Source organism: Chelonoidis abingdonii, chromosome 1 (genome assembly GCF_003597395.2).
Source record: "Chelonoidis abingdonii isolate Lonesome George chromosome 1, CheloAbing_2.0, whole genome shotgun sequence".
In the NCBI taxonomy this organism is placed as follows: Eukaryota; Metazoa; Chordata; order Testudines; family Testudinidae; genus Chelonoidis; species Chelonoidis abingdonii.
Genome location: NC_133769.1, coordinates 2,006,794 through 2,078,643, shown reverse-complemented (window position 1 = coordinate 2,078,643; position 71,850 = coordinate 2,006,794). Strand labels below are relative to the sequence as shown.

The 71,850-nt window shown below is 46.5% G+C and overlaps 2 protein-coding genes and 1 pseudogene across 5 annotated transcripts in view; 1 reads left to right on the top strand and 2 right to left on the bottom strand.

The window, feature by feature from the left end:
• Positions 1–27,671, bottom strand: part of IL15RA (interleukin 15 receptor subunit alpha) — an 88,824-nt gene extending 61,153 nt beyond the window's left edge. For 2 of the 4 annotated variants that reach the window (XR_004376109.2, XM_032797504.2), the window contains exon 1: positions 26,946–27,669. Coding sequence is in view for 1 of the 4 variants with exons in the window: in XM_032797504.2 (XP_032653395.1) it covers positions 26,946–27,021 (76 nt within the window). In the remaining 3 variants the exon portion in view is untranslated. Of the gene's footprint in view, positions 1–26,945 lie in introns of all 4 variants that reach the window. The other 2 variants (XR_004376110.2, XR_004376108.2) reach the window with 2 other exon arrangements.
• Positions 27,672–51,541: 23,870 nt separating this feature from the next.
• TSGA13 (testis specific 13) lies at positions 51,542–64,265 on the top strand. Its single transcript, XM_032797492.1, has 5 exons — positions 51,542–51,595; positions 54,038–54,244; positions 56,015–56,130; positions 58,555–58,667; positions 64,069–64,265. Exons 1-5 carry the CDS (start codon positions 51,542–51,544, stop codon positions 64,263–64,265), a joined length of 687 nt encoding a protein of 228 aa, XP_032653383.1.
• Positions 64,266–65,497: 1,232 nt separating this feature from the next.
• On the bottom strand, positions 65,498–66,796 carry LOC116835054 (tubulin alpha-3 chain-like; annotated as a pseudogene).
• Between the last annotated feature and the right edge of the window lie 5,054 nt (positions 66,797–71,850).

Genomic DNA, 71,850 nt, shown 5'->3' with positions numbered 1-71,850 from the left:
CAAAATCCTAGAATTAGTAGATCTCATCCTCTCACATCTAGTTCATATTCACAGATTGAAAGAGGAAAGGAAGCTTCCTGTTTTTCCATCTCCCAATCAGTTCCTCGACCTTTAACGAACTAGTCATTGAACTGAACTAGTTTATACTGAAATGAAGAAAATGTTTTTCTGTATTTGCAGAAGGGGCTTATAATTAGATTGTAAGTTTCTTGGGGCAGGGATTGTTGTTTTTGTTGTATGTTTGTGCAGCGCCTAGCACAATGGGATCCTGGTCCATGACTGGGGCTCCTATGTGCTACAGTAACACAAATAATTGATGATCTAGGGCTCCAACAAACTCTCTTTTCAGGTGCTTGACTAATGACTTCCACCAGTTCAGTAGCTTGACTTTCTTTACAACTTCAGCAGCAAAAATGTTATCTTAAATATTTTTAATTTAAATTATTTGAATAGATTATCGTACTGTTTAGACCTTAATATAGGTTGTCATAATTTCACATTTAAAATTAAATAGTTTTTTTAAGTACTCAAATGTAACAATCTTATTGCTTTGGTCCTTTTTCTATCCACTTTGCAGAGAGGGCAAGGACTAAGTGTGCCATCATGTCTGAACTAACCTCAGGCCAGGTCTACACGAAGCGCGAAAATCGATTTTAGATACGCAATTTCAGCTACGAGAATAGCGTAGCTGAAATCGATTATCTAAAATCGATGTACTCACCCGTCTTCACCGCGCGGGATCGATGTGCGCAGCTCGCCATGTCGATTCCGGAACTCCGTTGGTTTTGATGGAGTTCCGGAATCGATGTAAGCGCGCTCAGGGATCGATATATCGCGTCTAGATGAGACACGATATATCGATCCCCGAGCAATCGATTGTAACGCGCCAATACAGCGCGTCGTATAGACGTGGCCTCATTTCTGACTGTGTTCACTGGAGAATGGTGATAAGGGTAGCATGTAGAAAACTTGTACTGCTGCTTATGCCGTACCTATTATCCTGAACTTTGCTCAGCAGGACTATCAATCTGGCATCTTCCACCAGCATTAATTTCACTTCCTCTTATTATATGTAAAGGGCAGCCCTGCACTACAAGGGATCGAAACTAGATCACAAGTTTTGGAATTGGGATTCCTAGGTTCTGTTCCTAACTCTGCCACAACTTCACAAACTCTGAATCAAATTATGCTGTAGCAATGGTGTATGTTGTGACTTCATACACAGAGGCTGGATTGTAAAACACTGTGTGAAACAGGATGAATACAACAGAGGACAAGGCTTCTATTTGTACATGGCTATACTGTTGATAGAAAAAGGAAGGCAGAATTTTTTTGAGAGATGATTTTAATTAGATTCTGATTTAACTAAAATTTTAAAAAGTCAGAATCCAAAAGCAAGATTATCCTACTGTCATAAAACAGTATTAGAGATATTATTGAAATGTTACAATAACAAGCTGCTCTGGGCCAAACCCAGAAAATATTCTTTCTACACTTGCAGAAGACGGTAATGCACTGTCAAAAGCTGAAGTATTAAAAACAATTTTTTTATAAGTGCTTAGTTTAATTTTTTTAACAATTAATTTGTTTTAATTTAAATCAGATTTTTAGCACTTCCCTGCTATCAAAGCTAGTCTAGCACATCACTAATTCATTCCAAATTGAAAAATCAGGAAAGTTCATTTCCCTCTTTCAATCTATGAATAAAAACAATATGGGGACAGGATGAGATCTATTAGTTCTAAAATCTTGAAGTACATGGTGACTAGAAGCAATGAGGTAAAATCACTTTCTACAGATAATACTTTTTGAATAAATCAGTTTTAAATGCTAAACACATTTTGATAAACTTACTTTTCCACCCCTATTAACCAGAACATTCAAGGTAGTTTTATTTTAAGTTTTAAAATGCTATTTTTGTGTATTTTAATTGAATTGCTGCTTTCCCTCCTGCCAGTCTGGCATTTGTCTCCTCTGCATTTAAATCAGATGGCTTCCTCCTCCACATTCCCTTTCTGAAGGCAGTAGTGTTACTGAAAGCACAGGAGACAAAGCTCCCTGCTCTCAGTTCTGGGTCCCTGGCCTGGAGCAGCTGGAGACAGCCTTTATAGGGAAAAACTGGCTTTGATCCTGTACCCTTGGGCTGGACCATGCTTGGTCACTCTGAAGGAGGCACACACAGTCTGGTCAGGATGGGGGCTGTGAGGGGACTGCAGTATGCTCAGTCCATCTATGGATATGGCATATGTGTAGTCTGGACCCCACTAGGAGCTGTAAGGACTCTTTGGAGATCTTACCAGTTGAAATCTTGATCTTTAATCTCCCCCTCCCACCCCGCCCCAAGCTCAAAAATTTAGGCAGATTTTCATGGTGATGGCAACAAAGCACATCCCTGACGCAAATGCCACCCAGCACCACGTTTCAAGTCCTTGCTCCAAAGCAGGGGGGCACTAGAACTTTTCAAAGAAAAGGTCATCCGAGTTTGTTTGTTTGGTTTTTACCCTGGATACTTTTCTCTCTAGCCTTGTGCTTGGAAATGGTTGAGCCACTTTGGCTGAAATTTTCCATTCAGTGCAACTGGCTAAAAGCTGGCAAGGTTATAGGTAACTGAAAATAGGGTCTTATAACGGGAAATGTTGGGCAACTTTAATAATTCCAGCCCATCTACTGCTCCTGATTATATTCCTTTTAGGAGTGGGCTTCATGAAATACCTGACCAAATATTTCCCAGTCCAGGTCAGTACTATTGATTTCCTTGCCAAGACATGGGATTGCTGAAAGCCTACAAAATGTCTAGTGGATCACATACCATGCTGTTCTTCGATCTCTTCCTTACATACTATGAAAGCAACTACCTAGACTTTACCCCAGCTCTCCACCAGAGTCTCTGAACCCATCAAATCCAAACAAAGCTGAAATCCAAATAAGAGAAAACGCTTTATACACAGCCGTCACCTGCCACTACAGAACTAGAAATGAAGGCAGGGAAGAATTGTAACCAATGGGGTGGTGCTCACAGTAGTTTCCAGAATAAGTCAGAGATAAAATAAGTTTATGCAGCCTGGGTCAAATTGGGTATTCCACATTGAGTTTATTACATTTTCCAAATAAATTCCAATTGCTGATATTATGGGGAACAGAAAATATACTGCAGGTTGATTGCATGCAGGCAGAAGAGACATGACTCATTAGCAAGTGCTGATTCCAGACACCACCATTCCCAAACTGCTCCCTACCCATTTTCCAACACATGTTCTACCAGCCCTAAGTTACAGGAAAAATTGCAAAAAAATATTTTTGATAACACAAAGAATTCATGACAAATGAAATAAGTGAAATGCATTGGCCTGCATCAATTCTTGGTCAAGCTAAACAATGAGAAAAAATAGAACCAGAGCGGAATTTGTCATTTTATTTACAGGAAAACTGTGCCAAAAATCAAACATGGACAGCCAAACTCTGCAGTGACACAACCCATCAATGGGAGTTGGAAGGGTCATCATGACCCCCTCATCCTCGGTCTGTCAGCTGAGATTGCCAACAAAGATGCAAATTACTGACAACTGTGGTGATGGTTTTCATTATATGAGGCCTTGTCCACTAGAGTCCATCAAACCCATTCCACGTATGTTATTGAACAGCCTGCAAATGATAAGAGCTTTCAGTGACTGGTGTGCAGAAAGTAAACAAGGAAGTGTTATTTACTCCTTCTCATAACATAAAAACGAGGGGTCACCAAATAAAATTAATAGGCAGCAGGTTTAAAGCAAACAAAAGGAAGTATTTCTTCACACAATGCACAGTCAAGCTGTGGAACTCCTTGCCAGAGGATGTTGTGAAGGCCAAGACTATAACAGCATTCAAAAAAGAACTAGATGAATCTGTCTGCCATGAATTTATCTATGGCTATTAGCCAGGATGGGCAGGGATGGTGTCCCTAGCCTCTGTTTGCTGGAAGCTGAGAATGGGTGACAGAGAATGGATCACTTGATGATTACCTGTTCTGTTCATTCCTTCTGAAGTACCTGGCATTGGTCACTGTCAGAGGACAGGATACTGGACTAGATGGACCACTGGTCTGACCCAGTATGGCCATTCTTACATTCTCATGTAAATCCAGATTTTGGAAAAATATTTTCAAGCAGCAACGGCTACAGATGTGCTAACTGGCTCCAGCAGACTCCCTCAGGAGCTAGAACAACTGTGTGGGAAGTCCTGACACCAGCGGTGTCTGATGGATCATACTTCTGGTGCATACCAAGTGGATTGTTCCTGCCCTGGGATAATTCATTTAAATAGCTAGTGTTGTTTATTCATGTTTAAAACTATTCGTTATTATTCACTTCACGTCATTCACTTATTCTGTTTATCCACAGGAAAGGGACAGCATAGGTAGTGGCAGTTGTGCCTTAGGGAGGGATCTGCTGGGATTGAGAAAGACCCAATGACCATTCAGTCCTTGGTATCACTGTTGAAACTGCTAGTTCTGGTGATGTTTTTCTGGGAACTGGTCACCTGATTTCTCAGAATGGGGTGAAGCCAGTGTCCCATGATGACTCATCCTTATGGATTTTAGTCTCTATTTCTCATTAGGGACTGACTGCTCTGAGTAGCAGTGGGAAATCTGAAATGCTGACTTTGGCATTACTTCTTCCTGCTGAAATCCTCGGCCAGCTGGTTATTTCTTCCTGTCAGTTATTGCTAGATTCTCCTCAACCTCCTCCCCAAGCCCCATCTCTCCCAACTCCAGTCCGTGCAGCTTGGAAATTAATTTGCAACGTGCTCTCCATGGAGAACAGACAATATACTGTACATAACCATATTTCGTTCTCCTCTGGCTCCATCCACCCAATGATCTTAAAGTCCTTAACAAAGATGGATAAATTGAGTGTCACATATCAACGCTATGAAGTAGGTAAACGTGTTTATTCCCATATTACAGACTGAGAAAATGAGGCAGAGAGAGGTCAAGTAACTTAAGCCGGTGGCAGAACTCAGGTTTCTGGATTCCTTTTCTAAAAGAAAGTCATTGGGCCAGGTTGATTCTAAACTGTAAGCCCCCATGGGCTGGAATTGGAGCATGGTTTCTGGAGACATGAAGTCTCCCTCGATTCAGAACGTCCACAGCCTCTCCTGGTTCAATTCCTAGGTTGGAATTCAAAGCTGCCCTCCCCCAGGATGGACACATCAGTTATCTGGGAATCCCTCAGGGCCACAGCAATTTTCACAAATTAACCTTCCTGACCCGGGAGAGGCCTAAATCTGACCTGTTCTTATTTTATCTTACACACCCAATGCTCAACATCAGTGTGTTGTTTGGCCATTTAGCATCACTGATATCAAGGCAACACAGCTGCTAACTTCAGGAAATACAAAAGCACCTGAATTTGGTTGTTTATGTCTATGAGTCACTGATATCTGAATTCCCCAAATGAGGCTGGGACTCCCATTGTTTTTACAATAAGAACAAGGAGTCCTTTTGGCACCTTAGAGACTCACAAATTTATTTGAGCATAAGCTTTTGTGGGCTAAAACCCACTTCATCAGATACATGGAGTGGAAAATACAGTACGAAGATATATATATACACAGAGAACATGAAAAAATGGGCCACCCTGCTAATAATAGCTTACTTAATAGCTCACCCTAATTCAACACCCATTTTTTCATATTCTCTGTGTATATATATATCTTCCTACTGTATTGTCCACTCCATGCATCTGATGAAGTGGGTTTTAGCCCATGAAAGTTTATGCTCAAATAAATTTGTTAGTCCCTAAGATGCCACAAGTACTCCTGTTCTTTTTGCTGATACAGACTAACACGGCTACCACTCTGGAACATTGTTTTTACGGTGCTCTTGTTTTCTTCCTTTGTAACTGGCAACTATTTGTAGGATACGAAAAGCATTTTCAGAACTCCCCTTGACTTCAAGTAGAGTTGTGGGTGTTCAGCACCTCTGAAAATTGGAGCCCCAGGAAGAGATGACCAATGCCTACTGACAAGTGCGGAGAGAGGGAGCAGAGTGAGGGCAGCTGCCTTCAACACTGGCACTAGAAATGTTTCAGAGAAGGGCAACTAAAATGATTAGGGGTTTGGAATGGGTCCCATGTGAGGACAGATTAAAGAGGCTAGGACTCTTCAGCTTGGAAAAGAGAAGACTAAGGGGGGATATGATAGAGGTATATAAAATCATGAGTGGTGTGGAGAAAGTGGATAAGGAAAAGTTATTTACTTGTTCCCATAATACAAGAACTAGGGGTCACCAAATGAAATTAATAGGCAGCAGGTTTAAAACAAATCAAAGGAAGTTATTCACGCAGCGCACAGTCAACTTGTGGAACTTCTTACCTGAGGAGGTTGTGAAGGCTAGGACTATAACAGCATTTAAAAGAGAACTGGATAAATTCATGGTGGTTAAGTCCATAAATGGCTACTAGCTAGGATGGGTAAGGAATGGTGTCCCTAGCCTCTGTTTGTCAGAGGATGGAGATGGATGGCAGGAGAGAGATCACTTGATCATTACCTGTTAGGTTCACTCCCTCTGGGGCATCTGGCATTGGCCACTGTTGGTAGACAGATACTGGGCTAGATGGACCTTTGGTCTGACCCGGTACGGCCGTTCTTATATTATCTTCTTAACAGTGTTACTGAGCATGCTCATTATGTGTGAGCATGCTCAGTACAAGCCAAGCCGCAAATCTGGTGGGGGGGAAGGGGCATGTAACCCCGCATGCCTCTCCCTACTTGTCGGTTCTAGCCCCGGGTGTCTATAATGAGGCACCCAAAATTCCAGGCACCCAAAATTAGAGGCCACTTTGAAAAATCTGGGTCTTGACCATGCTAACCACTCCCCATTTCGTCATCCCAGAGAAGCTCTGCTATCTCGGTGGGGCATGAATCCCAAAGAGAAAGACTTGCAGTTATGTTTCTCCCCAGATGTAAACTCACAGTTCATGTGGCAGGCAGCTCAGAATCCTGGGCACAGGGAGGCATTCCTTAAGCTGTGTAAGTAATACTCGACCAAACCAAGGTGCACATATGTAAGGATATGAACTTGGAAAATAGTTCCAAGGACTATTTCATAACAGTTCCACTGATATCTTATCAGTTCCAAAGGATTCCACATAATCTCAGTGTGCTGCGTCAATGCAATGATGGCCACTTTCTAACAATTTTCCTTTCCTTCTTGAGAGACTCAGGGCCTGATCCAATGCCCATAAATGCCAATAGGCCTGGGATTAGGCCCAAAGAGAGAAGGAGGAGTGGAAAAGAAAGAGGACTTAGGCTGGGTTAACTGGTTCAGCTGGAAAGGAAACAACCTCACACCTCATTGCCAACCCCTGGTTTGAATCCAGGCAAAACCTTCAAGGTTTGATGCTAAAACAGTGAGATGCACCTGGGCCATGGTGGATTCTGCTGGATGTATATCTAATGTGCAGTGTTTTTTCAGGGGTGCCATAAGGAGAAGCCCACGACCACACAAAATAGGAACAGAGATGCATGGAGGCTGGGCAGAGTGTCTTCTCATGTGTCTGAAGCAGGTGAAAGTAAGCCGGTCCGGTCCATTCTGGCATACTGGTAAGAAAGTGGCCACCGGTAACAGCTGACCTTACCAGCAGGGGTGCTGATGGGGGCAGGGAGGGGCAGCTGCCCCGGAGCCCAGCGATTTAAAAGGGTCTGGGCCTACCCTCTGGCTCTTTAAATTGCCGCCAGAGCCCCCGGGCTCCTAGCCGCCGCCGCTACCCCAGGGCTCCAGTGGTAATTTAAAGAGCCTGGGGCTCTCGGACACTGCCACTATCCCGGGGCTATGGCAGCGATTTAAAGGGCCCAGGGCTCCTGGCTGCTGCTGCTGCTGCTACCGAGCCAGCAGCCGGAGCCCTGGGCCCTTTTCATCGCCGCTGGAGCCTTGGGCAGTGTGGGCCAGGCAGCTCTAAAGAGCTGGCTGGGGGAGTCTGGCCTCAGCCCCGCCTCTTCTGCCTGAGGCCCCGCCTCTTCTGAGGGCCCAAGGCCCCACACCCATGCCCAGGACCTCGGCTATCCTGCATACCGGTAAGTCTGTTAAGTTACTTTCACCCCAGTCTGAAGTCCTATAGCTTTATTAGATAATAGGGGGACATTGGGTGCATGTACAATGGGAAAATCCATAGGAGTTTTTTGCACCCATGCAGCTGTACTGATGGAGACAGATATTTTTACCACGGTCAGCATGTACGGGTGCAGAAAAATGCTTGTCAATATTCCTAGTGTTGATGAGGCCTCTGAGGGGAAATTGTGGAGGAGGGAACTAAAGAGACAGAGCAGTGAGCGGATCTGGCCACAGCAGGGAAGCAGTGCCAGGAGCTACTAAGATCCGGCAGTGTGGGAGGGAAGGACTTCGTGAAGGGAGGGTCATGAGTTGCAGTGGGTTGCTGGAAGGGAGGGGTGTGCCGTGCTGGGACTCGGGGGATGAAGGTTATTCCAGAGAACTGTCAGGATGATTGCACATTGGGAGGGGACATGAAAAATAGGCAAAGGAATTTTTGGATGCATAACTGAACTGGTGCAGTTCGTGAGGACTTCACATGGGTCTTTGGGAGCCAATACAAAGCATATTTCAGGCATCCCCAATTCCTCATCTTCACGAAGTGTATCTTGTGAACCTGAAGTTCATTATCATGTATCATTTCAGCTTGCATTTTACAGGCTTTCTCATCGTTATCTAGGTGCACAAACGTCCTTGGAGCTCCACAATAATTCATTTGCAAAAGACTGGACTTAGTCTTACCGTGTATTTATCACACATTTCTTCTGCAGGACAAGACCTCACTTGATCGTGGAGCTACAACCAAATAGTTTTAACTGCAGTAAAACAAATACTGAAGAAAAGCATAAAGGAAAAAATTCCCATTCTCCTTCTCAAAGTATAATGAAAAAAAATCACAGTGTATCATATATACCATGCAAATGCCCACTTTGCCCTTAGGCAGAGCCTTTCACCCAAGGATCTCAAACCAATTTATAAAGGTTAATGAATTAAGCCTTAGCAGTCCTACAGGATAATATTATTACTTCTATTTCACGGATATGTAAATTGAGGGACAGAGAGGGTAAAGCTCAAATTTTTAAGTGGCCTCTAATTTGAGGTTTTTGTGTTTTTGAATATCCAACTTTAGACACCTCACGGTGTCTGATTTTCAGAGGAGATAAACACATCACACCACTGGGAACTACAGATGCACCTTTCTGGAACTTGGGCCACAGGGACTCAATTCTCCACTGCCATGCACCTGGTGAATTTTTTTGTATCTGTGCAAAATAGGTTCAAAACACTCCCATTTGTAGCAGCGAGGGGTGAATTCTGAACTGGTCGTGTTTTATATCCACTGTGCATGGGTGTGAATGATTATGTGAAGTGCCAGACAGGGGCGAATCAGGTCCGAGGGCTGAGATACACAAAGGAGCCCTAAAGAGTTAGGTTTCAGAGTAGCAGCCGTGTTAGTCTGTATCCGCAAAAAGAACAGGAGGAGTACTTGTGGCACCTTAGAGACTAATACATTTATTTCAGCATAAGCTTTTGTGGGCTACAGCTCACTTCTTCGGATGCATAGAATGGAACACACAGACAGGAGATATTTATACATACAGAGAACACGAAAAGGTGGAAGTATGCATACCAATTGATTGGACATTTACAGTTGGTATGCATACTTCCACCTTTTCATGTTCTCTGCATGTATAATTATCTCCTGTCTGTGTGTTCCATTCTGTGCAACCGAAGAAGTGAGCTGTAGCCCACGGAAGCTTATGCTGAAATAAATTTGTTAGTCTCTAAGGTGCCACAAGTACTCTTGTTCTTTTTTCTAAAGAGTTAGATGACTTTCCCTGCGAGTTGGATGCCTAACTTCATTCGGTCCCTTTGAAAATCCAAATCTCAATGTCTAAAGGTGGATACCCAAAATTAAGAGCCACTTTTGAAAAACTGACCCTTGGTGAGTTGCTCAAGATTATTTTGTAAGTTACTGGGAGAGGAAGGACTAGAAAAAATGGTTATTTTGGTTCTTTGAGATGGTCTGTCCATGAGATCCCACTCATGGTGTGCAGGTGACCTACGCACTGGAGATGGAGCAGGGATGGAGGCGGGAGTCCATACGTCCTTGGCTGGGTCCAAAATTTCCTCATTTATGGGCATGCAACCCTGAGAGACTGGTTGTAAGATATCAAATAGTTTACATGCTTTCTAAAGAGGATTTCAAGACTTCTGCCATCTTTTTGAGGAAGTCTTGAAATGCCTTCCAGCCCTCAGTGATATCAGGAACAGATAAAACCACATCTTAATCCAAAGAGGAGGGTGCAAAATATAAAGGCATTGATGGGTCCTCTTGTCGACCCATGTCCTCTCCTTCATTCTGCAGTTGCTGCTCCTCTAGAATGGCAACCTCTCTGAGGCTCTTGAAGGAGAAGACTAGAAGTGGCCAAGATACTGAGTGTGCCCATGAATGCTTGTATGACCAAGTCTAGAAGCCATAAGAATACATTATATTTGACCAGTGAGGTGGCATCCAAGAAGAATGGGAATTTCAAGTACATGACCTCTGTGGAAGTGGATTGTGGTGAGAATCTTTTTTATGATAGTCCCTGTCTCTGGAGCAACCAGGAGAAAAGGTTCCTGCTGGAAGCGGCCAAGGAAGAGGATGATGAAAATCCCTCAATCGGAGGATTCATTCATTCATAGATTCCGAGTCCAGAAGGGATCACTGTGATCATCTAGTTGCACCTCCTGTATAACACAGGCCATAGAACTTCCCCAAAATAATTCCTAGGGCAGATCTTTTAGAGAAATATCCAACCTTGATTTAAAAATTGTCAATCATGGAGAATCTACCACAAGACTCGTTTTGGTAAATTGTGGTAAATTGTTGCAATGGTTAATGACTCTCACTGTTAAAAAACTCACACCTTATTCCAAGTTCCAGCCATTGGATCACGTTAGACCTTTCTCTGCTAGACTGAAGAGACCATTGTTAAATATCTGTTCCCCATGTAGGTACTAACAGCCTATAATCAAGTCACCTCTTTGTTAAGCTAAATAGGAGGAGCTGAGATCTTGGAGACTCTGAGGTGGGCTCCCAGATTTTCTCTGAGTCTCAGGTAGATGAAGAAAGATCTGCATTGCCAATACCCAAGGTGGATTTTGAGATTGTAAACAGTGAAGATTTGATTCCAGTTCAGGCGGTCTCTGAGTTCCACTAGGGCAGTGCAGGACACCTCTATTGAAACTGTCAGTACCAGAAACCTGTGCATTGTGGGAAGTGGTACCAAATGAATCGGTACTGAGTCAGTGCCAGTGTGCTGGCTGATGCCATGGGATTTTTAAATTATCAACACCCCAGATGCCAACAGTTGTTCCAAGGGAACCATTTCTGTTGGGTGAGGATTGGTGCTGAGTTCGATGACATATCACATACTGGCTTCCCCAGTGAAGAACTAGTCGAGTCTATGGTGATCTATGGCTTTTTCTTGCTCAGTACCAGAGGTGTGGACTGGCGCTGAGAAGCATCTGTGGTTCTTTCTTCCACAAACAACAGGGCTGCCTCACTGCTCCGAGGGCTACTGAGACACAGTCTTAGAGCTCTTGGATGAAGCATGAGCTCTCTTCAGTCCCAAAGAGCCCAGAGGAATGTCTCTTGTAGATGGAGAACTAGAAGCATGAAGTTTTTAGGAAGGGGCAGGCACCCTTTCTCTCCAGATCACTCCCGAATCACACGCTTCCTTCACAGACTTTTCCATCCTGAAAAGTCTCAGACGGGTCTTCCTTGATTTTTGGGTGCACTTTGGGCATAGCAGATTAGTCACATACTTTGTGGGGATAGGGATCTCCCTGAAACAAAAGCGACTCTGAATGTGTGCGTCAATCAAGGGAATTGCAGGGTCTCATGTTGGGGAGACCTAGGTTCAACCATGAGGCTGATAACTCTTATCGAAAACCATAGATACTTTTTTCCAGCAGCCTAAATGAGTAAACTTTAACCAGTGACAATAAAATAAGTACAGTCACAATGGTAAACAACTATGTCACAAGCCTACCTCAAGCATCTGTGGGGACACTGAGGTTGTTCCAACTCCCTGCCAGTGGTGGAAAGAAGGAACTGAGGCGCATCTGGGATTGCTCTGCCCTTTATGCCCTTGGGAGGGGGAGCAGGAGGGCAGGTGGGGCACACACAAAGTCCGTAACTGACAATGCTGGTGAAAACATTATCAGCTCCTGCCCGTAGGATGCCTGTGCACCGTGAGTGGGATCCACCCAAATACTTGAAGAAGAACCTAGGAATCCTGACTAGGGTTGCCAGTTTTGGTTGGATGTACTCCTGGAGATTTTATCACATGACATACTCTTTAATTAAAGATTAAACTTTAATTCCTGGAGACTCCAAGCCAATCCTGGAGGGTTGGCAACCCTAATCCTGACTTCCAGTCCCTGCTTTAGACACTCTAATAGACTTTAAGGCCAGAAGGGAGCTGTGATGCGGCATATGCCCTACGCTGGCAAATGAAGGGTTAACCTGGGGTGGGGGTAGCTGTGGTGGGGTCAGGCCCAGTTGAGGAGGAGGACAGGGCTCCATGAAGACAGGCCTGAATCAATGTAGAGGGAAGACTCTGGAGTCAGGGGGGTGTAAGAGAGGCTGTTAGAGGATCTCCTTAGTACTGGGTTAGTGAAGAAGCTGCACAAGGAGACAGAACTCCAGAGCAGGAGTAATGGAGCCTGCAGCCCTAAGAGAGACACTGATAACCAGGGGGAATGCCTGCAATGCTGTGTCCTGGCTCAAGGGGGCGCACTAGCAATGAGTTCCTCCCATTACGGGACTATTATGATAATTTAGTCTGATCCTGCATAACATAACATCCACACACACACACCATTGACTTTCATCCAGATGTTCCTGCACTGAGTCTCATCACTTGTGGTTGAATGTTCCCAGACAGTATCCAATGTAAAACGTTGGCCACTGCGAACAAGTCTGAATATCCAGGACAACAACTGGAGTCGGCTCAAATGCTTTATTACTTAGCTCAGTTTCAGGATGGAAAGTCATCCGCTTTGGCTCCCATCCCATCCCTTCTCTGCCTATTTTGGGTTTCAAGCAGCATAATAAGTCACCCTTTCTGCTGACGTGTGCCAGTACTGCTCTTTCCAACCATTCACTCCCGCAGTGTGGCAGAAAATCTATTTGTGTCTAAAGTGTTTAGTCTTGTGCCTGCAGTGTATTTTAAACACCTTAGGGCAGAGACTGTCTCTAGATATTTGTGAAGTGCTGAGCACTCTCTTGGTGCTCAATAAATTATACTAATTAAGCCCTAATTATCTTTTCAAAGACAAAAACAAAAAACAAAAAACCAAAATACAGCCCAAGTGAACATTAGGGCTCTGAGCGGTCTGTTTAATATTTGATCAGCTGAGTGAAACACGCACCCTGCCGTGGCTAAAAGCTCGTGAACTCTGATTCCCTGGAATGCTTTCCACTATCTGACAAGGAGAGGCATGAAGCTGGTGTACCTAGTGCTTTTCTGTCAGACACAACCTGGCATGCCGTGCAGTTGGTGTTCTCCCAGGTGCATGCTGCAATGGTACTATTTTAGGCAGGTTAGCCCTACATCTCTGCCTGTGCTTTAACTGCCGATCAGGTTAACCCAGGGCAGGGGTCATAGTGCTGATGATGGCTGGGAAACATTGTAAATGCCTTGTCTCCACTTAGGATTTAGCAGCAAGATAACTAGAGCCCATTTGCTATCTCCGTGTTAAAAATACCACACTTTCCGTGTCAGTGACGACCAAGTGCTTCTCTCTCACTTTCCATGGATAATGCTTAGCATAGGCACCAACTCCGTGGGGGGAGCTCTAGGGCCCAAGCACCCATGGGAAAAAAACAGCGAGTACTTAGCACCCACCAGCCATAGCTATTTGGTGGCCCCAGGGCTGACCGCCTGACAGCTGTTCAGTGGCTGATGGGAGGTGCTTTGGGAAGGGCAGAAAGGAAGGAGCAGTAGGTGGGGGAGGGGCCTCAGGAGAGGGGGCGGAGCAGGGGTGGGAAGAGGCAGAGCAAGGGCGGGGCTTCTGGGGCAGAGCAGTGGCAGGAGTAGGCGAAGCAAGGGCAGGACCTCGGGGAAAGAAGTGGAGTGGAGGTAGGGCCTTGGGTGGAACGGGGGTGGAGCACCCATGGGGGGAAAAAAGTCAGTGGCTGTGATGCGTGGGCACACACCAATGGGTACTAACAAGTTTAATCTGTAGAAAACTGGCTAGTTTTCAGGTGTAGACAGCTGGAGGCTGTCAGTTTTCAGAGACTCACAAGTACAGCTGCTGCTGAGACTAGTCTGAAGTTGGAGATGGTTCCCAGCACAGGCACTGACTCAGTGGGTGCTCCAGGGCTGGCGCATTCCTGGGGAAAAATTAATGGGTGCTCTGCACCAACTGGCAGCCAAGCTCACCACCCCCCCCTCCCGCCTCGCCTCACCTCCTCCCAGCGCACCACGTTTCCATTCCTCCCTCCCTCCCAGCCCTTGCTGCTGTCAAACAGCTGTAGCAAGCTTTGAGAGGGAAGGGGGATGAGCGGGAACGTGGCATGCTCAGGGAAGGAGGCAGGGCTGTGGCGGGGATTTGGGGAAGGAGTCGAATAGGGGCAGGGAGGGGAAGAGGACTTTGGTGAAGGGGTTGGAATGGGGGCAGGAGGGAGTGGGACAGGAATAGAGTCGAGGCGAGGCCAGGGGTAAGGGGCAGGGAGGTTGAGCATCCACTGGCACCAGAAGAAGTCGGCACCTATGGCTCCCAGCAGCTTTTCCGGAGCAAGTCTCATTAAACCATCCCCCTCCGCTGCTGAAAACACTCTTTGGTCCTCAGCCTGTGCTCCCTCTTCCCTTTCCCCACCACTAGTGCATTTCAATGTCCATGATAGATCACATGGATGGCAGCGCAGGTCACATGGATGGGCTTGTGGTAGCTTCTGCAGTCACTTCATAGAGAGGCAGTATATCCATTTCATTGTGGCCTTAAATCAAATTCCACTGCCTCTCTATAAGCATCGGTTGTACAGAAATCCCTGGAGATGCTCTGAACATAAGCATTGTGGCCTCTAGGCACTAGCAGTGCAGGATAACCAGCCCAAACAGCAGTTCGGTGCCTACGGGCTTGTCTACGCTCAAAATGCTACAGCGACACTATTTGAGCTGACCAGAAGGGGTCTCCCATCGGCACAGGTAATCCACTTCTCTGAGAGGCGGTAGCTAGGTTAACAGAAGAATTCTTCCATTGACCTAGCACTGTCTACTGTAGGGATTAGGTCAGTTTAACAACATTGCTCTGGAGTGTGGGTTTTTCATGACCTAACTTTTTAGTGAAGAGCAGGCCTCAGTTCAGTTTCTGCCTCTACCACTGATTCCTTTTGTTACTTAATCTCCCTGGCCTGATTAGGGGAACACTTAAGAAAATGCTTAACTTTAATGGGATTTAAGCATGGGCTTAAAGTTAATAATTCTGTCTGGTCTACTTTAGATTGTAATCACTTCAGGACAGTGATTCATACATGCAGCCTGTGGCAGAATAGGGTCCTGATCTTGGTGACGCTTCCAGTCTCTGCTGGAAACTCCAGAATCACAAATACTGCAGCTTATATAGTCATATGTATTTAAATTGGAATTCATTGTCAACGATGCATATTGTTGACCAAGGGGATGTACAGGCCTTTAAGCACATTCCCAAGAGAGTATGAAAAAGCCATGTCTGTGCTGAGCTCAGAACACTGACGCCTCAGTGGTCGTCACCTGAGATTTCCCACCAACCCACTTGTGCATTAACTCTCTCTCAGGCCATGGCTACACTGGCGCTTTAGAGCGCTGCAACTTTCGCACTCAGGGGTGTGAAAAAACCACACCCCTGAGCGCTGCAAGATATAGCGCTGTAAAGCCTCAGTGTAAACAGTGCCTCAGTGCTGGGAGTGCAGCTCCCAGCACTGCAAGCTACACTCGTAGAGGATGTGGAGTACGTCCAGCGCTGGGAGAGAGCTCTCCCAGCGCTGGCACTGCAACCACACTCACACTTCAAAGCGCTGCCGCGGCAGCGCTTTGAAGTTGCAAGTGTAGCCATACTGTGATGGGGCAAGGCCAGATGGCTACAGTAAAGTACTGAGAAACAGGTATGTTAGCCCCAGGCTAAACAAATCCCTAGGACCATGGTAACCAAATGGCAGTTGCTCCAGGTTAATCAAGGCACCTGGAGCCAATTAAGACCTTTCTAGAAGGCAGTGGAGATAGCTACTTTAATTAGAACACCTGCAGCCAATCAGGGCAGGCTAATCAGGGCACCTGGGTTTAAAAAGGAGCTCACCCCAGTCAGGCAGGGAGGAGCCAGAGGAGAAGGAGTGCGAGTGAGGAGCTGGGAGCAAGAAGGCAAGGAGCTGAGAGTGAGAGAGTGTACTGCTGGAGGATTTAGGAGACAAGCATTATCAGACATCAGGAGGAAGATCCTGTGGTGAGGATAAAGAAGGTGTTTGGAGGAGGCCATGGGGAAGTAGCCCAGGGAGTTGTAGCTGTCATGCAGCTGTTACAGGAGGCAGTATAGACAGCTGCAATCCACAGGGCCCTGGGCTGGAACCCGGAGTAGAGGGCGGGCCCGGGTTCCCCCCAAACCTCCCAACTCCTGATCAGACACAGGAGGAGTTGACCCAGACTGTGGGGAAGATCACTGAGGTGAGCAAATCTGCCAAGAAGCGCAGGACCCACCAAGGTAGAGGAGGAACTTTGTCACACATACCCTCAGTGATATGGCGTTTTGATCAACTTGAAAATATTTATACATCACAATTGCAGATGTTTTCCTCACAAACACAGATTCTTATGGTACAAACAGATACAAAAAGGATCAGACACACTAACTCCCAGGTTAATCAATATTCCAGATCTGGCCCAAATACACGCTACAGCCAATTCTTATTAACTAAACTAAACTTTATTAAAAAACAAGAGAGAGAGTATGCTTAAAAGATCAATATACATACAGACATTAGTTCAGATTCATAGCATAGATGGTGAGCTTTGTAGTTGCAAAGAGTTCTTTCAGAAATACATGCATCTGACGAAGTGGGTATTCACCCACGAAAGCTCATGCTCCAAAAAGTCTGTTAGTCTATAAGGTGCCACAGGATTCTCTGCTGCCCTTTCAGAAATAGTTCATAGGTTATAGTCCAATGTCCAAATCTCATATTCATGGCATACCAGCATAACTGGGACCTCAATCTTGTGACTCAAATGTCTAAGCAGCTCTGAGATGACAGAATCAGGACCCAAGAATATTTTATACAATTTCATGTCTTTTGACAAGTTGAAGTTCAAAAGGTAATTAACATGACTTTGAAGGAGGTCCATCACTGGTACTTAGCTATAGAATTAACATAAGGCCATTTGCTTGTTCCTCCATCATTCACAGTACATTTCAAAGAGATCAATACGGAGATATCCTGTGTTTACAATTCATTGAAAGTCTAGGATCTTCCTTTGACCTCTGAATTATCAGAATGCAGCACAGACAGGGACTGTTGATTACATCGTCCACCCTACTCATACATATGTAAATACAGAAAAACACAAATATTATCTCCCCACATGTCTTTTGAGGGTTATTTATTTTGCAGGAGGTTTAACCTTTTCTTCACAAGTGTAAAATGACTGAAGTCAATGCAGTGATGCTGGTGTAATATGAGTGCGAGTTGAGATTGGAATCAGTCCCTATATTCCACGAGGAATCCACAGTCTTACCACAACTGTGCACGCTCATGAGCAATCTCAGCAGAATGGGCCAGTGACTGAATACGCCTGGAGCCTGAACTATTCTCACGCCAGAGCTGGTCCACTGCAGGCAGAACAGAGGCATGTTGCTAGGGCAACGTGCACAGCTAGGCCTGTGCTGCTGCTAACACTCTGTTGCATAGTTCAGTCACAGAGGTTGTCACTGTTTTCTCTCCTACTCCTTGTATTTATATGTTTGGCCAATTGCCAATGATCTGCCCGGGGAAGCTAGACCTAATAGCATCCCCGGTTTAAAGATGACCAGCAAAGGGGAAAAAATCTAGGGGCTCTGACCCTCTTTGATATATAAAGATGGTCTGAGCAATGTGTGTGTGGCAGGGGAGAAGTGGGCAGTTAAGGGGTTTTGGTGGTGTTTTTCCCCTGTGTTTTTTTGTTTTGTTTTAATACTAGAAACTCAGAGCTGGTCTACTCTGGACAACTGAAGACTCATATATTTTTGACAGCAGAGATACTGTCTACTTCAGTTAAATCTGATGAATTGAGAAGGGGCCATGGTTTTTATTTACACTATATAAAGCTCTTTAGTTATGTTAATACTTATTTAACTAAAACACTTAGGAGAAAAGCTCTTTTGTTAATGATGCAGAACCCTTGCTCCTTCCATTAAGGGCTGAAAAAGCATTCAATACATACAGCTGTGGCTCCCAATCAGTCCTCTGGCAAAACCAGGGATGACCAGACTTAATAATCCTGGTATTTTTAAGATTAAAAAAGCAATAAGAAGGGAGGAAAAAACACCCTAAGGGCCATTTTTATATATAAGCAAAATAGCACAAACCTAATTTTTAATCCTTTGCAAGTCACCTTTGAAGGAGGCGCTTGAGAACTTCTCCAGGAAAGTTCTTCAACTATAGAATTGGCTTTTCTCTTTGGTCTGACATTTCCTAGTTATTCTGAGCTCTGGGACATATTAAAAAGGTTGATCTTGTTTTCTCCAGGATTTTCTGGGCAAGGTGGATTAAGAACATTTATGCAGTCTGCTAGAGCCATAGATCCATAAGGTTAGAAGTCACTCCTATGGTCATCTAGTCTAACCCCTTGCCAAGATTCAGGATTTGTTGTGGGACATTTGTTTGTGTGAAGGGCTGTTTATATGACTATTGTAAAGAGGCTCTGGCAGTAAAGACAATCTATTCTGGATGTTTATCTTTGATCATTTAAAATTGTTGTTTAAGTGTCTAGAGTCCAGGTAGCTGTCTTTTATAAATGGAAAGAAATGAATGAATTTATGCCAGTGGCCTTGCCCAGGTGTGAGTGAATGCAGCATTTGAGGCCGTTAAGTTTTCAAAGTATGTTTTAATCACAAATGCGTAAAAAAAGTGTTTAAAATCACTTCCACAGGGAGGAATGGAGGAGGAGTGTGCAAATATTTCCTTTTGGCAAGTGGGCCCAACTTGGTTTCAGCTTCCTTAGGCTTCCTCCATCCCCAGTTTGAAACATTTATTCACAGCCAGCTAAGTCTTTCAGCAAAACTCTGTATTTCCTCCACTGTTTGCTCCCTGAATATTTCCCTCCTCTTCCCACTCCAGTAACTAAATATCAGCATGAGAAAGCTGCACCTACTGTTCTCCATGGATCTATTCTGTTCGGATCTACAGCGGTTCTTATACTGTTGTCATCACCCGAGTAGCTATCCTTCTGGTAGAGCATCATACAAAGAGACTAACAAGGCTAAAGGAAATGAGCAGGAGCCACGTTGCAGTGACAATTCTGCCACCCTTTTGCCCAACGCAGTGAGCTCAGCTCTGCGCCTGACTGTGGTGGGGAAGAGAAAGTAGCAGGATGGCCCACACTTTCCCTCTCCCTCCGCCTGGAGGAGAAGAGCTGCTCTAACCTCACCCAGGCCAGTGCTGCCCCCTCATACTATGGTTGGCTCTGTGTAGGGCACAAGGACATCCAGAGGTGAAAGTAAGCCGCTACGCCCCAGTATGGCATACCGGCAAGAGCCTGGGTGCCGTACCGGGGCAGATTAGCTTCCCCTGGCAGCATTTTAAAAGGCTTGGGGCTCCCAGCAGCCACTGGAGCCCTGGGCCCTTTAAATTGCCGCCAGAGCCCTGCTGCTGGAGCCCTGGGGCAGAGCCGGCCTTAGGATTTATGGTGCCCTAGGCGAGATTATTAAACTGGTGCCCCGAGGCCTGTCTTGCTCTTAGCAACACAAACATAAGTTTACAGTACTGGAAAACTTGCCACATGCATGTTATTAAAACCAGTTTAACTTAATTAAGCACACTGTAATGGACTAGCACTAAAGAAGTAGCACTATAGAAAAAATTCTGATTTGACAGAATGATGCAAATAATATCTTTTTTTTTTTTAATCTGCCAACATTTTATTGGAAATTTCTATGAAGAGGTATTGAAACAAGGATTAGTTTTTAATTAAAAGCAATCTTTCTGGCTTTTTTTGGCTGCAAAATCAGTAATAATGTCATCGTATGACAAAGACAAAGTGATGTCTTTTTCGATTGCAAGAATAGCAAGACCAGTCAAGTGTTCCTGACTCATAGTAGAGCGGAGATAGTTTTTAATGAGCTTTAGTTTTGAAAAACTCCGTTCTCCTGATGCTATTGTTGGCAATGTACACATTAGGATATATGTCAACAAGTTCGCTGGTATGAATAAACTGTACAATGTCCATCATCAATTTTGCATGTGGCAACAACTCAATTTTTCGTACAGTTCAAGTCCATTTAAATCAAAACAATCATCGTGCTTCAGGAGGCTCTTTAGGTCAGGGGTCCCCAACACAGTGCCCGCAGGTGTCCTGGCGCCCGCAGGGGCCTCTCAGTGCACCCACATACTAGCCTGAGGATGAGCATCTGCTGAAATGCTGCCGAAATTCGGCATCATTTTGGCAGATGCTTGTCCACCACCACGGTCCTTCATCTGGAGCCCGCAAGACGAAAAAGGTTGGGGACCACTGCTCTAGGCTCTTGCACTTTGTCATTAGTTGCTCTTGTTTTCCTATTTCGTTGAATTTAGTCCCGTCAGCCCGCTGCCAGCTGAGTGAATGGAACCCCAGGCCGACAGCAGGTTGAGTGGCTCAGCCGGGGTCTCAGCCGCCAGCATGCTCAGCCGCTGCCAGCCTGGGGTTCCTTGGGGGTCCCCAAGCCAGCAGTGGGTGCTGAGTGGGGCCGGTGGCCAGGACCCTGGGTGCCAATGGGGCAGCAGCCAGAACCCCAGAGCAGTGGCTGGCTGAGCCGCTCAGCTCGCTGCTGCGTGCCATCAAAAATCAGCTCACATGCCACCTTTGGCACGTGTGCCATAAGGTTGCGACCCTTGCTCTATAACATTAGTAAGGAGAAGAGCATATTACAGTTGTTGGAGGGCTCTATTTTAGCAGTAACAGGCTATATGTAAAGTCAGGTCAACATTTTTGTTTCTACTGATGAAAAACTAATCCACTCCTCTTCCCACATAACAAACTTGTTCCACAAATAATTGTCAACAACTTATTTTCTTTTTTTGTTTGGCTAATATATTGATTTTTTTTAAAAAAAAACATTGAAATTGAATTCAGAAATTGTTAGCCGAAGCATTTTTGCACAAATGTTAATGAGCACTTTAAATGGCAACAACCAGTACTGCTTTCAATGGCTTGGCTACCCACTAACCTGCTGGGTCCACAGCTCCAAGGTAGAGGAGGAATAAAAGGAACTGCAGGACCCCAAGTCACCTCTTGGGTGCCAAGTGGCAACAGCCAGCAAGCAAACCGCAAAAGGTCAGGGATACACACGCCCAACGCATCACCGAACAGCCCAACAGACAATGTGAAGTTAGCCACAGCATCTGATTCTCGGGACGGGGCACCTCCATGGAGCCAGCAGCAGCTCATCTGCCATGTGCAGCTCCCCGGCAGATGAGATGGATCACGGCCAGCCCTGGGAGAGATGCGCGTCCCCAGCTAGGGTGATCAGATCCCAGATGTCCTGAATTTATAAAGGCAGCCTGATATTGGGGGTGTCTTATATAGGCACCAATTATCCCTTCTACTACGGTGAACCAGAACAGCAAGTGTGAAAAAATTCAGGACGGGGGTGGGGGGGAATAGGAGCCGATATAAGAAAGACCCAAAAACTAGGACTGGCCCTATAAAAGTGGGACATCTGCTCACCCTACCCCAACCCCCTGTCCTGATTCTTCACACATGCTATCTGGCTATCCCCAGCCCAGCCCTGTGCGACCCTTCCAATCCTGGCTGCCTGCCAGGAAGTGAGTTACGTTCACTTTCATTCCTCAGCAGGCAGCCAGCCTCCCCTCCCCTCACAGCACCTCACCAACCCAGCCCTGATGGAGGGGAGGGGGAAGAGAGGGGTGCTTCATGGGGGGGAGGGAGAAACAGGGGGGGTGCTCTGTGGGGCAGAGGGGAGAAGAATGGACATTATGGGGGACAACAAAGGGTACTGCCAGAGCCGCTGAGCCTGCCTCACCTCACGCCGGGGGAAAGAGTCACACTCACAGGTGAGTTCCTTCCCCTACCCCTTCCCAGAGACCCCAGCAGCCAATCCCCTGCCTCAGACTGTGCTGCATTCGGCTCTCTCTAGGACCCAGCAGCCCTGCTCTTACATGCTCCACTGCTTCCATCTGTTCAGGTTCTCACAGAGCAGTGCCCCCAGACGTAGTGGTGCCCTAGATGGCTGCCTGTTCTGCCTATGGCTAAGGCCGGCCCTGCCCTGGGGAAGTGGTGGGGCTCAGGCAGTGATATAAAGGGCCCGAGGCATCTGCTGCAGCTACCGCCCCGGGCCCTTTAAATCGTCCCCGGAGCCCTGGGGTAGCAGCAGCGGGGCTCCAGCAGCTATTTAAAGGATCCAGGGCTGCGGTAACTGTTACAGCCCCAGCCCTTAAAATAGCCACGGAGACCTGCCGCCGCCTCCCCAGGACTCTGGCAGCAGGGCTCTGGGGATGATTTAGAGGGTCCAGGGCTCCAGTAGCCACTACCACCCCGGGCCCTTTAAATCGTCCCCGGAGCCTGCTGGAGCCCTGGGATAGCTGCGGTGGGGCTCCGGCGGCTATTTAAAGGGGCCGGAGCTGCAGCAGCCCCTACCCTGGCCCTTAAAATAGCTGCCGGAGCTCTGCCGCCGCCTTCCCAGGGCTCTGGAGATGATTTAAAGGGTCTGGGGCTCTGGTAGCCGCTACCGCCCCGGGGCCTTTAAAATCATCCCTGGAGCTTGCCAAAGCCCTGGGGTAGTGGCAGCGGTGATTTAAAGGGCCAGGGACTCAGCCACCGCTACAGCCCCAGGCCCTTTAACTTGCCGCCGGAGCACCATAGCCGCTACCCCAAGGCTCCAGCAGCAGGGCTCCGGGGATGATTTAAAGGGCCCGGGGTGGTAGCAGCAGCCGGAGCCCTGGGCCCTCGGCTGCTGCTGCTATCCCGGGGCTCTGGCAGCACAGCTCTGGTGGCGATTTAAAGGGCTCAAGGCTCCCACTGCTGCTACCTTCTGGGGCCCTTTAAATCGCCACCCGAGCCCCGCTGCTGGAGCCCTGGGGTAGCAGCATTGGGGCTCTGGCGATGATTTAAAGGGCCACGGGCTCCTGGCTGCCACTAGTACAGTGGAGCCGTAGGCCCTTTAAAGCTCCGCCAGAGGCCAGGGCCCCCTCTGATGGTGATTTAAACTGCCTGGGGCTCCATTGCGGTAGTTGAAGCTGGAGCCCCAGGCCCTTTAATCATGTCGGGACTCCCAGCCGCCTCTGCAGCTGGTAGCTCTGGGGGTCATTTAAAGGGCTCAGGGCTCCCAGGTGCTGCTACCACAGCCCCAGCCCTGGGCTCTTTAAATCCTGATTTAAAGCACCTGGGTATTTAAAGGCTCCACCTCTTAAGGACTCCGGAGTACTGGTAAGTCCTTTAAGTTACTTTCACCCCTGAGGACATTCCTCTCCCCTTTGCACAGTCACACAGGGCCAACCACAGTCTGAATCCCCTTATTCAAAGTTTCATCCAACTCATCTCCTTTTGGGTGGGAAAGTCATTACAGGGGGCTCCTAAATGTATTCCAGAAAGAGGATTCTCTTCTCCCATCAAATTCTAGAAAATATGCAATGCGCGCAGTGCCCAGTGGCTCTAATTTCAAGCCAGGTTTCATACAGTGAGAGGTAATTACAGTAAATGCCCCTTATATACAGTCCACCAAAAAGCTGGCTGCACATTTAACCAGGGGAATTGGCTTCCAAGTGAAAGATCTTTGTTAGGTACAGTACAAAGGTTAACGTTGATGGCATCAACAGAAGCTGGTAGAACAACTGTCACGAAGTGTGAAAGAGAAAGGAATGCAGTTAAGATGTTGTAAAGTTAAATAACTGCATATTTGTATTAAATATCCTGCAAAATGTGCTATATTTGGTAACATATTCAAGCTATGCATCAATTACTTTTATGAATGTTTTTCTTGGTTTCTGTATGAAAATTAAGTTTAAAAAAAAATCACCAATAAATAAAATGTCCCGGCAGGCAGTCACATAGCACAGCTGAGGTAAGTTTAAGGGGTACAAGCAGAAGTCAGCAGATTGAGGAGTGGATGTGCACAAAGACGGGTGCTAAATCTGATGTGGAACAGTGCTCCTCGTGCACTGCTGCGTCCAAGAGCACGGGCTGCTCTGGAGCATTGCTCTTGGCAAGCGTCATCAGACGTTACTGTGCATTTTTACAGTAACAAAGTCAACAACAGAAAAAGAAACAAGAACCCAAGTCAAAGCAGCAAATACCCTAGTGGACACAGTGCTCCCTGAATGCTGAACAGACCCTAGCCCCAAGCCTGCAAGTTCCATATGGGGCATGCATGAGGTCAGTATCATATCAGTACGTCACCTACAGCACAGATATATGTTACAATATACTGGTCACTGGTTCAATGTCAAGTACCCAGAATCCCCCAAGGACCCCACACCAGCACCCATATCTGAGTGCATGGCATGGAAAAAAATGCAAGATAAACCTGTTCATTTGCAAATTTAACACCATTAATTTGGGCTTGAATAGAGGCTGGGAGTGGCTGGCTCATTACGAAAGCAGCTTTGCCTCTCCTGGAATTGACACCTCCTCATCTATTATTGGGAGCAGGGCCAGCTTTATGACCCGCGGGGCCCAATTAGAATACTTGGTGGCAGGACACCCACTCCGGGTTTGCCGTGGCACCAAAGGACCCCCTGCCACTGAAATGCCAGTAAAGACCCCCGGAGCAGACCCCTCACTGCCAAAATGCCACCGAACACCCCCAGAGCGGGGAATCCTTAGGCACGGGGCCCGATTCCAGGGAATCGAGTGAATCGGCTTAAAGCTGGCCCTGGCTGGGAGTGGACTTTGGTGCCACGGCAAACCCAGAATGGGTGTCCTGCCGCCGAGTATTAGGCCGTTAGTCTGTAAGGTGCCACCAGACCCTTGTTGTTTCTGAAGATAAACCTGTGGCTTTTCAGCCCTTTGGGAAGCACTTTCCTGGGTGCTAGCTTCCTTAAAAGGGCTCGGGCTGCCACCCAGGGCCGGTGCAACCATTTAGGCAAACTAGGCGGCCACCTAGGGTGCCTAGTGGTTGGGGGCGCCTAAAAGCCCCCTCAGGCGAGGAGGTGGAGGTGAGCTGGGTAGGGGGGTGCATGGGGAGGGTTGCCTGTAATAATGAGGGGGGGGCGCACAAGGGAACCGATCCCTGCTCCAGCTCACTACCGCTCTGCCTCCTCCCCTGAGCACACAGCCCAGCTCTAATTCTCCTCCAATCAGCGCCGCAAGCCTGGCCGGGAGGAGAAATTAGGGCTTGGCTACATTGGCACTTTACAGCGCTGCAACTTTCGCGCTCAGGGGTGTGAAAAAACACCCCCCTGAGCGCTGCAAGATGCAGCGCTGTAAAGCGTCAGTGTAATCAGGGCAGCGCTGGGAGCTGCACGCTACACCCATAAGGGATGTGGTTTACAAGCAGTGCTGGGAGCGCTATCTCCCAGCGCTGCGCTGCTTACATCACCTCAAGGCTTAATTCTATGTAGCCAACCCTTAGAGCAGCCGCCCCCCGATTTTTGGCTCAGTGGAGGGGCGAGCCGAGGTGAGCTGGGGCGGGCTACTCAGGCGGGTTAGTTTCTGCAAGAGGGCTCCCAGGCCAGGGTTAGTTTGCCATGGGAGGATCGGGGGAGGGCAGAGGGGTTAGCTGTCGCGGGGGGGGGCAGCTGCTCAGGGGGGTCCCTGGTGGGAGGCTGAGTTAGCTGGGGGGGGGGGGGGGTGCAAGGTGGAAGTTTTGCCTAAGGCACAAAACTTCCTTGCACCGGCCCTGCTGCCACCCCTGGTGGATCCCTTTTCCACCCCACTAAGGAGGCTAGCACCCAGGAAAGTGCTTCCTAAATGGCCAGCCCTATGCCAGTAGACATTTTAGAGGACAGTGCCTCAGCAGGGGACAATGGTTCCCAAAGCTCCCTGGTGCACAGAAGGAATGTTCCCACTGTGCCACCCTCTGCGATGGTGTAGCGTGGGCTCCCCTTGCAGATGATGCCCTGTTCGGCTGGCTGGGGAGAAGGTGGCGGAAGGCTGATGGCTCTGTCTCCTCCCCTCCCTCACACACTTTTGGAGTGACCCAATGCAACGATGGGTTGGCAACCGAGGCTGGCCCAGGTAAGAGGCTACAAGGAGGGGCACAGTCCCGGTGCCATGTTCCTTTTGTACAGCCATGAGCTGGTCCTTTGGTTCCCCTCCCGGTGCAGCTGCCCGGAGGACCGCACGTGGGGCAACAGCAGTCGCGCCAGCTCTGCAGGAAGGGCGTGGGGCCCCCCGCTTGTCCCCAGGCTCGGAGCTGGAGCTTAAGCGGCACGCAGGGGATCCTCCTCTTTCGGAGGCGCGCACAGGCTCGTTCTGGAGCGCACGGCTTGGCTACAGGTGCCCCCGGGGCTCCCGACTCCTCCTTCCCGTGGAGCGCACATGGCCCGAGCGCACGGAGGTGGCTCCTTTCCCGGGCGCTCCCCCTCCAGGGCGCGCTGCACACCTGAGCCCCCCAAGCCGGCGGTGATGGTCTCCGCTCGGGACCGCAGGCTGGTGGGGCGGGCTCGTCCCCTGCCGGGAGCAGCCCCCATCCCCTTTGCCTCCCCCGGCCCATGCGCTCCGGAGAAAGAGGAGGAGGAGCGGCTGGCAGGCTGCGCTCTCTCGCTTACCTCGCAGCGCGGGCGCGCTGGTGCCGGCGGGCAGGAGCCCGACGATGCCGCAGAGCAGGAGCAGCAGCCGGGCCATGGCATGGGAAGCGCTAGGGAAGAGCCCAGCCTCTGCAGGGCGAGGGCCCAGGGTCAGATCCCCGGCGGCTGGGGCCGGGACGGCGGCAGCTTCATCGGGGTATCAGGCTGGGCACGTTGCAACCCCGAAAGGCACCTGAAAGAGGGGAGCATGTGAGGGCGCAAAGTCCTGGCTCGGCGGATCCGCCCAGGCGCCTGCAAAAGTCCGCAGAAGAGTTTGGGGAAACTTAATTCGAGTGGACTCGGCGCCTTTCGCTTTCGGTTTCGCATTAAAGTCGCAGCAGTGTGGTATGGGGCATTTGCAAGCGAGGGGGGGAGGGGACAGTTTGACTCTCAGCAACCCAAGGGATAGTGACACGTGGCTCCAGCCCTCCGGCACCTGGGTGAATCCAAGTCACCTCCCATCCAGCACCGAGAGGGAAGGTGACGCGTGGAACCAAGCGGCTGGTGGACAGAGGGAGGGCACTGACACCACTAGCTCTCTTGGGAGCTTGTTCTAGGGTCACGCTATTAATTGCTGTGTCTTGTTCTCTCACAGCCCGCCCCCCCCTCCATCAAATTACCCAGTTGAACCTTCCACAAACTGGGCAGACTCTAGGGGGGATTAAAAAGAACCCTGTGGGTGGTGTAGATCAGCTGATTCAGGCTCAGGGGACTCAGGCTTCTGGGCTGAAAAATCAATGTGTGTAGGTCGGGTTAGGCAAACTATGACACGTGCCGAAGACGGCAGGCAAGCTGATTTTCAGTGGCACTCACGCTGCCTGGGTCCTGGCCACCGGTGCAGGGGGGCTCTGCATTTTAATTTAATTTTAAATGAAGCTTCTTAAACATTTTAAAAACCTTATTTACTTTACATGCAACAGTAGTTTAGTTCTATATTATAGACGTATAGAAAGAGACCTTCTAAAAACATTAAAATGTATTACTGGCACGCAAAACCTTAAATTAGGGTGAATAAATGAAGACTGGGCACAGCACTTCTGAAAGGTTACCGCCCCCTGCTGTACATGTTCAGGCTAGAACTAGAGCCCGAGCTCTGGGAGTTGAGACCCTGTGAAGGGGGAGGGTCCCAGAGCTCAGGCTCTAGCCCAAACTCAAATGTCTATGAAGATTTTTAGCTCTGCAGCCTGAGCCTCTAGGGTCCCGAGTCAGCTGACTTGAGCCAGACACCATGCTGATTCTTTCAGCTAGATGTGCCCCTTTAACTGTTTATTACAAGCATTTGCAATGGTAGGAGTCCTTCACATGTGCACTAATTTGAACAAGGTTTTAACTCAACCCCCTACCAAGGTTTCACCCAGCTCATAACAAAACAAAAAGGTAAAGCATATGTTACCCTTCTGCCAAGTGGAGCCTGCAGCAGCTAGGGCTGGGTTCAATATCTAGAGCAGGGGTTGGCAACCTTTCAGAAGGTTTTTAGAAGGTCTCTTTCTATAAGTCTATAATATAGAACTAAACTATTGTGTGTAAAGTAAATAAGGTTTTTAAAATGCTTAAGAAGCTTCAATTAAATTAAATATAAAAATGCAGAGCCCCCGCACTTGGTGGCCAAGGACCCCCCCTCCCCCCCCCCCCCCCCCCCCCCCCCCCCGCCCCCCCCCCCCCCCCCCCCCCCCCCCAGCAGTGTGAGTGCCACCTGGAAATATCGCTTGCGTCTGCCTCGGTCACGTGATGCCAAAGGTTGCCTAACCCTGCTCTAGAGGTTTATTTTTGCAATAGTAACCACACAACCACTTTGAGCCCCCACCTAGTTAAACTGAGGAAATTACACACATACCACCCCTTGCATAACGCGCCAACTTCCCCGGCAGCCAGTGGCTGCTCTGCCCCCCCGACGTCGCGTGCTGCCACGCCTCTACTCTCCTTTCCCGCCCCTAGGACCCCGACCCCCGTTGCCAACCCCTTCCCCCCAAAGTCCCAAGCCCTAAGCTCCGCACCGTCTATCGGTTGCCCCTAATGGACCCACTTCCCTCAAAATTCTCTCACCCTAGTACTGCCTCTGTTCCCCGACTGCACCACACGTTCACCCTCCTCCTCCCTCCCCATGCAGCGCTTCCACGGCGAATCAGCTCTTTCTCGTGCACAGCACTCAGGAGGAGGGGGGAAAGCAGTACACTATCAAGTGCACGCCAGGGAAAGTGAGGCGGATGGTCGTAAGCTGAGGTTGGAGCAGCGGCGGGGGACGCTGCTCGGTGGTGCTACAGCAGACCATCCTACTTCCTCTCCGTGTGGTGCGCCCAGACGGGCCGCAGAGGCTTCTATCTCATGGGCTCTCCGTGGTGCCCAAGCCCAGGAATTCAGGGCTGGGGGCTGTCTCCACCAATATTTGGAAGCTGGTTTCTCCCCTGTCCCTGCTTGGAGTGTGTCCCCACCTCCCCGGAGCTTCCCTGCCTGAAAAAAACAGCCAGTGCCTCTCTCTTTGCTTGTGCTGTGGCTGCCTGCGCTGCTTCTCCCTAGGCTATAGAGAGCCGCGGCCAGCAGCACTGTTGGAGCACCTGGGAGGGAGGGAGGGAGAGAAGAGGGGAGGTTGCTGCTGCAGTAAAGGGGAGGAGTCCTTCTGGCCCTAGCCCTGGGCAGCCTGTCGGCACCCCCAGTTCCTTTCCCCAGCCCTGCCCACCCCAGAGCCTGTGCCCCCATGACCCAACCTGAGCACCCTCCTGCACTGTGAACCCCTCATCCCCAGCCCCACCCCAGAGCCTCCACTGAGGGAAAAACGTGCAACTTAAATTGGTGTCAGTTTGGGGTATCATTGTGTTTACACAATTACTTGATTATTTTACACTCTTAAAGTAGATAACTAGTCATATACGGGTGTAAAGTGGAAATGTTCTTAATGTTTCTCTGATACTGTGTGGGTGCCTCAGTTTCTCCTTGCATTTCTCAGGATCTAGATGTGGATAAGGGACTGTTGATTGTTGTGGAGCCCATAGAGGACCAGTGTGATGCCATCTGCACAGAGAATGGCCCGAACCCTGTTCCGGGCAACTGATGGCCTGGGCTGCTTCCTGCAAGGTGGCCACTGAAGTGTTGGAGACAAAGAGATCAGGTGGCCTCCTACTGCTGGAAAGAACAAGGCCAGAGAGGAGTGTTATGCCTGTGCGGATTCTGGAAGCGCATGGTGTGGCAGGGATGCTGGATGTTTTGGAACTACTCCATCACAGCCAGTCAGGACTCTGGGGGAGCTTCCTCTCTCTGAGCATACTGTCTGCAGGCAAAGAAGGCTTACACCTTCCTGGATCTGACCTCAGAGCATTCAGCATGCCCTTCCACACTGTGCGCTTTCCGCAGCGAGTCTGCCCAGGCAGTTCCTGGGGCAACCACAGGTCCCTGCACCCCAACTCTGCAGTCAGACATGACTCTCAGCCAGCTGGTAAAACAGAAGGTTTATTAGACGACAGGATCGCAGTCTAAAACAGAGCTTGTAGGTACAGAAAACAGGACCCCTCAGCCAGGTCCTTCGTGGCGGGTGGGGAGCCTAGACCCAAGTTCTGGGCCTCTCCCCATTTCCCCAGCCAGCTACAAACTGACTTTCCCTCCTGTGGCCTTTGTGTCTCTTCTGGACAAGGAGGCCACCTGATCTGTTTGTCCCCAACACTTCAGTTGGCACCTTGCAGGGGAAACTGAGGCACCCACACAGTATTCAGAGAAAACGTTAAGAACATTTCCACTTTGTCACAACAGGTGCAACAAAATATAATACCGTATATTGAAGCAGGCAAGTGCTGCTTCTGACTTTCCACTTTTAATTGACCCTTGTAATCTTGTGATGCCGATGCGTTATAGCTTCATTTTATATTGGCTTACAGGGTGGGAGCGGGGTGGGGGGCACCACCATTTGGGGCACCACCAAAAATTATACAAACCTGCTGCCTATGCCTGTGGGTGCAGAGCACCCACAGAGTCGGCGTCTGTGCCCCTTGGCACCTCTGAGCAGCACTACTTCCCAACTCGTAAGCACAGAGTCTGAGCGTAGAAAAGAAATTTTTAATGAAAGGAGGGAAGTCACCCGACGTTAATTAGGGAAAATGCCACAAGCAGGATTCATAATCATAAAACTGTGAGAAGGACACCCACCCAGGGTGTGTGGGGCAGTGCCTTCCAAAAGCTCCTTTACAGTGCCTCTCTCTGCTCCCTCACCACATCCCACCCACAGTGGTTGTCCTTGTTCAGAGAGGACCCAGGGTTCAGAGGTGCACTGGTGCCAGTTCACCTCCTCCCCAGGAAAGAAGGCACCTTGTGTGACTCATGGCTACAACGGGTTCAACAGCTTGCAGGCTGACTGACCCAAAGCCCACCTTTAAAGTCATATTAGAAAGGTATGTGAATGATAATTAGGTCCATTCATGCTAAATAGGCAAGAACTTTGAAATGCGAACCTATATGGTTAGAAGTAATACTAATTGTGTGTATCTGAGATGCTATCCCTAAAAAGACAGTTCCTGTCTACCCATTTATATATCTTCTGCATAAGGCGGGAATCCTTTGTCCCTCTCTGGGTTTCCACCCACTTCTTATCAATGGAAAGACACCAGGTTAAAGATGGATTCCAGTTCAGGTGACATGAGCACCAGTTCAGGTGGCAGCGCTTTGAAGTGTGAGTGTGGTCGCAGCGCCAGCCCTGGGAGAGAGCTCTCCCAGCGCTGCATGTACTCCACATCCTCTACGGGTGTAGCTTGCAGCACTGGGAGCCGCACTCCCAGCACTGCAGCACTGATTACACTGAGGCTTTACAGCGCTGTATCTTGCAGCGCTCAGGGGGGTGTTTTTTTCACACCCCTGAGCGTGAAAGTTGCAGCACTGTAAAGCGCCAGTGTAGCCATGGCCTAATTCAGAGTGGGAAGGAGGAAGTGAATCTGACCTGGCTCTGGCATCCAGTACCTACTGGTCTTTTACAGAATGATTTATTGATAAACTTTTTCATTTGATCATATGCTAGATTTGCTCATTCTACACCTGAGTTCCTTGGGTTCCATTCTCCCATGCAAGTGGGTCTCTTGAACATCTGACATAATGGTACATCTCTCATGGAAATGTGTATCCAGTGTGGGTCAGACTCAGTCTCCGCACTCCAAGCCCTGAGTCACCACTAAGCAGCCCCAAGACTGGAAACTTAAGTTGGCTTCCCATGGATATGAGCATAAACAGTGATTACCACAACTTTAGAACCAGAAAACCAGCTGCTCCTGCCATCTCTTAGAAATGACTTAGTCTTGTGGCCTATAAAGACAAAATGACACAATAGCCATTCACCCATGGATAAGAAACCCCATGTACCGCCTTTATGATAATCTAGTCACCGGGGTGAAAGTAACTTACAGGACTCACTAGTACGCCAGAGTCCTGAGCAGGGAGCATGGCCTCAACTGGAAGATACGTAGCCTCAACTGAAAGAGGCGGGGCCTTTAAATTCCCAGGCCCTTTAAAGCAGAGCCCCTAGCCCCAGGGTAGCGGCAGAAGCTGGGAGCCTCTGGGGCTCCGCAGGCGATTTAAAGGGCTATGGTAGCAGTGGCCAGGAGCCCCTGGCCTTTTAAATCACCACCAGAGCCCTGGGTTGCCACTGCAACCCCAGGGCTCCAGCAATGGGGCTCCAGTGCTGATTTCAAAGGCCTGGGGCTCCCCGCTGTAGCCTCCACCACCTAGGGGCTCTGGCAGCAGGGCTATGGTGGCAATTTAAAGGGCTGGGACTCCAGCTGCTGCTAGGAGTCCCAGGCCTTTTAAATCACCAGCCTGGGAAAGCTGGTCCAGCTTACTTTCATCTCTGGATCCAGCCTTCTCTGAAATATAGCACACACTGCTGTTCTGCATAAGATGCACAACAGGGAAGTTAGCCATTAGAGAACTGTATTTGGCATGCCACTGAAATCAACAAGATTCACAGCAACATGTAATGAAGACCTCAGATTTAGACTCCAGCCTCTTGGGGGGAGCTGGAGGGGCGCGTGTCCTGTTTGTGGCTATGAACCTTGAAGCCTCTTTCTCTGACGGGTTGATGGTATTTTTTTTTTGTTAAGATAAAATTAGAACAAAGATGTTAAATTTGATAACAAAGCCCCCTAGTGTTAGTAATGCATCATAAATCTCCTTTATGTCTTCTAACTATCTCAGGCACTTGTATGGTCTTTACTATGTAAGCAGAGTTTGAATGAGCTCTTCTCTGGTGAGCTGTGGAAAAGGACTTCAGGAGCTGATCTCATTTGCATGGACACACCCACCCTGCCTACGTGCTCAGCATGATGGGATTCCTTACATAAGAATGGCTGTACTGAGTCAGACGAAAGGTCCATCTAGCCCATTATCCTGTATACCCACAGTGGCCAATGCCAGGTGCCCCAGAGGGAGTGAACCTAACAGGTAATGATCAAGTGATCTTTCTCCTGCCATCCAGCTCTACCTTCTGACAAAACAAACAGAGTCTAGGGACTTGCCCAAATGATCACTTGTGACTGGTGTTGGATCCCCAGTGTCCTTGTTATTGGGGCAGGAGTAATAAACTGTTGTTATCTTTGTTGTGTGAACTGAGGGCAGCAGAATTGTACCTGGCATACCCCAATGGAGGGACTCACCCTCAACAAAATAGCACTCACTAGGCAGGGGACATGAGCCAAATGAATGTTTCATACTTTGCTAACATTTCAAAATGGTGGCTGTGATTGGTTGGATCACAGAAACCCCCTTGGAAGCTGCTACCTGATGTGCCAAGACTACTTCTACCCCTGCCTTCCTAGGACTCCAGCACCGTCTTGCTCAGCCAGGCACCCCTGTCTGCTCCAACACAGACCCAGAGTTGGAATTACTTGCCCCAAAGCTGCAGGCTTCACTGAAAGCAGGTCACAGAAGTGTTCCTGTCTTTAACACTCAGATGCCCAACTCCCATTGGAGTCTAAACCCAAATAAATCTATTTTACCCTGTATAAAGCTTATGCAGGGTAAACTCATAAATTGTTCGCCCTCTACAACACTGATAGAGAGATATGCACAGTTGTTTGCTCTCCCAGGTATTAATACATACTCTGAGTTAATTGATAAGTAAAAGGTGATTTTATTAAATACAGAAAGTAGGATTTAAGTGGTTCCAAGTAGTAACAGAGAGAATAAAGTGAGTCACCAAGCAAAATAAAATGCACAAATCTATGTGTGATCAAACTGAATACAGATAAGATCCTCACCAGTTCCAGCATGTTCCTTTTTACAGACCAATCTCCTTTTAGCTGGGTCCAGCAGTCACTCACACCCCTTGCAGTCACTGCCCGTTGTTCCAGTTTATTCCAAATATCCTGGGGGGTGGAGATGCTCTTTCTTTAGCCAGCTGAAGACAAAATGGAGAGGTCTCCCAGGGGTTTAAATATACTTTATCTTGTGGGTGGAGATCCCTTCCTCACTCCTATGCAAAGTCTAGCTCCAAGATGGAGTTCTGGAGTCACCTGGGCAAGTCACATGTCCATGCATGACATGACTCATACTCTTTACAGGCAGAAGCCATTGTCCACGTGGTATCTTGTATGTCTCCAGGAAGACTTCTTATGTGGATTGGAGCATTCCAAGATGGATTGTTCCCCAAGTGCTTCCTGATTGGGTACTTAACCTTGTGAATTCCTTCCTAAAGAAGCTGACAAAATGCCTTACAAAGCTTACTTAGAAATCAAACAAGTGTACAGCCAATATTCTTAACCTCAACTACAAAATGTTATATATGCACAAATAGGATGAATAGATATAGTAGGCCGTAACCTTTACAGAGATATGTTACATGGCACAGACAGCACAAAACATATTCCAGTTATATCATATTCCCATAAAGCCTCACAGTGGAATTTTAAATTCTTTAGTAAAACCTAGTTATGTCATATCTGTCAACATATTCGTCATTAATATATGATCCCTTAGACTAGGTTAGTCCGTGGGTCACCCAGCTGTGAGGCTGCCTGGGAGAAGTGAGTAAAATCAATTGTTGTTGTTATTTCTGTTGCAGTGGTGCCTAGGGACCCTGGGAAAGATTAGGGCCCCCTTTTCCTAGACACTGAATGCACAAATAATACAAAGACAGTCCCTGCCCATGAGAGTTCACAAGAGAAAATTTAGATAATATGGGTTAGATGATCAAACAGAAAAAGAGGAGTGGGTGAGAGGGGCAGATAAAGGTATATAGAATTAGGTGTGTTTTAATAAATTAGTTGTAAGACTGATCTCAGTAGACCAGGGGTCCCCAACGTGGTGCCCGCGAGTGCCATGGCACCCGAGGGGGCATCTAAGTGTGCCCGTGTACTGGCCAGCAGACGAGAATCCACTGAAATGCTGCCGAAATTCGATCAAATAGGATGAATAAATATAGTAGACCATAACCTTTACAGAGATATGTTACGTGACAGACAGCACAAAACCTATTCCAGTTATGTCATATTCCCATAAAGCTTTATGGGAGGTACCGTCACAGTGGCATTTTAAATTCTTTAGTAAAACCTAGATTTTTACTAATTATTTGTGCTTCAATTTCCATTTTCCTGGACCAGTGCTCAAGATTTCCAAGCCATTAAAAATAAGCACAGTAATTAAAAAATGATCTGATTCATTGACCAACCCACTTAAAGTTAATCTCTTACACTTCAGAGACACTTAGGAGATCACCCACTGCTAGTTACGTCTCCTTAGTGATTCGAGGGTTCACTTACTTTTCTATAAGGAGCCTCTGTGACCTACTAATGAAAAGTTATCCTCAAAATAGTGCTGTCTTTTCCTCCTCCCTCAGCTGTCATTAATCTACTTTCCAACATTCACCATCAAGATGGATTGACTCACTATAACTAGCGACGAAGAATCCCGTGGCACCTTATATTGGAGCATAAGCTTTTGTGGGTGAATACCCACTTCATCAGACGCACGAAAGCTAGGACTCTGTCGCTTTTTACAGATCCAAACTAACACGGCTACCCCTCTGATACTTCACTATAACTAGTTGTCTAGTTCAGCATATCCTTAGACTGTGTATACAGATTGCAGAAACTTACATAATGCATAGGAGATACACTTGTGAAAATAAACTCTGGCAAACTCTCTGTCTGGGCATGGTTAGTTAACAGAGATGCATAAATCCAGGTGGTTACAATCAAGTAGGTTAATAAAACTCATTAGGTAACCTAAGAAATTGCTACACTTCAGATGCCTGTAGCAGTTATCTACTATTTACATTTCTGGATACACAAAACAGCCACCATGTGCACTAGATGCCTAACCTGAGCAATTGCAACCATCACCCTTTTCCCCCCATGTCCTCCCTGCTCTTTGTCACGGTCACTTGCATCTCATCTTTAGATGATGAACTTTGCAGGGTGGGTGCAGTGTCTCTGCCGTCTGTGAAATGGCTCATACATTTGGATAGTGGATAGTATAATATCTGGGTCCTACAATATAATAATTCATACAATGATCACTTCTTTCAGATGAGCAGCAGCATATCTCATATCAAGGCTGTCTCTGCACTGTACTGATAGAGCTGTAAATTCAGTCACAACACTTTGAGCTCAGCTGTGAACCCCCCACTTCAAGAAGAGCTTGGTCAGGCAGGCATCAAGCTGCACAGGTGCATTGAACCCAACTGCTGCAGAGGGCCCCATGCCCCCGGTCAGCATGTACAAAAACCTCAGATGTGATTCCTTGCTCAGCTTGCAGGAGGCTCCCAGTCCACACAGCACCAAAATCCTGGCAATCCACTAGCAGCTGTTGATTTGCCCAGCAGTAGGCCCCTGGCCTTATGTCGGTTAGCCAGTCCTATGTATATTTCACCTTTAAATCTCACCTGCCCAGACGCTGGTTTCCACAATGTAGCGCACCCAGTGGTGGGACTGGAGAAATCACTGTAATAAATGTATGGGATGCAATAGCGCTGGGAAGAGGCATCTGAGCTTTATTTCCTGGGGCCTGCCTGTCCGATCAGCTGGGTCAGGAGTACAAAGTTTAATACCCCTGTTACTAGTGGGACTCTGCCCCCGCCCAGGAGGGATCGGAGTGGTTCTCTGCTCCCCAAGCCTACAGCTGCTACTCTAATTGGGGTTGGGGGATAATTAAGTGATTCTCCACAGCCCCCCATTGTGGCTACTTCTCTCAATGGCCAGGGGGCTGTTGAGCAATTCTCTGCTCTCCGCCCAGCTGCTTTTCACACTGCAGCCAGGGAATGATTCTCTCCTCTCAGCCACTTCCCTCCATGGAGTAGGGAGGGGGAGTGGATGGAGTGTGCCACTAAGTGACTGTTGACTTCCTACCCCCACTCTTGAAGCTGGTTCTCTTCCTAGTGGGGGGGCATTTACTGTTTTTCTGCTCCTCTTAACTACCCCTCATTTCAAGGGACAGCCCTCACTTTAGTTCCAATGTACCTGGGTTCTCTTGGGGTTCCCCTAAGCTCTTTTTTATTTGGTTTTCCAAGAACGTAGTTTGACTCAAGTTTTGTCACTCTGGTTCCTTTATGTGGCTTACAGCAAAGCTAAACTGAGTTGATCACACCCAAGCGCAGGGAATGGGCATAGGATGAACCACACATCCAAAATTACACAGCAAACATCTTTATAGAATCATACAATCATAGATTAGGGTTGGAAGGGACCTCAGGAGGTCATCTAGTCCAATCCCCTGCTCAAAGCAGGACCAATCCCCAACTAAATCATCCCAGCCAGGGCTTTGTCAAGCCTGACCGTAAAAACCTCTAAGGAAGGAGATTCTACCACCTCCCTAGGTAACCCATTCCAGTGCTCCACCACCCTCCTGGTGAAATAGTGTTTCCTAATATTCAACCTAGACCTTCCCCACTGCAACCTGAGATCATTGCTCCTTCTTCTGTCATCTGCCACCACTGAGAACAGCCGAGCTCCATCATCTTTGGACCTCCCTTCAGGTAGCTGAAGGCTGCTATCAAATCCTCCCCCACCCCACTCTTCTCTTCTCCAGACTAAATAACCCCAGTTTCCTCATCCTTTCCTTGTAAGTCATGTGCCCCAGTCCCCTCCGCTGGACTCTCTCCAATTTGTCCACATCCTTTTTGTAGTGGGCCCAAAACCTGGACACAGTATTCCAGGTGACCTCACCAGTGCTGAACAGAGAAGAATAATCACTTCCCTCAATCTGCTGGCTCGATCTTCCTTTCTATACTTTTACACATTTTATTGCAGCCCTTTACTAATTTGCAGCCCTTTACTATTGCAGCCCTTTACTAATTTGGCTTGGCTTGATTACTTTGTAAACCAAGCCAATCCCTGTTGAGCATGTTTCTTCCCGCTTGACCTACTTTTTAACCTTTTTACATTTTGTATTTATTTTCTTCATTGTTACAGTAAAAGCAGTTATCTGGCACTTTATCAACTGGAAAGCTCTAGAAACCAGCATTTCTGATATCTCCCAATACAAATCTTCAATCTAGTAACCGGGACTGATGCCAAAGCTATTTGGGACCCGAGTCTTTCCGAGAGCACACGGATCATGCTCGAGTTAGCCAAGAAGAGCTGAAGGTTGTTCTTTCCATTTGTATCTGCCATTGTGGTCGGTCGGTTTATTACTCAGTATATTGTCCTGTGTTTATCATAAAATATCAAAAACAGCTGACCATTATGGCATCCAAAATGCCAGCGAAAAGCAAAGGAGAGAAGAGTAAGAGAGTTGTGTTGACATTAAAACATAAAATAGGTATTTACATATGTCTTGAAAAGGACAAGAATAGGAAAGTTTATTAATTGTATTGAATTCTAATTCTTTGAAAATTGGTAAATCCATTGGTAAGTATAACTCTTAGTTAACCGGAATTTTTGACTAACCAGCACCCCCCATTTCCCCAACTATTCCAGATAACAAAGCTTTTACTATGTTTTGTTTGTAGTAAATGGTTTTCTGGGTGTTCTCCCTCTTATTTTGGCTAGCTTAGACATTTTGGTTTTCAGCTTACTGACCCATTTACTTATTTTAGGGAGCATAAATATTTTGTATTTAGACTGATAATTAATTTCCCTCCTAGCTTCCATTTTTTTTTCTTTTTTTTTTCTTTTTGTTTTTTTTAAATGAGGCCTTTCCCATGTTGGGACCGGGGTCCTATGTGGCTAGCTATGGTCACTCAGTTAGGATGAACTGCAGAGAATGGGGCAGACAATCCCCATAAAGCTGGTGAATATTCCAATACTTAGATTGACCAAGTCAGCATAAAACAGCTTCTTTATTACCTTACTAGTTACTCAGATGTCCAAACAACACAGCTCCCTTAAAGTGATCCAGCCTCAGGCCTCCATCCAGATACCTAAGTCAAATATGATGATTTCTGAAAATCTTATTTTATCATATAAAAGAAAAGGTTCTACCAATGCCAAAGGATCAGACACATTACCTCCTGGGTTAATGAATCTTTCAGATCTTGCACAAATATACGCTACAGCAAATTCTTATTAACTAAACTAAAATTTATTGAAAAACAAAAGAGGGAGAGTATGGTTAAAATATCAGTATACATACAGAGATGAGTTCAATTCACTGAGGTGCAGATTCATAGCAGGGATGGTGAACTTTGCAGTTGCAAAGAGTTCTTTCAGAAATAGTTCATAGGTTATAGTCCAATGTCCAAACATCACATTCAGGGCATACCAGCATAACTGGGACCTCAGTTTTGTGACTCAGACTTCCCCAATGAAGTCCAAGCAGCTCAGAGATGACAGAATCAGGACCTAAGGATCTTTTATACAATTTCTTGTCATTTGACAAGTTGGAATTCCTCAGGGAACAAAAGGTAATCAGGATGACTTTGAAGGAGATTGGTCACCAGTACTTAGCTATATGAATTAACATAAGGCCATTTGCTTGTTCTTCCACCATTCACAGTACATTTCAAGGAGATGAATATGGAGGTATCCCATATTTACATGTGTGATAGACCCAGGCCAGTTGGGAACAGCAGAGTAGTAGAAGGGAGATATACTGGCCACTGGATAAGCAGTTTTCTGTTCCCCGAGTGAGTAGAGCAGGGGCTGCTCCAGGCTGATGAGAACACCTGACTCCAATTAACCTGCTAAGAGTCAGATGAGGCTGTTAAGCACCTGATTCTAATTAAGGTCCCTCTGATGCTATAAAAGGGCTCACTCCAGTCAGGCCAGAGGGAGCTAGAGGAGAGGAAGTGCATGTGAGGAACTGGGAGCAAGAGGTTTGCAAGAAGCTGAGAGTGAGTAGGCATATTGCTGGAGGACTAAGAAGTACAAGCGTTATCAGACATCAGGAGGAAGGTCCGGTGGTGAGGATACAGAAGGTGGTGTGAGGAGGCCATGGGGAAGTAGTCCAGGGAGTTGTAGCTGTCACACAACTGTACCAGGAGGCACTCTAGACAGCTGCAGTCCACAGGACCCTGGGCTGGAACCCGCGTTCCCCCTAAACCTCCCAACTCCTGATCAAACACAGAAGAGATTGACCTGAACTGTGGCTTCTATCAGAGGGAAAGGTCTTTAGGCTGTTTCCCGACCCACAGGGTGAATCTGTGAGGCGAGCAAATCTGCCAATAAGCGCAGGAGCCACCAAGGTACAGGAGGAACTTTGTCACATATGATAGGATGTTCTTCTTACTTCTGAATTATCAGAATACAGCAATACAGGGATTGATGACTACGTTGTCCACCCTACTAGCAAAGGGGCTGAAGGGGAAGTGGCCCAGGGAGAGAGTCACACAAGAGGAGAGAAGGAGGGCAGGAAGGCTGCCACCAAATGGTCCCTGGGTTGGGACCCAGTGTAGAGAGCAGGCCTGGGTTCCCTGGCGTCCCTCCCCCTTGCACAAACACCCAGCCAATGGATGAATGAGAGTGGACTGCACCAGGCCCCTGATAATAGGAGTTAGACTTTGGGGTGTGATTGACCACAGTGGCTGGGGCTCAGAGAAGGACTGCTAATAACACCAGGCCCCCGGAAGGGGGTAAGACCAGAGCAGTGGGCATTGCCTGAGAGCAGTGTCCTGAAGGGGACGCTGCCAAGTGGGAAGCAACGGGGGTCCAGACAACCAGAAAGGAGCAGAGGATGGATGGGACACCACCGGCAGAGGGCATTCCACCAAGGACTGAGCTAATTCCCAGAGTCACCAGTGGGAGGTGCCACAGTGGTGAGTCCCAACACCATTACACACTGTAAAAAAACAAAAGAAATAGTATTTTTCAATTCACCTCATACAAGTACTGTAGTGCAATCTCTTTATCACGAAAGGTAAACTTACAAATGTTGAACTATGTACAAAAAATAACTGCATTGAAAAATGAAACAACGTACAACTTTAGAGTCTACAGATCTACTCAGTCCTACTTCAGCCAATTGCTCGGACAAACAAACTTGGTTACAGTTTGCAGGAGATAATGCTGCCCGCTTCTTGTTTACAGTGTCACCTGGAAGTGAAAACTAGTGTTTGTATGGCACTATTGTAGCCAGCATCGCAAGATATTTATGTGCCAGATATGCTAAAGAGTCATATGTCCCTTCATCTTCAACCACCATTCCATAGGACATGCATACATGCTGATGATGGGTTCTGCTCTATAACAATCCAAAGCAGAGTGGACCGATGCATGTTCATTTTCATCATCTGAGTCAGATACAACCAGCAGAAGGCTGATTTTCTTTTTTGCTGGTTCAGGTTCTGTAGTTTCTGTATCAGAGTGTTGCTTTAAGACTTCTGAAAGCATGCTCCACACCTCATCTCTCTCAGATTTTAGAAGGCACTTCTGATTCTTAAATCTAGTGTCGAGTGCTATAGCTATTTTTAGATATCTCACATCGGTATCTTCTTTGCGTTTTGTCAAAACTGCTGTGAAACTGTTCTTAAAACAAACGTGCTGGGTCATCATCCGCGACTGCTGTAACATCAAATATATGGCAGAATGTGGGTAAAACAGACCAGAAGATATACAGTTCTCCCATAAGAAGTTTAGTCTCAAATTTAATTAACACATTATTTTTTTAACAAGCATCATCAGCATTGAAGCTTGTCCTCTGGAATGGTGGCCGAAGCATGAAGGAGCATACAAATGTTTAGCATATCTGGCACATAAATACCTTGCAACACCGGCTTTGAAGATGCCATGCGAAAACCTGTTCTCACTTTCAGGTGACATTGTAAAGAAGAAGCAGGAAGCAGCATCTCCTGTAAAAGTAAACAAACTTGTTTGTTTTAGCAAATGGCTGAACAAGAAGTAGGACTGAGTGGACTTGTAGGCTCTTAAGTTTTACATTGTTTTGTTTTTGAGAGCAGTTATGTAACAAAAAAAATCTACGTTTGTAAGTTGCATTTTCATGATAAAGAGATTGCACTATGGTACTTGTATGAGGTGAATTGAAAAATACTATTTATCATTTTTACAGTGCAAATATTTGTAATCAAAATAATATAAAGTGAGCACTGTACACTTCGTATTCTGTGTTGTAATAGAAATCAATATATTTGAAAAAGTAGAAAAACATTGAAAATATTTAATAAATTTCAACTGGTATTGTTTAATAGTGCAATTAATCACAATTAATTTTTTTAATCATGATTAATTTTTTTAGTTAATTGCATGAGTTAACTGAGATTAATTGACAGCCCTAAGATATATAATCAATTGACCGGGGAAAACACCTCCATCCCAAATTAGGCATAGCAAAATTATTGAAGAAATAAGGCTCTTATCACATAACTCAAAAAAAAATCTCTGCTCTGCTGCAGAGTTGCATGGATGACATATGACAGACAAAAGTGTAAGAGAGGTCAGCCCATACTTAGACCTTTATACCAAATGAGGTATCTTGGTTTCTCCATCTAGCCTGCAGGTGTCTCTAAACTCATAGTATCAGAGAGGTAGCTGTGTTAATCTGGATCTGTAAAAAGCAACAAAGAGTCCTGTGGCACCTTATAGACTAACAGATGTATTGGAGCATAAGCTTTCATGGGTGAATATGCACTTCGTCGGATGTATGCGTGGTATTCACCCATGAAAGCTTATGCTCCAATACATCTGTTAGTCTATTGGCTGGTCTACGCTGGGGGCGGGGAGGGGGGGGAATCAATCTAAGATACGCAACTTCAGCTACTCTATTCGCGTAGCTTAAGTCGAAGTATCTTAGTTCGACTTACCTGGCTGTCCTCATGGCGGCAAGTTGACTGCCGCAGCTCCCCCATCGACTCTGCTTACTCCTCCTGCCGAGGTGGAGTATGGGCATCGATTCAGGGATCGATTTATCGCATCTTGAGACACGATAAATGGATCCCCGATAGATCGATTACTACCCGCCAATCCGGCGGGTAGTGTAGACATGGCATATAAGGTGCCACGGGGCTGTTTGTCACTCTAAACTCATAGCCTACTAAGATTGCCATTAGCATCAAGCACATTACTTCTACTCCCTTCAACAAAGCTCCATTGTACTGTGGGATGTCCACACAGCATGCACTCATGACTTCATTGCCCTGCCCCCGACAAAAAATATACTTAAAGCATGTCACAGCCCACCTGGCTCATCAGCACAGCAGTTGTAATACTAAGGAGACCCTGTTCACCAGCTGTTCCTCCATTGATAGGAAATAATTAGTGTGGTTGTTAAGGTGATTAATCATGAATGACTGACTGTCTAAAATGAAATCCTTTTCAGCGAATGCTTCTGGCGGACACAATTCTTTGGACTTGCTTTATTGCTGTTAGAACATTGCTAGCAGGACCCATTTATTAATTTGTTGAATTAATCAATAGTGTAATTACTTGCATTGACATCAGTCTTCATGCAGAACACACACTGTACTTGATGATCAGTACTATAGAGACAAGGTGGGTGAGGTAATATCTTTTATTGGACTAACTTCTGTCTGTGAGAGAGACAAGCTTTTGAGCTACATAGAGCTCTTCTTCAGGCCTGGGAAAGGAAAAGCAACTGTCACAGCTAAATGTGCAGCTCAAAAGTTTGTCTCTCTCAATAACTGACACGGTTATAACTACACTGCATACATCAGTACTATACTAATTCTGTCTGATGCTTCCACGTTAATTCAAATACTCATTGATTCTAAAGGTTCTACTTCCATTGAAGTTTGCCCTGAGATTGAAAATCAAACTTTTTTCCATTTGTGATTTTAGTAATTCAGTCTAATTGATATGAAATTCTGCATGAACGTTCCTCTTAAGGGACATACCTGAAGTGTCATAAGCTTTGTGTACATTTAATTTGTCCTTGGTTTTTTTCAATACAAATACAAGAAGCCTGCAGATTGCCATATAGTGTAGTCCACTTGATGAAACACTCAGTGGGTAATGGTCAGCCTTGTTACTGAAGTCAGCATGTTCAAATCTTGTTTAAGTTCTACCTTTATTCAAATGTATATTCACATCTATCATGCAATTATAAGGTAAATTCTTACTTTTCCATAGCAACAAATGATTTCAGTTCCAAATCCTTCCCTTAGTATGAGAAGACAAGTTTAAAATAAAACAGCGAGGCCCCCAAAATCATAGAATCGCAGGACTGGAAGGGACCTTGAGAGGTCATCTAGTCCAGTCCCCTGCATTCATGGCAGAACTATTATTTAGACCAGTCCTGACAGGTTGTTTGTCTAACCTGCTCTTAAAAATCTCCACTGATGGAGATTCCATAACCTCCCTAGGCAATTTATTCCGGTGCTTAACCATCCTGACAGGAAGTTTTTCCTAATGTCCAATCTAAACCTCCCTTGCTGCAATTTAATCCCATTGTCCTATCCTCAGAGGTTAAGAAAAACAATTTTTCTCCCTCTTCCTTGTAACAACCTTTTATGTACTTGAAAACTGCTATCATGTCCCCCCTCAGCCTTCTCTTTTCCAGACTAAACAAAACTAATTTTTTCAATCTTCCCTCATAGGTCATGTTTTCTAGACCTTTAATCTTTTTTGTTGCTCTTCTCTGGACTCTCCAATTTGTCCACAGCTTTCCTGAAATGTGGTGCCTAATCAGTGAGGAGTAGAGCAGAAGAATTACTTCTCATGTCTTGCTTACAACACTCCTGCTAATACATCCCAGAATGATGTTCACTTTTTTTGCAACAGCTTGATCTGTCCCACTACAGACATTCTTACATTCTTATCTAAGCACTCCCAGGCCATAATCAATATCTACTACATTTTCCCATGAAAATGTGATGCTGTAATGGTCTGAAGCTGCTGGCTCCAGGACCAAGTCTCCTCCTAACCTCACAAGCTTTGTCCACAATTGCATTATTTTGAGTAGCAGGAAGCAACGGGTGTAGAGAATTAATACATAGGAATCCTTATGGCAGGATCAGGCAAAATTTTAAACCTAATCAGTTTCCCACACTGTATCAAAGGCTGGAGCTTCTGGGGAAATAGCAATCAGGGGCAGCTCTAGCTGTTTTGCTGCCTCAAGCATGGCAGTCAGGTAGCCTTCAGCAGCTTGCCTGCAGGAGGTCCGCTGGTCCTGTACCCGCCGGTCCCGTACCCGCCACCGAATTGCTGCCAAATCCACGGGACCGGCGGACCTCCAGCAGGCAAGCCACCGAAGGCTGCCAGACTGCCGCCCTCACGGGGACTGGCAGGGCGCCCCCTGCAGCTTGCTGCCCCAGGCACACGGTTGGTGCGCTGGTGCCTGGAGCCGTCGCTGATAGCAATGCATGAAGCCTACCACCAGACTGGGATATTAGTGAGCAGATCTTGGCCTGGAAGCCAACATGAAATAAATGGGTCACAACTATCCCTATATTCTGAGGTAATGTTACTGGCATTGCATGCCGTGCTGGTGCTAGGTAGACCCAGGAGGAGCAAGCTTGGCTCAGAACTGCCCCCTGCGGGTGAGACTTGAACTGTCACTTCCAGCCTTCTGGGCCCAACATTCTGTCTCGGAGTAAACAAGTGAGAGAGTCAAAACACCCCCTCCCCCAGGCTCCGAGGTCTCTGCCTTGCGTAATAATATGATACCCCTTGAGGAGGTGCCAGAGGCAGGGACTGAACCTGGGACAGCTGGATCTAAAAGGCTCTTTTCTCCCTCAGCTCAAAGCCAGAATCAAATTCATGAACACTTATGTGCTTCAGCCACTATTGGAAGTCGAAGAGGCAGCAGTGACTTGTGTTACACCTGCATTACATAAGAACAGGATAAATGCGTTGGAGGTTCTCGTTCAATTGCCTCCAGGCACGTGCCTGCATCCCCAGCACAATGGCAAATATCAGCAACACAACAGACACTTTTTGGCCTCTTTAATGGCTTTCCCGGCATAAAATCCAATGCCTAGTGTGAAATATTTCCTCCTCCCTAGAGGTTGGTTGGGAAATAGTATGAGGACGCTTGTACTGCTGCTTCCTGGGCCTGTCCATATTCCATGGACAAATATAGGACTACAGAGCTGGCAATCTGGTACTTTTCAGCGGTGCTCATTTCTGTTTTAAAAATACAGGGTTATGGGAGACTTTAAAAAAAAAAAAGGAGCAGCAAAGTTATTTAAATGTGCCAGGAAAAACGAGCAAATCCAAGTAAGTATAATCTAATTCTGCTGTCAGTTACCCTCGTGTAACTGTTAACTTAAGTGGGGTCTACACTGAAGACAAAATTTGGCCCTCAATAGACATTTTCTCTTTCTGTTCCCCCTTTTCCCTTGGTCTTCCACTGTATTTTCAAATCTCTCTCTGGGCTCTGCACCTTCCATCATCCAATTGGTTTCTCAGCAACTGAGTTCTCTCTCTTTTTCTTATTTCCCCTCTTAATTCTTTTCCCGTGAGCCCCTATTTTTCTCTCTGGATCTTTTGCTCCTCCCTCTGTTGTCTGAACTGCTCAGTTACTATTTCAAACTGCCATGGAATGAACTTTCAGACCCCAACAGACCAGCTGCTTCTTTTTAAAGGGGCAACACCTAAATACACCCTTGTTCAATGCCCATTCAGTGTTGTTTGACCAGCAGGTGAGGAGCAACATGTTACTTATTGTTAGAGACAGGTGTATGGCCCCACCTACCTTGGCAACTGTAAATTACATGAACCCCCAGCAGCTGGATTCAACCTGAGGGAAAGCAGGTAGTCTTGCAGCTGTCCTCTGTCATGGTTTAGCTTTCATTTTTGGTCTGGGCTCCCTGAACCTTGCCGGTGGATGCTGCTGAGGCAATGCCCTGAACCTGCATGTTCTCTGCTCTCATCCTAGCCAGTATCACCACTTTCTGGGTCTTGCTGGCTTACTATTTATGAGGAAGTTGCAGCTTCTTTCTACCAGGGAAACCTCCTTCCCTGTTAAGGTGACCAGATGTCCTGATTTTATAGGGACAGTCCAGATTTTGGGGGCTTTTTCTTATATAGGCACCTATTACCTCCCACCCCCATCCCGATTTTTCACACTTGCTGGCTGGTCACCCTATTCCCTGTGTTCACACTGGCAGAATTTAGCCCATTTGTGCACACTTTAAACTTGCTTGAGGCCATCCCGGATACTACCAAGGACTGGCTGGTTTGGACAAGGCCAAAGGCTGTTAAAACAGCCATATTGTCCTTTGGTTGGAGCACTTAATGTGGCTAAAATGCAGCTGGTTTTGCCATTGCTCAGTGTGGTGGATACTTTGCAGCAGACGGTAAATGCAAAGGGGCCATTCCCACCCAGTCCTTACTCAGGCACTTCAATAGGTATTGTGTGAGCAGGCACTGGCCCCTGCAGCCACTATGCTGGAGCTCAGCTGTACACAATTTGGAGGAGAGACTATGTACTTTGGGAGTGGGGGAGACAGAAGAAGGGAGTGGACAGGTGTGAGAAACAGCCACTCTACAAGTCATGTTTCGCCTTCCTGAGAGTAGTGTAAACTAGTGCTCCTTATCTATCCTCTTTATTGTACATGGCTCCCATCACAGTAGCATCTGAGCACCTCACAATCTTTAATGTATTTACCCTGAAACCACCAGTGAGGTAGGGCAGAACTATTTCCCCCATTTCACAGATGAGAAACTGAGGCACGGAGACACTGAGTCATACAGGACTTCTGTGGGAAGCAGGGAATTTAATACAAGTTTGCCAAGTCCTAAACTGGTGCCCTAATCACTGCATCATCATTCCTCTTCCACAGTTTTTAGACACTGTGGTGATATACTGATGAAGGAAATATGATTTAAGGTCAGTCCATGTCCCTCTCTATCCTTCACTCTCTGCCTGTAGGTTCATGTGTTCCAACTAGTCCTGCCATCAGTGCTTTACCAATCTTAACTAATTATGACACGTTGGTGAGGTAGGTATTATCCTCCTACAGATAGAGATATGGTGGCAGAGAGGAGTTAGGTGACTTTATCCAAGATTACACCATAAACCACTAGCAAAGCTGGAATAAGAATTCACGAGTTCTTTGTTCTCACCATTAGCAGATGTTACCTCACCACTGTCCTCAAAGTCCAAAGAAAAGATGGTACAGGAACATCATAATCCCTGATTTAGAAATGGCACAGGAGGGTAATCAATGTTCCAAGTCACCCCCTGGCATCCAATCTGCATCAGGTTTAGCCATAAACATTTTCAAAATGGACAAGCCACCAGCTATAAGGTCTTCTCATTCCCCTGGAACTATGACATTCCCTGGATGTCCTCATAGGTACATTATGCCAATGTCTTTTGGCTTTCTCAAAGACAATCGAGTTTTGGTTAGAATTCAGTTAATATTTGGAGAATTGTTATATTGTGGGAGATAAAAAATTTAATAAAATCTGAGTGGACTGGATAGCTCAAGGGATTTGTGATGGATTATAGAATCATTCACTTATAGCAGTTGATCCATTTACGTCAATGGAAGTTTGTAATTGACTTCAGTAGGCATAAAATCTAGCCTATAGATCACAAGTTTGAATGCAGCATAGGTCAATAGTGACTGAAAATTGTTGCTATTTAGCGGGCCCTGGGTAAAAGTTTTAAATGCCTAAGTGTTTCAGGATCTTAAATCCTATTTATTTTCAGTGATTTGTGTGGCTTCTTCTACCTTGCCAAACCAACTATAAACTACATCAGTTACACTAACTTTCAATGGGATTAAGGCTACTAAAACACTGAGGCACTTTTGAAAATATTAACCCTTATGTGACATGAGATAAGTGTTTCTCAGCTATGTTTGTTTCATCGCATCCTGAACTGTGATACGTGCTTCACAGATTTACAATTAGACAATTTCCTGTCCTGAAGATCTTTAAATTTAATCAGTCAAAAAAGGCAAAGGATGGGAGAGGAGATAGAAATATACAAGCAAGTGATTGAGGTGATATTGGGCACAACTCTTGTTAGGTCTATAATTTTTTTTTCCCTCCAGTACAATCTGCTTCCAGTTTCTACATATAGGGATTAATTAAATTCATCCACCAATATGTACCTTCCATAGGTGAGGTGAAACATTGCAACTCTTTAAGAGTGCACAACAGTTGTGATAAATATTTTGTAACTAATTATTTTATTTGGATTTACTCTGTTGGCCGTTTTGCAAGAGCATACACCTTGATGCTGGTGTCCTGGCCAAATTTCAATTTGGGTAGTTACCATTAGCCTTCAGATATTCCTACTGCATTCTTCTACACTTAGGCCTGGTCTACACTGAGGGGTGCGGGGGAAATCGATCTAAGTTATACAACTTCAGCTACATGAATAACATAACCGAAGTCGACATACTTAGATCTATTTACCACAGAGTCTTCACTGCGGTAAGTCAATGGCTGATGCTCTCTCATCGACTCCACCTGCACCTCTTACCCTGGTGGAGTACCAGAGTTGACAGGAGAGTGCTTAGTGGTCGATTTATACTAAATGGGATAAATCAACCCCTGCTGGATCAAGAGGTACCCGTTGATCCAGCGGGTAATGTAGACAAGCCCTTACTCTCCTAAACTGCTACGTGCAGTTAAATAGCTACCACCTTACTCAGACTCATAGACTCATAGGTCAGAAGGGACCAATATGATCATCTAGTCTGACTTCCTGCACAAAGCAGGCCACAGAACCCTACCCCTCTACTTCTGTAACAACCTCTAACCTATGTCCGAGTTGTTGAAATCTTCAAATTGTGGCCATACCTACATGGTGAGTGAAATGATTATGACATATACAGTTTGTGCAGTGCTTTGAAATCCTTTGAATCAAACGATGCTATATAAATGTAAGATTATAGTATAATGGCAGAAGTAGATGAAATGCAAAGAAACAGATCCATTTCCATGTAAATATTGTTTGTAAAATATGATGAGGGGAAAATTTTAACTTTAGACAGAAGGTTTGATCACACTTTATATTAAGTTTCCATTTCTAAATAGTTTATAAAGGGTTAATAAATGATTAAAGCACATTTTAAAGTTTGGTGCCAACATAAGTAGTGTGTGTGTGTAGGGGGGTGCATTAGATGGTTTTATACATCAGTCAAAGGTGTTATAGAGGAAGTCTCCAAAAGATATCACAAGGGAAGAGCTTAGATGAGTGAAATAATTTAAATACTTAAGATCAACGGCTGCTGATAATGATGCCTTCCTTAGAGCTGCCCGGCATTATACTAAAGCTTCTTGGTGCAAATGACTTGAGCGGATCACAGTTCTCTGTGACAAAAATAATATGTCAATAAAGTTAAAAGATAGGTTGAATTACAGTTTTATACATTCTATTTTAATGTATGGAACAGAGACTTGGCCAGCTACAAAAGCAATCAGTATGCTCTCCTCTGTTGAAATGGTCAAATGGCTGGATGTTCCACGATAGGAAACAAAATGAGGTTTGTAAGGGGCCTAATGCAAGTTGCTCCAATTGAAGACAAGTTGAGGGAAGATAGGCTATGCTGGTATGTGACATCCAGCAGAAACCTAAAAGCCATATCGGTTGGATGGCTTTTGCAACAGTTATGGATAGAAGACAACCAAGGGGGAGATCAATGACTTAATAGATGGACCAGATATATATAAACCTCAGAGAGACCAATCTGGATAATAGTCTGGGATACAATCATAAATTTTGTAAGAAGGCTATAAAAGTCTCCACCTCCAGATAAGGAAGTGGAAAGGAGGAGCCAAAAAGTGTAAGCTGCCGTTATAAGCAACCTATTGATCTGTTGATCTCTATCAATTTATAGCAATTGATTAATCATTTAAACATCTAATTATTTGTCACCCATGTATCACCTTCTTATTAATGGAACCATAATATAAAGTGTAACCAAAGGTTTTCTTAAACAGAAGAAAAATTTCTTGATCATTAGCAGTAATTTAGGTGGACGTATTTACATTGCTAGCCTGGCCTGCTGAACACTGTGGCCACAGAGGCTAATGTAGCCTACTGGTGAGCGTGTGTTACCGATCTCCTGCTGTGCCTGATCCACAGAGGATATGAATCATTGCAACTAGCAGCTATAAAATATTGACTATAGCTCAAGCTGTAGTCGCTAATGTTTTCTGTGTTGGAGTCCCTGGTAAAATCCACTGTCTGTTCTTTAAGATAGTGGCTATCATACTAGCACTGCTCTGCCAGATGGGAAGAGGGATTTTGGGATCCAGATAATAAATGATGTCATTTAATTTCATAGTTTGATTTAGAAGAACATGAGCCAGTTTCTTCTACAAAATGAGAAGCAGTATTGTTACCATCCCAAACTGGTAAGTGAACCAATTTGTAACCAACACTACTTTCTACACGAGCATTAAAATTCAAGCCTATTGCTGTGAGTCATATTCCTCCTGGGCAAGTGTTGACATCATAAAAAAGAACAAGGAGTCCTTGTGGCACCTTAGAGACTAACAAATTTATTTGGGCATAAGCTTTTGTGGGCTAGAACCCACTTCATCAGATGTATGGAATGGAAAATACAGTAGAAAGAGAGAGAGAGAGAGATATATATATATATATATATACACACACAGAGAACATGAAAAAATGGGTGTTGCCATACCAACTATAATGAGACTAATCAATTAAGGTGGGCTATTAGCAGCAGGAGAAAAAGGTGTAGTGATAATCAGGATGGCCCATTTCCAACAGCTAACAAGAAGGTGTGAGTAACAGTAGGGGAATTCCCCTACTGTTACTCACACCTTCTTGTCAATTGTTGGAAATGGGCCATCTTGATTATCACTACAAACGGTTTTTTTCCTCCTGCTGCTAATAGCCCACCTTAATTGATTAGTCTTGTTATAGTTGGCATGGGAACACCAGGGGTGAAAGTAACTGAGGACACTTACCGGTACAGGGGGGCGGCTTTGGCCCCCAGAAGGGGCAGGGCCTCGGGCAAAAGGGGCAGAGCTCGGGGGGGGGGTCAGCATCCCACAGCCAGCCCTTGGACCATGCTGCCCGTGGCTCCTGTCTTGATTTAAGACCCAGGAGCTCCGGACACTGCTGCTGTGGTAGAGGCAGCAGTGTCTGGAACCCCAGAACCTTTTAAATTGCCGGTCCCAGGGCAACTGCTCCCTTTGCCCCCCCCACGCCCGTCAGCAGATGGTGGGGGGCAAAAAGGGCAAAGACGTTAAAGCACTGCAGCTTTAACATTGCTGCCCTTCCCCCCCCGGCCACTGTCGGCAGCCCTGTTGGTACGGAGCCTACCGGCAGGGCCCCCAACAGGAGAGGCAAAAGGGGCAGGGACACTAAAGCGCTGCCACAGCAGTGCTTTAATGTGGGCTGGGTATGGGCCGGTGCGGCTTCTTACTGGTACAGAGTACCGGCCCGTAGCGGCTCACGTTCACCCCTGGGCAACACTCATTTTTTCATGTTTTCTGTGTATATATATCTTCCTCCTGTATTTTCCGCTGCATGCATCCAATGAAGTTGGTTTTAGCCCATAAAAGCTTTTGCCCAAATAAATGTTAGTCTCTAAGGTGCCACAAGTACTCTTCATTCTTTTTGCTGATGCAGACTAACCCGGCTACCACTCTGAAAACTGTTGACATCATGAACATCATCATCACTGTTGGTACTAAGTAGCCTCTTTGTTGGCATTTTTAGCATAGGCTCCAAGTCCTGAAGGCTTATTTCATTGCTACTTCAGAGGTTTTCCTCTAGCTGTAAGCCAGGGTTTGGGCAGGGGAGGGAGCTCACACTGTCACTGCCAATGATATTCCTCTTCTGTGGATATACCACCTCAGTCTCCAGGACTTTCAATCTAGTGCCTTTCACCAGTACTGAATGCAGTAAACAATTAGAAATAAGACATGAGAGGAAGGAGATACTTGATTTCCATGATGGCTGACATTACTCTGCTCAATAGCACTGAATTTGATGTTACTTTATAGTCCATATAAGAAGTAAAAAGTGATGAAGATGCCCTAAAAGGTGAGATCTCCTGCATATGGACTGGTACATGAGATACAATGTGCATTCCTGGAGAAGGAATCATTGGACTGATCTCTTCTGGGACAGTTTCATGTACCTCTTCACGTTATGCCAATAGATCAGGACAACCTGGTAGAACTCCTGCCTGAGTTACTATGCCAGAGATGGAAAGCACCTTGTAACTTCTTGCAGCAAATATAACTGTGTAAGTCAAGCTTAATATATTCACAGCCAACCTGACACTGTTGGATGTTACCTTTGTCTCACATATAGTATTGAATACTGTGGTCTGCTCCCCTGATCCAGGATCTATGTGATGTGTCTCCCCTCTACTAATTGGAGGGAGTTTCTTCCTTAGCTCAGATGGTCTATGCTGTATATCACAGGACTGGAAGGAACCTCAAGAAGTCTTATAGTCCAGTCCTCAACACTCAAGGCAGGACTCAGTATCTAGACTAACCCTGACAGGTGTTTGTTTAACCTGCTCTTAAAAATCTCCAGTCACAGAGATTCCACAACCTCCCTCGGCAATTTGTTCCAATGCTTAACTGTAGTACTCAAGTTCTGAAGTTCAAACCCTGCTGATCCTCCCCCCTCACACTGATGTGGAGGTTATTGGGGGTCATTAGACACCCATAAGGAGGCAGTTAGTGGCTTCTTATGTGTGATGTTTGTATGTATCGCCATGGCTTCGTTTCTGTTCAGCAGTGGGGAGCAATTATATCCTGGGATACATGGACATGGCACTTCTAACATCCCACTTTGCCCCTGTACAGGTGAAGTACTTTGTGCCACTGAGTGACGCTAAATTTCAAGACTATCTCGATGGCCGCAAGAGATCCATCAAACTTATGTGCAAATCTTCAGAGTTCAATCAAGACAAGACAACACTGATCATAACTAATAATCCCCTTCCTGACCTGAATTCCAGTCACAGAAAGGACACCCCCATGAAGTTTTTCTGCAAAGAGCACTTAGGAAGGGTAAAATATTTCACCGCTAATTTTTAAATGGGGAAAGGGCATGGTCCTTGTAATTCTGAGACTTCAAAGCTGCAACCCTGGACCTCTAATGATGAAGAAGTAATAATAGTCAATGATTAGAGCAGAGGATGGGTAGTCAGGGCTCTTGGGATCAAGTCTTGCCAAAAGTCACATTGGGAATTAATGGTATTTATAAGTCACTTAATTTAATGTGCCTCATTTTCTCCATCTGTAAAATAGAGATAATATTGATATGTGGCTAAACATAAATATTTAGGTACTTATATGGCTCCCACCACCATAATATCTGAGTATTTCCCAAAAGTTAACTGGTAAGACAACACTACCCTCCATACCTCTTTCTTTTCCTCTTCCACCTCTAGGAGTAAAAATGTATACAGTGTGTGTGTATCTGTGTGTGTGTGTGTGCGCACGTGCACAAACACTAACGTTTCAAGCACTTTTTCTCTTTCATCACATCAATGCTTGTTTTCATTTGCTGTTCATGAATATTGGCATGACCAGGGTTTTGTTCATGTACACGACCTGCCTATTTATTTGCATATGGTCTTCCAATCTGGGAGCAGGAACAACACCATGTGATGTAGGTGAGCAGTCAAATACCACAATAGCAAATAGTCTAAGTGACCAGTTTGTGAACAACACACAGGTTCAAATGTTTGCATGAACTGGTCATCAAGAGAGAGCAAATGAGTAAAACTGGTGGTTTGGTTGGAGAGCACTGAGGCCCAGAGCCTCAAAGATATTTCGGTGCCTAACTCCTTTTGATTTCAATAGGCATTAAATGCCTAAATACCTTTGAGGACTGGGTTTGAGATCTTTGTCTGAAAGGCACCGAAAAGGTGCCAGGAATTTTTAATTGAGCATGTGGTGTTAGACAGAAATGTGGACAAGGAGTTGGAATGAAATATCTTCAGTTTTGTCAAGAGTCTCAAATATTTGGTGTTTTTCTTAATGCCCCAGCTCCTCGATTCGTACAATTACATAAGGCCCCGTCTAGACTACGTGCGAAAATTGATTTTAGATACGCAATTTCAGCTACGAGAATAGCGTAGCTGAAATTGAATATCTAAAATCGATTTACTCACCCGTCTTCACCGTGCAGGATCGATGTGTGCGGCTCACCATGTCGAATCCGGAACTCCGTTTGTTTTGGTGGAGTTCCGGAATCGATCTAAGCGCGCTCTGGGTTCGATATATCCCCGTCTAGACCAGACACGATATATCAAACCCCGAGCAATCGATTTTAACGCACTGAAATGGCGCGTAGTGTAGACGTGGTCTAAGAATCTCAACTTTCATATTTCAAAACATGTTTCAAGCCCTCATGGATGCACATGAAAACCTTAACAACATGCAGCAAGTGTACCCCCAAAGGCTCAGAAACCAGAAGACAGATTAAAGAGAACTCAACATTGACTTGAAACCATGAGATTTAAAAATAAATAAATCTCATGATTTTTGGCAGTCTGACTATTATTTTTGAGGTTGTCATTAACAATACACAATCTTTGTCTTTATAACAATTCAGCCTCTTTAGCTCTCCACCTTTGAGCATTCACTGTATTTGCTTTTACTTTCTCTGAGAGACTCCTGCTTAACACACCTTCTCTTCCCTGGGTCATGACCTTCTTAAGTTCTCCTTGCTGACTGCAAGACATTTGCCTCTCCTCTTACTGGCCATTTTTTATGACTCCCCTTGCAATGTACATGTAGGCAAATCTTGTTTCTTTTCCATTTCTCCCAAAGGGGATCGATGCCAGGAGTCAGCTTCATTTACCCCCACTGAAGACACAACAGAACCAGCTGACTGGACCAGGCGCATGTTTTGCTGAGGGAAATGTTGGGAAATCACTGCAGTTCAGGTGAAGTCAATGGCCCGTTTCTTTGCTCGCTGGTCCTTGTCAGTCCTGTGACATGGTGTCAAATGTTGAGGTGCAATCCAGACCAGTGAGAGGTTGTGTCACCACCTGCCCTGTATCCCTAGCTGCTTTAAAATGCTCTGCTGCTCTAGCTCACTAGTCTGGATGCTCCCCTCCAGCATACAAGCGTGTGCTAAGTGTCTGTGTGACAAGCACCCATGGTTCATTAATTCTGATTCAATCAGCCTGTTTATTACACTACAGCCACATGCTGGTCTCTGCCTATTACTAGTCAAGTGAACCCAACACTCACCCACCCCCTAGTCCTGAATTTCCCCAAAACCATCTACCCTGAAGTGTCCGGACCTCTCCTCAATCACTCAGAGAAATAATAAGGTTTGTTTGCTCCTTTAAGGAGACCATACCCAGCAGCTTGCCACATTAGCTGGAGTTAACAATCACTTCAATTCAAACACTGTACTGGTGGGGGGGTTAAGATTAAACTAAAACAAAATTTATTCCTGACAGGATATAGGTTGAATGATGCCAAATAAAAGAACTAAGAGTGAAAACCTGCATTTAATAGTCTAAAACAATCTAGCAAGGTACGGTCTTTGATAAAATGGTTTTGCTCATCAATTACTCTTGGTCCACCATGGCTGACTATCCATCAGTCAGGACCTTCCACAGAAGTATGAGGTGCCAATTTCCCTTGCTGTCTTAAGTGAAAGAAGACTTAGGGGTTCACTGCCCCTCTCTTTATAGTCCAGTAAACCTTTGAAAAGCATCTCTCTGAAAGTTCATGAGACCCTGCTTCAAGAAACAGGAAGGCTTCCTTATGGTGCAGTCTCCATCCCCCACTGATAGCTGAGTCATTATGTCCGCCACTTTATGGCTTTGTTTACCTTTTATGTGAATATGCTTTCACTGCGTCTGCCTGATGACCACGCTGGTTAACCAAGCAAATACACAATTCTTTATGATCTAGACATACTGACTCCCAAACCGCTTTGTGAGCGTTGATGGTTCTACTTACTGCCTAGGTAAATTGTAATTCCATTGTTACTGGTCATGCAGCTTCATTTGTATTCAGGATCTGGACAGTCCTGTTTCAATACAGACTTTAAAACATAAAATCACAGGACATCCATAACTCCATATGTAGCATCGTCACACGTATCCCACAATGATATTATTGACCAGTGTGGTATTTGTTTTCAAATGATACCTCATAAGGCACAGTTATACAAACATCATTGCAGTAGTGTGTAGGGTGTGAAAACAGAGGTGCTTAGGGTCAAACATGCATCTTGTTAGACTGAACAGTTACAGTATTTTCTTTGTTCCAGTGACTCTCAGCTTGGAGGTGAGCCTGGCACAGGTAGCAAGGCTCTAAGCTATCATGGGGGAGGGAGAAAATTGTTTTGAAGATGAAATGTGTGTGTTTAAATTTAATCACCAGCAAAAAATTATTTGCATGATTCAAGGTGGCCAAAGAGAACAATTCTGCACATAAGTTTTGGCCCTGTTTGCATGGTTTGTTATAAGAAGCTCTGCATTCTTACATCATTGGGACCTAGTGTAGTATTGTTTTCTACAGCACAATTTCTGGTACTTACAATTTCTGTGGTGCAAGGCCCACCCCCAGATGGGTTGTCAACAGTGATTCCACTAGGGACCTTCAGCACCGCAGGCACTTGAGCTAAAGGAATAACTCCATTGGCTGGCAGCAGTAGTAGGCTGCAACCCCTTAATGCATTAGAGGAATTTTGCATTGGGTTATGCTTTATCTTAGAGCAACAGTCCCCAAACTTTTGAGGGTTGGGCCCCCACTTTCCCCAGTTCATGCCCCTCCCCAGCCTCCCTGGGACCGCGGCTCATGGGGAGGACACAAGCAGGGATAATGAGGCCAAGGCTGGAGCCACAGCTAGATGTGGGTCTGGGGCCAGTAGTGGGACTGAGGCTGAAGGCGAGGGTGTGAGTGGAGCTGCAGCTGGTCTGTGGTGGGGCCCGGAAGCCAGGCACGTGGCCAGGTGAAGCTCCTCTCCCAGTCCTGCCCACAGTCCCTGCCCCAGGCTGGGAATGAAGATGCAGTCAAGGCTGGGGGCTGTTGCTGGGCCGGGAACAGGGCCGCACTGACACCGGGGATGGGACCAGGAGCTGGGGAGGTAGCTGGAGCAGAGCTGGGGGCAGGGAAGGGCTGGGTGGCACTCCCTTCCTGCCTCCGTGGTGGCTGGCCCAGGCCCCTCGTGTCTCCCTTGAAGGTTTCTCCCCACCTCCTTAGGGGGCCACACCCCACACGTGGTGGACCTCTGTCTTAGAGCAATATTATTTACTGAGCCATGCAGTGTTTGGGCTTGCTACAGAGATCTTCAAGCATAAATTGGTGCAGCTCTTCTGAGTAAGTTTTTCCATTCCAAACAGCAGGTTTTCCACAGACACTGATTTCAAGACTGAAGGACAGTTTTCCAAAAGCTATGCTGAGAGGCGATTGCTAAAGCTATACCCCCATCTCCACTTTCAAGCTTTCCCTAGACTAGGTAAGAAGGTACCACACATGCCCTCACCCAGAATTGCTGCTTGGCTTGTATTAAGCATACTCACATGGACTGAGCATGCTCAGTAGTATCTACTGAAGCCACTGCCCTCCCTCTCCCACCACCATTTGTAGGTATGGATCATGTCTGGGTGGGAGGAGAGGGAAATATGATAGATGCTCCGACCACCCAACCCTCCTCTGTTAAAAAGGAGGAAGAGATTACTGAATCATTACAATAGGGTGATGCATTTGGCTTCCATGAAACACAACCAGAGCTGAGTAGCTGCGTACAGGATTTGTTCTTGGTGGCTACATTTTTCACGGGAGCAATTTATGGAGCTGATGTATCTAAGAGCTGCTCTTGTTCTGGGTTTATCCACAGTCCAGAAAGTAAACTACCATGAGAAGAGCAGCCCTTGTGCTATGTCAGCACCAGTACCGATGCCTGTGCATACGCCAACCCACAGGTTCATTTTCCCCCTTCCATTGCTTAAATGTACAGTGTTTGATAAGCCACATCTCTCTTCAGCCATGCAAGAAGTAGTGCAGCATATTATGTATCGCAGTAATGTCAATTTATTTGCAAACATCGAGCTGATATTGCTAATTCCTCCTGAAGATACCACTTCCCTCCCAGACCAGTTGCTGCTCCTCCAACCTTCAAATGGTGCTGCTCTCCAGATATTTTCCTTCCTAAGCTATATCAAATTACTGTCCAAGTCAGCTGTTAGGGAAGTTTTGGGCCTTGAGGCCTCCCTTGGCAAGTAAGTATGCGCCTTGTCTCCATCCCACACCTGCCCTCCTCTGATTCTCCCCTCCTCAAATCCCAGACTCCTTATCTTAAAGCTCCACTAGATCCCCTCAAGCTCAGATCCCAACCTAAGTTCCTCAGAAGCACAAACCCATGCACCTAATAACCAGAACTCTTGCCAAGAAAGGCCCCAAGGCCTACAACTTCCCCATCAACTGAAAGTTTTTGGAAAGTGTAGGGGACAATTTCCTGGTCCAAGTGCTGGAGGAACCAACTAGGGGCAGAGCTCTTCTTGACCTGCTGCTCACAAACAGAGACGAGTTAGCAGGGGAAGCAAAAGTGGACGGGAACCTGGGAGGCAGTGACCATGAGATGGTCAAGTTCAGGATCCTAACACAAGGAAGAAAGGAGAGCAGCAGAATACAGACCCTGGACTTCAGAAAAGCAGACTTTGACTCCCTCAGGGAGCTGATGGGCAGGATCCCCTGGGAAAACAACATGAGGGGGAAAGGAGTCCAGGAGAGCTGGCTGTATTTTAAAGAATCCTTATTGAGGTTGCAGGAAAAAAACATCCCGATGTGTAGGAAGAATAGTAAATATGGCAGGTGACCAGCTTGGCTTAACAGTGAAATCCTTGCTGATGTTAAACGCAAAAAAGAAGCTTACAAGAAGTGGAAGACTGGACAAATGACCAGGGAGGAGTATAAAAATATTGCTTAGGCATACAGGCCTGAAATCAGGAAGGTCAAATCACACTTGGAGTTGCAGCTAGCAAGAGATGTTAAGAGTAACAAGAAGGGTTTCTTCAAGTATGTAAGCAACAAGAAGAAAGTCAAGGAAAGTGTGGGCCCATTACTGAATGGGGGAGGCAACCTAGTGACAGAAGATGTGGAAAAAGCTAATGTACGGAATGATTTTTTTGCCTCTGTCTTCACAAACATGGTAAGCTCCCAGACTGCTGCACTGGGCAGCATAGTATGGGGAGAAGGTGATCAGCCCTCTGTGGAGAAAGAAGTGGTTCGAGACATTTAAAAAAGTGGACGAGCACAGTTCATGGCGCCAAGTGTCCTGCACGAAAGTGCAAAGGAGTTGTCGATATGAGTGGCAGAGACATTGGATCATTATCTTTGAAAACTCATGGGACAAGGAGGTCCAGATGACGAAAAGGCTAATGATGCCCATCTTATAGCAAGGAAAAGAGGGGATCCTGGGAACTACAGGCCAGTACAGCTCATCCTCACCCGTGAAAAAATCATGGAGCTAAGGTCTCAAGGAATCAATTCGAAAGCACTTAGAGGAGGAATGTACCAGGAACAGCAGCAATGTCACGCAAGGGCAAGTCATGCTGACAACCTTATGGCCTTATAGGAGATTAACTGGTCTGGGAAAGGGGAAAGCCCCCATGCATGTTATTCCGTTTTTTTTTTTTTGACGTTTAGCAAAAGCTGTTGATACAGTCTCCCACAAATTCTTGCCAGAAGTTAAAGACATATGGGCTGGAGTGATGGACTAATAAGGTCGAATAGAACAGCTGGCTGATCGTCGCTCAACAGGTATGATCAACGGCTGCATGTTGTGCACCCATTTCAAGTGAGTGCCCGAAAGGGTCGGTCCTGGGGCTGGTTTTGTTCATATATCTCATTAATGATCTGGAAGATGGTGTGGGACTGCACCCCTCAAGCAAGTTGCAGATGACACTAAACTGGGAGGAGTGTAAGATACCTGGCAGGGACGATGGATACAGAGGGACTAGACAAATCAGAGACTGGGCAAAAGAAACCTGAATGAAGGTCAACAAAGACAGAGTGCAGAGTTCTGCACTTAGGAACGGAAGAACCCATCCACTGTTATAGAAACTAGGGACCTGAATGAACGAGGAAGCAGTTCTGCAAAAAGGACTGGATTACAGTAGACGAAAGCGATATGATCAACAGTGTGCCCTTTTGCTCAGAGAGGCAGGGCGGCTTTATTGGGAAGTGCGGGGCCCAATTCGAACATTTTTGGCAGGGCCCTGCAGGGATGACTTAACAAAAAAGTGGAAGAAAAGCCTTTCAGTCTTTCATGTATTATTACTTCATAACTATATGAAAATAAAATTATATATTATGTACATTGCATCATATATGCTGTTGATTGGCTATTAATGACCGCCATTTCACATGTGTGGGTCCCCGCCACTCCCTGCGGGTGTGCACATGTGTTGGTCCCAGCTGCTCTCTGCCCCCCTCATTGAAGCAGGTGTGCAGGGTTACTGCCCTGGGAACTGCAAGGCAGCAGTGGACACGGGGCTGGTTGGAGGCAGGGCAGGGGCTGACTGGAGGTAGGGTCTGGCTGCAGGCAGGGCAAGGGGTGTGGGGCTGGTTGGAGACAGGGATGTGGGGCGGGCTGGCTGGCTTCAGGCAGGGCCGCAGTGGGGTGCAGCAGGGGTTTGCAGGGCTGGAGACAGAGGAGTGCGGGACTGGCTGGCTTCAGGCAGTGGGGTGCAGCAGGGGTTGACTGGAGACAGGGCAGGGGGTGCAGGCTGGGCTGGGTGTGCAGGGCTGGTGCGGGCAGCAGTGTGTGTGGGGCTGGCTGGCTTTGGGCAGGGCTGCAGGGGTGTGTGGCAGGGGTTGACTGGAGACAGGGCAGGGGTGTGGGCTGGACAGGGTGTGCAGGGCTGGTGCGGGCAGCAGTGTGTGTGGGGCTGGCTGGCTTTGGGCAGGGCTGCAGGGATGTGTAGCAGGGGTTGGCTGGAGACAGGACAGGGGGTTTGGCAGGGGCTGACTGTGGGCACGGAGTGCAGAGCTGGCTGCAGGCTGGGGGGGCTGGACTGGTGTGGGCAAGTCAGGGGATGCAGCAGAGGCAGCTGGAACCCCAGCCCTTTAAGTAGCCCCCAAACTGCCTTCTACCCCGCCCTGGACCTTTTAAATAGCCGTGGGAGCGCTGGGGAATGCATGGGGGAGGCGGGGCTCCGGTGGCTATTTAAAGGACCAGGGTGGCAGAGGCAGCTGGAGCCCCAGACCCTTTAAATAGCCCCCGGAGCCCCTCACTGCCCCAGGGCTCCGGGGGCTATTTAAAGGGCCCAGAGCTCCAGCCGTGGTCGGGGGTTGCCGCGCTCTGGCCGGAGCTCCAGACGGGAGAGCGGGGCTTGCCACGCTCCAGCCAGAGCCCCTGGCCTTGCCGCACTCCAGCTGGGGCGCGGCAAAGCCCCGCCGCCCTGCTCTCCCGGCTGGAGCCCCGGACGGAGCGCGGCAAGCCCTGCTGCCCCGCTCTCCCGGCTGGAGCTCCCGCCCGAGCTCGGTAAGCCCCACTGCCCCAGCTGGAGCTCTAGCTGGGAGAGTGGGCCGCGCGGTGCTCCCGCCGGCGCTTTGCTCAAAGGAGCAGGACCATGGAAGACCCCAGAGCAGACTGTAGCCGGGGACCGGGGTCAGTAAAAAAAAATTAAATTAAAAAGGTGCCTAAGGTGTGGGGCCCTCTTAGGCGTGGGGCCGATTCCCCAGAATCGGCCTAAAGCTGGCCCTGCCAAGAAGGCTAACAGTATTTTGGGCTGTATAAGTAGGGGCATTGCCAGCAGATGGAGGGATGTGATCATTCCCCTCTATTCGACATTGGTGAGGCCTCATCTGGAGTACTGTGTCCGGTTTTGGGCCCCACACTACAAGAACAATGTGGAAAACTTGGAAAGAGTCCAGCGGAGGCCAACAAAAATAATTAGGGGCTGGAGCACATGACTCTATGGGAGAGCTGGAGGAACTGGATGTTATCGCAGAAGAGAAGAATGAGGGGCGGATTTGATAGCTGCTTTCAACAACCTGAAAGGGGGTTCCAAGAGGATGATCAAACTGTTCTCAGTGGTACCTGATGACGAAACAAGGATTAATGGTCTCAAGTTGCAGTGGGGAGGTTTAGGTTGAATATTAGGAAAACTTTTCACATCAGAGAGTGGTGAAGCACTGGAATGGGTTCGCCACGGAGGTGTAGAACTCCTCCTTCCTTAGAGGTTTTTACGGTCAGGCTTGACAAAGCCTTGGCTGGGATGATTTAGTTGGGAACTGGTCCTACTTTGGGCAGGGGGTTGGACTAGATGATCTCCTGAGGTCCCTTCCAACCCTGATATTCTATGATTCTACTGAAGACTGAGAGGCACTCATACTTTTTTAATGAGGGTCATATAAGTACCTACAACAGATGGAATAGTAGAAAAGAGACTTTAACACTCACTGGTAGCATGGGAACATGGCTGAAAAGTTGTATGCTACCTCAATGCTAGTTCTGTGTGTTACCCAGCTTTGCCAAGTTCAACTCAGTCACTTTGAATGTGCTTCTTTCAACCAAGGAAAGAACACCTTTGTTTCCACTGCCCTCCCCAGACAGCACTGTAGAAGGTGGGAAGTAGTGTTTGAACTTGGGCTGATAAACGTTGATTAGAATTTTGAAAGGCTTGTATAAATGTGTGTCCCCAACAAAGGATTATTGGTTGGTATATTTAAGCAACTCCAGTTTGTCTGTGTACAGCAAGCTCTTGACTCCAGTTGTAAACTACTCCCTCTGGGGTTTATTTGAGGGGAGGAGGAAAGGGATTAAAAATAATTTGGAGAAGAGAGGAGCCACCCTGTATATCAGCCTTTCCTATACGCTGTCTCCCTCTGAAACACCCTGTGCTTTCTTGTAGATACAAAGGAAGTGCAATCCCTTCCAAGAAAGAACAGCAAGCCCACAAGAGAAACAAGCTGCCAGTGGGAACCATTAACTTTTTCCTCTCTTTTTGAAGCAAAGCCCATTGTCAACGTACCAGGGGAAAACAGCTTCAAGTATGGGAAAGTCTCACAGTGGGTAGTAAGCAGTTCTTTTGCAGATAGTTCCAAATAAAGCCTTTCATTGAGTCACTGCTATTTGGATGAATGCAGCTATCAGACCACTAAATGTTCTGGAGCCCCAAAAGCTCAGCTGGCCCCTGCAAAGGCACCTTTTAACAGAGGTTGCATGATTTGGGGTTACGGTGGACAATGATGCTGCAGTACACATGTTTGTGGGACCAAGACCAAGTGTCATTACAAAGTATTAGTTGTTAGGCTATGAACATTGCCTTAGAAGGGGGCACTCTCAGCTCCATCTTTATTTACAGTTATGACAGCAGTCAGCAATTAGGATTATACTGAATTCTTTAGCCAAGCAAACTCCCAATAGCATCTCACATTCTTTATAAGAAAGAAAATCTACTCCCAGAGCACTTGTTCGGGTTCCAGTTTCATAAAATAGCTCTAGTCCTCCAGCCCTCCAAGACTCTGTTTGTGGGTGGGGAGAAGTACATCAAAAAAGTAGCAACACTAGGTGTTAACACATTTCAGCCTCATTTACAGAAGAAGAAATCTTAACATAAATACCTACATGGGGAACAAAACTTGGAGTAGGGGGCAATCTAGCAGCCAAAGATAGAACATCCAATGCAAGTCCCAAAAAACGGGACTGTCCCCATAAAAACAGGACATCTCGTCACCCTAATAATACCCCTCACTTCTTCCCCCTGTCCTCCCACACTTAAAACACAGAATGGAAATACTACATTTGGTTCAATAATTTTGAAAACATTGCATCTTTTCCAATGGTGAACTGGAAGAAGATACAAGGCTTAAGATGTCTTACAGAACACACGCTTAATTATAGTCATAACATAGGGGAGGCCTGCTGTAGAATAGAGGTTTGACAAGATGTTAGTGTCTTAACTGACTCCACCAAGAGCCTGCTGTTGGGAAGGTATGATGGGATGCTGGGTTGAAAGTGAACAAGAGGCCAAACAGTGAACAACTCAGGAGAGGTAAGCTATGTTAAGCAGATACTGTCAGTATGTCATATCCTCCTGTGTATGCAGTGTAGTTGTAGTTGTGTCAGAACCAGGATATTAGAGACACAAGTTGGGTGAGGTAATGTCTTTTATTGGACCATCATCTGTTGGTGAGAGAGACAAGATTTCAAGTCACACAGAGCTCTTCTTCAGATTTGGGAAAGATACTCCGAGCATCTGTTCTGTCTTGCATTTAGCTGTGATGCTTGGAGTATCTTTCCCAAACCCAAAAGAAGAGCTGAACTTTAGCCAGTCTGAACTAAAACCAGTCCACAAACTAGTTGGATCTCCTGGTTTTGATGGCTGCTATAGCTGCATTCACATCCTTGGGCACCACATTCCGCCGGTACAGCAGGCTGCAAGCCATGTATTTGCCTTGGCGAGGGTCACATTTCACCATCTGGTTAGAGAACTCAAAGCAAACGTCGGTGATTTCAGGCACCAGGAGCTGCTCATTCTAAGCTTTTTCTGCCAAAATTATGGGCACATAGGTAGTGATGGAGAAGTGTATCCAGGGATAAGGCACCAAGTTAGTTTGGAATTCAGTGAGATCCACATTCAAAGCACCATCAAACCTCAGGGAAGCAGTGATGGAGGATACCATCTGAGTTATCAGCCTGTTCAGGTTAGGGTAGGAGGGAAACTCAATATGGAGGTTATGGTTGCAGATGTTGTAAATGGCCCCGTGAAAGAACAGTCGGAGTGCTCCAGCATGATGTGGTAGGTTAGGATGGAATTGTAATTTCTCCCATCGCAGTGGAGACCTGTGGGCAGGATACACCAAGAACTCCATCTTGGATTTCTTACCAAAGTCTACTGACAGTTGTCCCACTAGGTTTTTACCACAAGCTAATCATCAATCCATGTGATAGTCAACATGTGGTAAAACACCACACTTCTTCTCAAGTGAAAACAAAGCCCCAAATTAGTCAGACATTAAGTAGATCTTCTTATTAATACATCATGCCAATACCTCCCTTGGTTGCAACAAATCCCCAAAGGTATTTAGGCTTCTGTCTCAAGGCTGATACTCCTCGTCACCCCATGGGGGCAGAGGAGAGGTGCATCACAGTCCCACAGTTGAGCCAGAAGGGCTGCCCCACATCTCAGGCAGCACAGCTTTGTGGCCTTAGTCCTGAATGTGAACCTCACTCTCTGGGCAGTATGGCCTAGTGGCCAGAGTCCATAATACAGCCCTTGCTCTCAGGGCAGTGCAACCCAATGGCCAGAGTCAGTACTATAGTCCTCACTCTTGGGACAGTGTGGCCTAGTAGCCAGAGTCCATAACACTGGTGAGTGGGGCCACCACCACAGGGTGGCCAGTGGCCAGGATAGGGGGACTTGGGCCTGCCATCTCCACCAGGTCCCAACCCAGGGCCTTTCAGTGGCAAGGTTGCCCGCCACCAGCTCAGTGGGGCTCCAACTAAAACACGCCAAGCCTTGGTCTGGTTCCATAACGATTTCCCCACAATACTTCCCTGAGTTTCTTCCTACCCAAGTCTCTAAGGTTCGCTGTCTCTGGGATTCTCCAGTGTCTCCCCTCTTCGCAATGTCCCATGCCGGTATTCGGGGTCCATTTCCAACAGGCTAGCCTCCACATCTGGGAGTGCAGGCAGTCCTGATTCAGGAGCTAGCAACACACCTCCTTCCTCACAGGCAGTCAGCCCAGACTGAGCTGCTCTGCTGGCTTTTATATCCTGCTTCCAGCTGGAGCATGCCCAGCAGAGCCGGGGGGCGGGGTGTGTGTGGCCTCCTAGGCAAAGACAGAAGGGTTAACCCCTGTTGTACCAGTGCGGGGCTGATACACTCTGTCACAGCTTCTAACTGCCATCAAAAACAATCTTTATGGATTTGGGCCCGAGTAATTAGCATACTTAATGCCAAGAGATTATTTAATGAGGCATTAGTAATTTGACAGGTGTAAATTAGATGTAGGTGGTATGACTGAAACCTAGTGGGATGATTTGCACAATTGGAATGGTTTATAACTTATGTAGGAAGGATCAAGTGGGCAAAAAGGAAGGGGAGTGGCACTCTATGTCAAATACCTGTTTCTGAGTCAGCGATAACCTGGAAGAGAATGATCTGAAATGCTTATGGATCAATGTCCCTAACAGATAAAGCACAAGATGGGGTATTAGTTGGTGTCTACGACCGACCACCAGATCACTCCAGAGAACAGACTGACAGCCTCCTTAAGCACTTACTTATAATGTATTGGGGAAATAAACTGTGTGATCTTGGGGGACTTCAATTTGAGTGACATATGCTGGAGGTCTCATGCTGCCAGTGCTAAAACATCCGTCAAATTTCTAAACATTATATATGACGATTTCCTAACTCAAAAAGTGTTGCAGCCAACATGGGGAAATTCTATGTTAGACCTTGTCCTAACAGATAAAGTAGAACTGATCACAGAACTAAAAGTTACCGGTAATAATTTAGGTACAAATGATTATGATCAATCACATCATGTGGAAGCAGAATAAAGTCCAGATCAGCAATGTATATACTTGGTGCTTTAATAAGAATAATTTCACGAAGCTGAAAACAATTATGAGCCAAATCAACTAGGAGGGATAATTTAACCAGAAAAATGTGAATGATGATTGAGAATAATTTAAGAACATCTTATATATGTATCTTTTCATCCTTGCAAACGATACCTGTAACCCCCCATAACCCAAGCCTGTGAATGATAATTGAGAATAATTTAAGAACACCTTACTAGATGCTCAAAAAGCCACAGTCCTACAACTGAAGAAGTCTCGTCTGTTTAAAAATACAACCTGATTTAGAGAGGAAGTGAATATAGCAGTAAAAAATAATATATATATATTTCCACCCCAAGTCCAACACCCAGAGACTGTATACCAGCCAGAAAGAAGGCAGGCAGGGCTTGGTGAGCATCAAAGCCACTGTCCTGGACGAAACCCGGAACATCCAGGAGTACATCAGTAAGATGGCCCCCAAAGATGAGCTGCTGAGAGAATGCCTGAGGCAGCAGCAGACATGGGAGGAAGACCAAGCAGAAGAAGTGCCATGGCAAGACAAGACCCTGCATGGGATGTACCATCGACAGATAGCTGAGGTGGCTGACATTGGGAAATCCTACCAGTGGCTGGAAAGGGCTGGACTAAAAGACAGCACTGAGGCACTGATCATAGCAGCACAGGAACAGGCACTGAGCACCAGATCCATTGAAGCAGGGGTCTACCACACTAGAGAGGACCCAAGGTGCAGACTGTGCAGAGAGGCCTCAGAGACAGTCCAACACATAGTGGCAGGATGTAAGATGCAGGCAGGAACAGCATACACTGAACGGCACAACCAAGTGGCTGGCATTGTGTACAGGAACATCTGCACAGCGTATGGGCTAGACCCTCCCAAGACCAGATGGGAGATTCCGCAGAAGGTTGTGGAGAATAGCAGGGCTAAGATTCTGTGGGACTTCCAGATCCAGACGGACAGGCAGGTACTGGCCAATCAACCAGACCTCGTGGTAATAGACAAGGAGCAGAAGACAGCGGTGGTGATAGATATAGCAGTGCCAAGTGACAGCAACATCAGGAAGAAGGAATATGAGAAGCTGGAGAAGTACCAGGGCCTGAAAGAGGAACTAGAGAGGATGTGGAAAGTGAAGGCCAAAGTGGTCCCAGTGGTGGTAGGAGCCCTCGGGGCTGTGACTCCTAAGCTGGGTGAGTGGCTCCAACAGATCCCAGGAACAACATCAGAGCTCTCTGTCCAGAAGAGTGCGGTGCTAGGAACAGCTAAGATACTGCGCAGAACCCTCAAACTCCCAGGCCTCTGGTAGAGGACCCGAGGTTGAGGAAGACACATACCACCCATAAGGGTGAGAGGGGAATTTTATATATATATATATATAACAAATAGAAGAAAGGGGAAAGTTGACAGTAATGAATATAAATGAGAAGGTAGGAATTGAAGCAAATTGATAAGGGAAGCCAAAGGACACAAGGAGAACGCTATGGCAGCAGAGATAAGGACAATAAGAAAGAGCTTTTAAATATATTAGGAAGAAAGTAATCCTGACAATTCTATTGGTCTATTACTAGATGGAAATGATAGAATTATTAATAATAATGTAGAAAAGGCAGAAGTGTTCAATAAATATTTCTGTTCTGAATTTGGGGGAAAACAGATGATACAGTCTCATTGTATGGTGGAAAACACTCTTTCCATTCCACTAGTATCTCTGGAGGATGTTAACGAGAGGCTACTAAAGTTAGACATTTTTAAATCAGCAGGTCCATATAACTTGCATTTGAGAATTTTTAAAAAATCTGCTGGGAAGCTTGCTGGACCATTAATGTTGATTTTCAATAAGTCTTGGAGTACTGGGGACGTTCCAGAAGACTGGCAGAAAGCTAATGCTGTACCACTTTTTAACAAGGGTAAATGGGATGACCCGGGTAATTATAGACCAATCAGCCTGACATTGATCTCAGGCAAGATAATGGAGCAGTTGATATGGAACTTGATTAATAACTAAAGGAAAGTAATGTAATTAATTAGTATCAACACGGGTTTATGGAAAACTATCTTGATATCTTTTTTTGCTGAGATTACAAGTTGGTTGATAAAGGTTATAGTGTTGGCAGAATATACTTAGACTTCTGTAAGGTGTTTGACTTTGTACTGCACAATATTTTGATTAAAAACTTGAATGATATAAAATTAACAGGGCACATATTAAGGGATTTAAAACTGGCTAACTGATGGGTCTCAAAATGTAAATGAGAATTGTCATTGAGCAGGTGTAATTCCAGAGGGGTCCTGCAGGGATTGGTTCTTGGCCCTCCACTATTTAACATCTTTATAAATGACCTGGAAGAAAACATAAAATCCTCACTGATGAAGTTGGCAGATGAGTGGGAGCGGCAATAACGAAGAGCACAGGTTGCTGATTCGGAGCAATCTAGATCTCTTGGTGAACTGGGTGTAAGCCAGTGGTGCATGTAGAAATCATATCTTTCTGGTATGCGGCACTCCTGGGAGGGATATGGGGGGGCACATGACCTCCCTATGTGACCCTCCACGTGACTCCTCCCTGCCCCACCCTCAGCCCAGGGCCCCTGCGCTGTCCCCGTCCCCTCCCCATGATCCACATCCATCTAATATTACCTGTCAGGGGAGATCTGTCCTTGTCCCACTGTGTCATTGACTTCTGCTGTACAGACCCCAGGCAGGACTTAGAGGACACAGCTGAGTGGAAGGGCTGGGGGCAGTGCTGGGGTCAGGCTCCTCCTGTGTCTTTCCGGTACGCCATGCCGGTTATAAATATCTTTCCGATATGGCATACCATACCATACCACCGTACTTGCACCACTGGTGCAAGCAAATAATATGCATTTAAATATGGTTATATGTAAATCTATACATCTTACTTCCGAGGGAATTCTGTGCCAAAAAATTAAAAATTCTACACCAAAAAAAATTAAAATTCTGTATACAATATTTTAAAATTCTGCAAAATTCTGCAAATTTTATTTATCAATAAATAAATGTGGAGGCTCTAGCATGGCAGTGGAGGGCACAGGCCACTGGCTGCATCGAGTTGGGAGATCACCCAGCAGCCCTCCCCGGACACTGAATCTGTGGTAAGGCTGCACCCAACCCTGACACAGCAAAAGGGCTGGACCTGCCCCCAAAACACCAGATGTGGGCAGGCCCACTCAGCAGGATTCAAGTGTGGAGGCGCTTAGTGTAGGGGGATCCAGGTGTGGGGTGAGAGCATTCTGTGTGGATCAGTCTGGGTGTGGGTGGCTCAGTGGGAGGGTCTGGGTGCTGAGGGAGGGGTAGGATTTGGATGCACAAGGCTTTTTGGGGGGTTCTGGGTGCAGGGGCAATGGGACTTTGCAGGGGATTCAGGTGACAGTGGTTGGGACTCAGCAGGGAGGTCTGAGCGTGTGGGGCTCAGAGTGGGGGTCTGCATGCTGGAAGAGTGGGGCTTGGTGGGGTGGAGGTCCAGGTGCAGCTGGTTGGAGCTTAGTGGTTTGGGAGTCCGAGTGCAGGGGCTCATCAGGGTGGTCCAGGTGTGTGTGGGGGGCTGCTCATCCGAGTGTGGTTCGACTGCAGGGAGATCAGGAGGGGGCAGTCTGGGTGCAGGGGTGGGGGTCCGGATGGAAGGTGGGTTTCAGTTCATCACGTAAATTACCCGCATCAATATCGCGCATGTCATCATGTGTCAACACTGTCTCTAGTGCACTGCATTGCTGGTGTAGGTCTTCTTCAGGTATAGTGAGAAGTTTTGGAATATCATACAACATCCCAAATATGCTGCTGTGTTCCTTGAACTGCATGAAATGTTCTTCAGCTGACTATATTGCACAATCTAGCACCTGGTTAAAGAATTTAACTTTGAATTGTTGTTTGGAGTCTTTTATGGGATTATCCCGTGCCTCATAATCAAAATGTCTTCTTCTTCGGTGACTCTTGTATTCTTGGATGGGTGGGAAAATAACTTCAGTTCGTTCCTTCTGCCAATTTTCTGTGGCACTTCTTCAGAGTTTGAATCCCCGGTAAACTTGGGTATGACTTGTTTGTCAGTTCGTTACATTATCATACTTCAGGTCAACACATCTGGAGTCT

Coding starts and splice junctions, on each gene's coding strand:
- TSGA13 (XM_032797492.1), top strand. CDS start 51,542: ATGAGCCAGTTTCTTCTACAAAATGAGAAGCAGTATTGTTACCATCCC. Junction 56,131..58,554: donor GGGAAATCACTGCAGTTCAG/GTGAAGTCAATG, acceptor TCCAAACAGCAG/GTTTTCCACAGACACTGATT. Junction 58,668..64,068: donor TCAAGCTTTCCCTAGACTAG/GTAAGAAGGTAC, acceptor GCTTTCTTGTAG/ATACAAAGGAAGTGCAATCC.